Source organism: Sturnira hondurensis, unplaced genomic scaffold, assembly GCF_014824575.4.
Source record: "Sturnira hondurensis isolate 20B ecotype Veracruz unplaced genomic scaffold, ASM1482457v3 Scaffold0018097, whole genome shotgun sequence".
Classification (NCBI taxonomy): Eukaryota; Metazoa; Chordata; class Mammalia; order Chiroptera; family Phyllostomidae; genus Sturnira; species Sturnira hondurensis.
This window is the reverse complement of record NW_028090728.1, coordinates 4,272,343-4,343,204: the sequence shown is the minus strand read 5'-3', so window position 1 is coordinate 4,343,204 and position 70,862 is coordinate 4,272,343. Positions and strand designations below refer to the sequence as shown.

Sequence of the window (70,862 nt, the reverse complement as noted above, 5' to 3'; positions counted from 1 at the left end):
CATTTCATATAATAAGGGCTTGGTGATGATGAACTCCTTGAACTTGACCTTATCTGAGAAGCACTTTATCTGTCCTTCCATTCTAAATGAAAGTTTTGCTGGATAAAGCAATCTTGGCTGTAGGTCTTTGGATTTCATGACTTGGAATACTTCTTTCCAGCCCCTTCTTGCCTGTAAAGTCTCTTTTGAGAAATCTGCTGACAGTGTGATGGGAACTCCTTTGTAGGTGACTGTCCCCTTATTTCTTGCTGCTTCCAGGATTCTCTCCTTCATTTTAATCGTGGGTAACTTAATTATGATGTGCCTTGGTGTGTTCCTTCTTGGGTCCAACTTCTTTGGGACTCTCTGAGCTTCCTGGATTTCCTGGAAGTCTATTTCCTTTGCCAGACTGGGGAAGTTCTCCTTTATTATTTGTTCAAATAAGTTTTCCACTTGTGGCTGTTTCTTTTCCCCTTCTGGTACCCCTATAATCCAGATGTTGGAATGTTTAAAGATGTCTTGGAGGTTCCTAAGCCTCTCTTGATTTTTTTGAATTCTCATTTCTTCATTCCTTTCGGGTTGGATGTTTCGTTCTTCCTTCTGGTCCATTCCATTGATTTGAGTCACAGTTTCCTTTCCATCGCTATTGGTTTCCTGGACATCTCCCTTCATTTCAATTAGTTTAGCCTTCATATGTTACTCTAATTTGTGACTATAATCAACCAGTTCTGTGAGCATCCTGATAAACAGTGTCTTGAACTGTGCTTCTGAGAGGCTGGCAATTTCTCAGTCGCTGAGAGTTATCGGCTCTGGGACTTTGAGTTCTTCTTGCGCCATCTTTTGGGCTGTTCATGCCTGTTTCATAGCAGGATCGGAGCCCTAGGTGTTCACTGGCACAGGGCAACTAAGTTGCTGGGTTGTGATGCTGTATGTGGGGGTGGGGTCAAAGAGGGAATATGGCGTCCCATCTGCCACCTGCCGCGGTGGCCCTCACTGGTGCCACAGCTGCTGCCGTCACCGGGCCCACGCGTTTCGTCCCACTGCACGCGAGTGTGCCACCGCCGTCAGCCCTCGACCCCTGGGGCCTGCGTGGTCCATCTCACTGTGTGAGAATGTGCGACCTCGGTCAGTCTGCCCCACACCCCAACTGGTTCCAGGCCACTTTCGCGCCTAGGTCGGGGGACCTGTCCTGCCCGACCCTTTTCGCTGCTGGCTCCGCCCCTCTTACCGTCCCTGTTGAATGGTTAGAAGTAGTCAGACTTCCGTATAATTCAATATTCTGTCCTTTGGCTGTGTCTTTGTTTCTCCAAACTTTTGTTGTATTCAAACTTGGTTGTGGGAGAAGGCACAGTGTTTCCACCTATGCCTCCATCTTGGTGGAAGTCCCTCATATACTATTCTTAATCTTCCCCTGTCTATTTTGTACCTACAATTTATGCTTGTTCCCTGTACCTTATTTCCCATTCTCCTCCTCTCCCTTCCCACTGATAACCCTCCATGTGATCCCCATTCCTGTGATTCTGTTCCCGTTCTAGGTGTTTGCTTAGTTGTTTTTCTTTTTAAGGTTCAGTTGACAGTTGTAAGTTTGTTGTCATTTTACTGTTTATAGTTTTGATCTTCTTCTTTTTCTTAGGTAAGTCCTTTAACATTTCATATAATAAGGGCTTAGTGATGATGAACTCCTTGAACTTGACCTTATCTGGGAAGCACTTTATCTGTCCTTCCACTCTAAATAATAGCTTTGCTGTATAGAGTCATCTTAGATGTAGGTCCCTGCCTTTCATGACTTCAAATACTTTTTTCCAGACCCTTCTCGCCTATAAGGTTTCTTTTGAGAAATCAGCTGATACTCTTACAGGAACTCCTTTGTAGGTAACTGTCTTCTTTCCTCTTGCTGCTTGTAGGATGCTCTCCTTCATTTTTATGTTGGGTAATGTAATGATGATGTGCCTTGGTGTGTGCTTCCTTGAGTCCAACTCTTTTGGAACTGTCTAGAATTCCTGAACTTCCTGGAAATCTATTTCCTTTGCAAGATTGGGGAAGTTCTGCTTCATTATATTTTCAAATAAGTTTTCAACTTTTTGCTCTTGTTCTTCTTCTTCTGGTACCCCTATGATTTGGATGTTGGAACACTTAAAGTTGTCCTGGAGGTTCCTAAGCCTCTAGTCATTTTTTTGAATTCTTGTTTCTTCATTCTGTTCTGATTGGATGTTTATTTCTTCCTTTTGTTCCAAATCATTGATTTGAGTCCTGGTTTCCTCCCCTTCACTGTTGGTTCCTTGTATATTTTGCTTTATTTCACTTTGGGTAACCTTCATTTGTTCCTTCATTTTGCAACCAAACTCAATCAGTTCTGTAAGCATCCTGATTACCAATGATTTGAATTATGCATCTGATAGGTTGGCTATCTCCTCCTCACTTAGCTCTTTTTCTGGAGTTTTTACCTGTTCTTTCATTTGGGCCATATTTTCTTGTCACTGCGCACCCGTTATAATGTGGGGGGGGAGGGTGGAGCCTTAGGTATTCACCAGGGTGGGGCAACCCTCTTTGGTGTGTTGTTGTGCTGTATGTGGGGCAGTGTCAGAGAGGGAACAATGTGGCTCGCTCGCTCCGCTCTAGCCCCACTTTCCAACAAACTCAGTTGTATGAGACTGGGAGTTTCTCCTGCCATGGCAACCTTCTTGGTAGTTTACAACTGGCTTGAGTCTTTAGTTTCCTGTTCAGCCAGCCTGGCCTTGCCCTCATGGCCCACCACTTTGCCTCAGATCTTCTCCACACACCTAGGTGTTCATCTCTGTCCTCCTACCCATCTGGGTGAATGTTTCTTAACTCCTTGATTGTCAGAGTTCCATACAGTTTGCTTTTCTAGCACTTCTGGTTGTTTGTTATTTTTAGATTGGTTGTTATCCTTTTGGTTGTGTGAGGAAGGGAAGGGTTTCTACCTATACTTCCATCTTGGCTGAAACGCTAATTCTGGAATTTTCCATGTGACAATAAGTGCTGAGACCAACAACTCAAGGGTCTCATGATTTATAACCCTATCCACCAGAGCAATTCCCTCTTTTCTCCAAATCCAATAATCTACCTTTGAATAGGAGGAAAAAAATAACTGATACTAATGCTAATTTCAATTGTAATGTAATCACTCAGCTTGGGCTGTGTAACAAATGTCACAGCCTGGGCAGCTCAAACAACAAACATTTACTGTTTTACCGTCCTGAAAGCTGGGGGTCTCCAGGGTTAGTTCCTCTTGAGACCTCTCTCCTTGGCTTGCAGATAGTTGTCGCTATATAAAAACACACTTCTGTGTGTTGTCTTTACTCTCAATTCTTTAGTTCACTTCTGAAACTTGTGATCACCAAGTGTGTGTGGTAGTGGGTGTTGGGGGTAGTTTTCACAACAAGCAACCCTCTGACACCAGCTGGGTGACCTACAATTTAACTGTCCTGATATTACCTACCTGGAGATGGTGTCAGACCCCACAGTCCCAAGGCAGTACCCCTTCCTCAGATGATAATGGCAAATCCATGCTTGTCACCTATGCTTCTAACCTACTGGCTATGAATCAGAGGTTCCTACAACCCCTTCCCTGGATCCCATTAATTTGACAAAATGGCTCATAGAACCCAGAGAAGCATTTACTTACTTGATTGCTTGCTTATTTTGAAGATTATAACTCGGGAACAGCCAGATGGAAGAAGGCAAGGTATGTGGGTAGGGCCAAGAGGTTTCTGTGCCCTTTCTGAGCTCACTACTATCCTTGCATCTCCACCCATCCACCAACCTGGAAGCTCTCCAAACCATGGCCTTTGGGGTTGTTAGAAAGTCTTTTCTTTTGCAGGCACAACTGATTAAATCATTGGTCACTGGTGACCGATTTAACCTCCAGACCCTCTAACGTCCCCTGAAGCACTGGAAGTTCCAACCCTCTAATCATATGGTTAATTCCCTTGGTGACCAGCCCTCATCCTTAGAGGCTTTCCAAAATCACCTCATCAACACAATTCTGGTGGGTGACAGGGTTTGTTATAAATATCAAAACACCTTCAAGGTTCTCATCATGGGAAACTCCCAGGTTTTTAGGAGCTCTGTGACAGGAAGGACAAATACCAAATTTTTAATTATAAATCACAACAACACAGCTATCTCCTCCTGTGTACTCACATGGCCATCCCTCTGTGTGTCTGTGTACTAATCCCTTCTAATAAGACTCCAGTCCTTTGATTGGTGTGGCTCAGTGGATTGAGCACCAGCATGTAAACCCAAAAATTGTTGGTTTGATTCCCAGTCAGGGCACATGCCTGGGTTGTGGGCCAGGTCCCCAGTTGGGGGTGTGCAAGAGGCAATCAATAATGTTTCTCTCCCTCTCTTTCTCTCTCCTTTCTCCTCTTTCTGAAAATAAATAAACAAAATCTTAAAAAAAAAAAGACACCAGTCCTATGAGGTCAGGGCCTACCCTAGTGACCTTATTTTATCTTAATCACCTTTTTAAAGGCCCCATCTCCAAATATAGTCACATGAGATCCTGAAGCTAGGACTTCAAAACGTGAATTTGAGGGAGACACAATTTAGCCCATAGCAGATAGTGGACACACTGAGCACTCCATCAGTTGGATTGTCTCATGTAATTTCTGTGACAACCCTGTGAGCTGGGTACAAATGTTTATATGCTCAGGGGTGAGTGGCCCTCTTCACAACAGGTGTGCACCTTGGCCACCAACTCAGGTAAGAGGGGAGCACTTCCTGCCCACATTCAGTGCCAAATGGGTATCTGGGGATCACAGATGATGGCACCTCAGGAGATCGAGAATCATCCCATTAAGAGGATTGAGGGAGTGAGGCCAAGAGAGCTCCCTGACTCCTCCGGCCTCTCCACTGGAATTCTAGAAGTAGAAGCCACACCTGCTCCCTGCTCTACCCTGTCAAAGTGCAACCCCAGCTGCTTAAGTCTCACAATCTCAGTGCCAGCCCACTCTCAGCCCCACAGGGCCTCTACACTCAGAAGCTATTGTAACAAGGTGCAGCCAAGAGCAGGGATACAAAAAGGGATTTGGAATGGGGTCCAGAACTCAAGGTGTACAGAAAATATTAAGATGTCGTCACCCATTACCCCCCTCAACAGGTTGAGGTGGGACGAATGGAGCAGGGCCATTGAAAGCTGTTTTGTACAGCAAAGGCTTTGCAGCAAACCTCTGGCATGGTCAATTAACTGGCTGCATAAATGTTTTTTTCCCGTATTTATTTATTTATTTAAATATATATGTTTTATTGATTATACTATTACAGTTGTTCTATTCCCCCCTTCATTCCCCTCCACCATGCACACCCCCTCCCCCACCATTCTCCCCCCCTTAGTTTATAACCACGTGTCTCAAGTTCTTTAGATTCTATATTTCCCCCACTATTCTTGCCCTCCCCCCTGTCACTTTTCTACCTACCATCTATGCTACTTATTCTCTGTACCTTCTCCCCCCTTCTCCTCCTCCCATTCCCCTGTTGCTAACCCTCCATGTGTTCTTCATTTCTATGGTTCCACTCCTGATCTAGCTGTCCTCCTGGTTTGCTATTGTTTTAGGTATGGTTGTTAATAACTGTGAGTTTGCTGTCTTTTCGCTGTTAATATTTTTCATCTTCTTTTTCTTATATAAGTCCCTTTAGCATTTCACATAATAAGAGCTTGATGATGATGAAAAGCACTGAGAAGTGAAATTTTCATTGAAATTTTCAGTGAAATTTTCATTTCAATACTCAAATGAAAATTTATGAAAAGCACTGAGAAGCACTTTATCTGTCCTTCCATTCTAAATGAAAGCTTTACTGGATAGAGCAATCTTGGCTGTAGGTCTTTGGATTTCATGACTTGGAATACCTCTTTCCAGCCCTTCCTTGCCTGTAAGGTCTCTTTTGAGAAATCAGCTGACAGCCGGATGGGAACTCCTTTGCAGGAGTTCCCATCTCTTATCTCTTATCTCTTATCTCTTATCTCTTATCTCTTGCTGCTTCTAGGATTCTCTCCTTCATTTTAGTCTTGGCTAATGTAATTATGATGTGCCTTGGTGTGTTCCTTCTTGGGTCCAACTTCTTTGGGACTCTCTGAGCTTCCTGGATTTCCTGGAAGTCTATTTCCTTTGCCAGATTGGGGAAGTTCTCCTGTATTATTTGTTCAAATAAGTTTTCCACTTGTGGCTGTTTCTTTCCCCCTTCTGGTACCCCTATAATCCGGATGTTGGAACATTTAAAGATGTCCTGGAGGTTCCTAAGCCTCTCCTCATTTTTGATGTTAAATATCTGTGGCTGTACTCTGAGACAGGGGGATGAAAGTGACTTCTGCCCAGGATGTAACTGGGGTCAGGTCCCCCGAGTTACAGCACCTGAGTGAGAGCTTGGAGTTGATTGGCTCCAGGACATGGGGCCATACCTGCCCAGACTCACAATGGCAGCCCAGTAAACTTGGAATAATACAGGAGTGCTGGCAGGTTTAACTGATTGTAGGAGGAGTCGGAAATGGGGGTACAGAGGAAGATTGGTGCAGGGATTTAAACCCAGGCAGGCACAGCAGGCATTGAGAGAGAGAGCCACTCGGTTTTGGCAGAGTGAGGACCTTCTCTTGGCCAGGTGGAGGAGAGAACCACACGGCTTTGCCAGAGTGGGGACCCCCACAGCCATGTAAAAAGAAGAGGAATACCATGCAGCTTTGGACAGAGTAGGGACCCCTGCAGCTTTGGTAGAAGAGGACCACGTGGCTTTGGGGTGTTCCCTTTGGCCACGTGGCCTTAGAAGCAGGAGAGACTCTGCCTGAAAAAAGGGTAAAAGAACTCTTTGCCAGTAGGCCATGAGAAGGTGCCACATGGCTTTGGAGTAATTAGAGATCCTGCCTGGATGGCAACACAGCTCATAGTGCTGGGGGCCTGAAACACGGATGTGTGCTTCTTTTCCAGAGTTACAGTACCCCGAATTAGGGCAAGGGGAGAAGGATGTGCTCTGGGTGTCTGTGGTTATCCTAAAAGACTTTAATATTTTAATGGGGATATTGGGTCACTACTTTAAGTCTGTATAGCTTTAAATAAACTTTTCTTTTCTTTTCACAAGTCTCAGGCATTGAGATATCTTTCCTCTGGTGGCGGACAGATGAGCCCAGTAGGTGGTTCAGATGGTATTAGTATACTGTCCTTGTGTGTGGGGGGGTGCCCTGTTGTTCTGTAACAGTTGTTGGCATCCCTTAGTGGATCAAATATTGCCCCCCTTTGGACTTCTCTACGGGCCCTGGTGCCTCTGTTTGGTAACACTACCGCCTTCCCCTAAGGACAGCTTGTCAAGAGGCCTCCCCAAACAGGAAGCTTGTCATTCCCTCCACAGATCACCTGGCTCTCCATATCCCATTCTTTCTTTCTGCAAAGTACATTTTTTGAGAGGACATGTATATTGATAATGTTTTAGACACTGGAGATCCATCCTATCCCCCACCCCACCAATAAATTAGGGTATGTATTCAGAGCCTCATCCGCTTTCCCACCACTAACCACTACCTTGACTTTTTTCTCCTCTGGCTGTGATTTTCAGTTCTACCACATATGTGTGTTTTCCCAACAAGTATATTGTCTGGTCTGTTTGAGCAGTTACAGTGATCAGGCTTCTGTTATTTATTTTGATAATTTCAGCTCTTGATTTGCTAATGGGCTGCTTTATTACCCTTATGAACACTCTCTGTGGTGGACACGTGGCTCACAAATGTGGGTAGAAGGCCAACAAATGTAGGCATTTCCGTTTCATTTTTCCATGTGATTAGGCAGAGACAGAGGCTCAGGCCTTAATTGTAATGATTTTGTAAAGACATTCAAGCCTTTCAGGAAATGTGAAATTTATTCTTGGTATAGAGACTGGGAAGCTCTTACTTTAATAAACATCTGTGCACTGTTCTGTGTTCAGATGTTCACTGAGCCACCCCAGTCACACCACATGTGACAGAACTCTTGGTTTTCCCAGTCACAGTGCTCTCAGTTTTTTCTTCATTTTCCCCGAGTTACCTCTCCTCTGCTGCCATCTTGGGCAGGTGTTGGAACATTCTCTGGAGAGCGAGACCATGCCCTGCTGCAAGGATGCTGACTGATGCTCCCCTCAGTAGGCTCTTGTCCTACCCAGGTCTCCTGCTCCAGCTTTGGGGCCAAGTGACCTTGCACAGAGGATTCATGTGAGGACCAGCACAACCACAACCATGTGTGTTTAAACGCATGTTAAAGAGGCTTCCTGAACTATCCATTTATGTGAATCTGAGGTGTTACAGAATGGACCTGAAGAGGGCAAAACTCTATTACCGAATGGACTCCCTGTCTTCTCCTGGGGTCCCCCTGTACTAGGTTCACATTGACTACCACGAGGGAATGACATCTCTCCATGCCAGAGATTGGTGAAAAGGAAAGGAACTATTTATTCAAAGGTTATACAGACTTAAAATAATGACTTAATGCCTTTTAATACTGTTTTCTTTAGCTGTACAGAAGCTTTTATTTTGATGAGATCCCATTTGTTTATTCTTTCCTTTATGTCCCTTGCTCCAGGGGACATATCAGTAAAAATGTTGCTGCATGAAATATCTGAGATTTTCCTGCCAATGTTCTCCACTAAGGTTTTAATGGTGTCGCGGTTTATATTTAAGTCTTTTATCCACCTTGAATTTATTTTGGTGTATGGTGTAAGTTGGTGCTCAAGTTTCATTTTTTTGCACGTAGCTGTCCAGTTCTCCCAATGCCATTTGTTGAAGAGGCTATTTTTACTTCATTTTATGTTACTGCCCACTTTGTTGAATATTAGTTGCCCATGGAGACTTGGTTTTATTTCTGGGCTCTCTGTTCTGTTCCATTGGTCTATGTGCCTGTTTTTATGCCAGTACTAGGCTGTTTTGATTACAGTGGCCTTGTAATATAGTTTGGTATTGAGTATTGTGATCCCTCCTACCTTGTTCTTTTTTCTCAAAATTGCAGCTGCTATTCCAAGTCATTTATGGTTCCATATAAACTTTTGAAGTGTTTGTTCTATGTCTGTGAAATATGCCATTGGTACTTTAATAGGTATTGCATTGAATCTGTGAATTGCTTTGGGTAGTATGGACATTTTGATGATGTCAATTCTTCCAATCCATGAACATGGTATATGTTTCCATTTGATTATGTCTTCCTTGATTTCTTTCTTCAGTGTTGTGTAGTTTTCTGCATACAAGTCTTTTACCTACCTGGTTAGGTTTATTCCTAGTTATTTTATTTCATTTTATTTTTTGCTATATCAAATGGGTTTTTTTTTCTTGATTTCTGCTTCTGCTGTTTCATTATTGGTATACAAAAAATGCCCTTGATTTCTGGATATTGACTTTGTATCCTGATGTTTTGCCAAATTCATTTATTAGGTTGAGCAGTTTTGGGGTAGAGTCTATAGGATTTTCCATGTACTATCATATCATTGCAAACAGTGACAGTTCTGTTTCCTCCTTTCTGATTTAGATGTCTTTTATTTTATTTTCTTGTCCTATCACTGTGACTAGGACTTCCAATAATATATGGTAAAAGTGGACAACCTTGTCTTGTTCCACATCTTAGTGGAAAGGATTTTAGTTCTTGCCCATTAAGTATGATGTTGGCTGTAGGTCTCTCATATATGGCCATTATTATATTGAGGAATGCTCCCTCTATTCCCACTTTGATGAGTGTTTTTTGTCATGAATGGGTGTTGTAACTTATCAAAAGCTATTTCCACATCTATTGATATGATCATGTGATTTTTGTCTTTGCTTTTGTTTATGTGATGTATTACATTTACTGATTCACGAATATTGAACCATCCTTGCATCCCTGGGATGAATCCTGCTTGGTCGTGGTGTATGATATTTTTAATGTATTGTTGGGTGTGGTTTGTCAATATTTTATTGAGGATTTTAGCGTCTATGTTCATCAGCAATATTGGCCTGAAGTTTTCTTTCTTTGTTGTGTCTCTATCTGGTTTTGGAATTAGGATGATGCTGGCTTCATAAAAAGCTTTGGAGTTTCCCATCATTTTGGATTTTTTGGAATAGTCTGTGAAGGATAGGGGTTAGGTCTTCCTTAAAAGCTTTGTAGAATTCTCCTGTGAAACCATCTGGTCCAGGGCTTTTGTGTGATGGGAGTTGTTTGATTACTCTTTCAATTTCATGTGCTGTTATTGGTCTGTTCATGCTTTCTGCTTCTTCTTCATTGAGTTTTGGAAGATTATATTTTTCTAGAAATTTGTCCATTTCACCTAGGTTTTCAAATTTCTTTGTATATAGTTCTTCATAGTAATTTCTTACAGTCCTTTGTATTTCTGTGGTATCAGTTGTAATCTCTCCTCTTTCATTTCTGATTGTGTTTATTTGGGTCTTCTCACTTTTTTTCTTGATGAGTCAGCTGCAAGGCTTGTTAATTTTGTTTATCTTTTCAAGAAACCAGCTCCTGGATCCATTGATCCTTAGAATTGTGCTTTTAGTCTCTATGTCATTTAATTCTGCTCTGATCTTGATTATTTTCTTCCTTCTACTTGCTCTGGGCTGTCTTTGTTGTTGTTCCTCGAGTTCTTGTAGATGTAGGGTTAGGTTGTTTGTTGAAATGTTTCTATCTTTTAAAGATAGGCCTGTATTGCTATGAACTTCCCTCTCAGGAGTGCCTTTGCTGTGTTCCATAAGTTTTGGGTTGTGGTGAGTTCATTTCCATTTGTTTCCATAAACTTTTTGCTTTCTTCCCTCATTTCATTCTTGACCCATTTGTTGTTTAATAGCATGCCATTCAGTCTCCATGATTTTGGGTGTTTTGGGTTTTTTTCCTTTGGGGTTGGCTTCCAATTTCATTCCCTTGTGGTCGAAGAAAATGCTTGGTACGATTTCAATTTTCTTGAATTTGTTGAGGCTCATTTTGTGTCCTATCATATGGTCTATCTCTGAAAATGTTCCATGTGCATTTGAAAAAAATGTGTATTTTTCAGTGCTTGGTGATGGTGATAAAGCAGTCCTTTTAGTATTTTTTGTAGAGCATTTGGTGGAGGCATATTCTTTTAGACTTCTTTTGTCCTGGAAGCTCTTTATTTGGCCTTCTATCTTGATTGAGAGCCTTGCTGGGTAAAGTAGCCTTGGTGGTAGGCCTTTGGTTTTCATTAATTGGAATATTTCTTGCCATTCTCTTCTTGCTTGGAATGTTTCCATTGAGAAGTCAGTAGCTAACCTTATTGGAGCTCTATTGTATGTTACTTCCTTTTTCTCCCTTGGTGCCTTTAAGATTCTCTCTTTGTCTGGGAATTTTTCCATTTTAATGATGATGTGTCATGAAGTGGGTCTCTTTGGGTTCTTCTTGATTGGGACTCTCTGTGATTCCTGGACTTGTGTGATTTTTTTCTCTCATCAAATTAGGGAACTGTTCCATCATTACTTTTTCAAGTAGATTTTCTATCCCTTGTTCTTCTACTCCTTCTGGTATCCCTATTATTTGGATATTATTATGTTTTTTAAAAAATATATTTTATTGATTATGCCATTGCAGCTGTCCCATTCCCCCCTTCACTCCCCTCCACCCTGCACACCCCTCCCCCACCATTCCCCCCCCATTTCCTTCATGTCCATGTGTCACAAGATCTTTAGATTCTGTATTTCCCATAGTATTCCTGCCCTTCCCCTGTCTATTTTCTACCTACCATCTATGCTACTTATTCTCTGTACCTTCTCCCCCCTTCTCCTCCTTCCACTCCCCTGTTGCTAATCTGCCATGTGATCTCCATCTCTGTGGTTCCGCTCCTGATCTAGCTGTCCTCTTAGTTTGTTTTTGTTTTAGGTGTGGCTGTTAATAACTGTGAGTTTGCTGTCCTTTCGCTGTTAATATTTTTCATCTTCTTTTTCTTATATAAGTCCCTTTAACATTCCATACATAATAAGGGCTTGGTGATGATGAATTCCTTCAACTTGACCTTATCTGAGAAGCACTTTATCTGTCCTTCCATTCTAAATGAAAGCTTTGCTGGATAGAGCAGTCTTGGCTGTAGGTCTTTGGATTTCATGACTTGGAATACTTCTTTCCAGCCCCTTCTTGCCTGGAAGGTCTCTTTTGAGAAATCTGCTGACAGTCTGATGGGTACGCCTTTGTAGGTGACTGTCCACTAATCTCTTGCTGCTTCTAGGATTCTCCCCTTCATTTTAATCTTGTGTAATATAATTATGATATGCCATGGTGTGTTCCTTCTTGGGTCCAACTTCTTTGGGACTCTCTGAGCTTCCTGGATTTCCTGGAAGTCTATTTCCTTTGCCAGGCTGGGGAAGTTCTCCTTTATTATTTGTTCAAATAAGTTTTCCACTTGTGGCTGTTCCTCTTCCCCTTCTGGTACCCATATATTTTGGATGTCAGAACATTTAAAGATGTCCTGGAGGTTTCTAAGCCTCTCATCATTTTTCTGAATTCTTGTTTTTTACTTCTTTTATGTTTGGTTGTTTCTTTCTTCCTTCTGGTCCACTCCCTTGATTTGAGTCCCAGTTTCCTTTCCATCACTATTGGTTTCCTGTGCATTTCCCTTCATTTCAATTAGTTTATCCTTCATATGTTCCTCTAATTTGTGGCTAAAATCAGCCAATTCTGTGAGCATCCTGATCACCAGTATTTTGAACTGCATCAGAAAGGCTGGCTATTTCTTGGTCACTTAAAATTATAGGCTTGGGGCTCTGAGGTGTTCTTGAATTGTAATGTTTGGTCTGTTCACACCTGTTATGTTTGAGTGGCAGAGCCTTAGGTGTTCACCAAGGACAGGCGACTCGGTCACGGGGTGTGACACTGTAAGTGGGGGCAGGGTCAGAGAGGGAAAAAAAATGGTGCTTTGCTCCACTCCACTCTCTCTCAGATTTCTGTCCCCTCTGCATCTTCCCACACGTAAATTGGGCCCCTCAGTTGCTGGTTCCTGGGTGTGTGGGCCCCTCTATTCTCCAGGACCCCGTGGGTCTCTCCAACGAACTCTCTGTGGGCCTGGGAGCCTCTCCCGGCCTCTCGACCCCAAGAAAGTCTTTTCAGTTGGTGCTTTCAGGCTCTAATTCCCATTGCTGGGGCCCTAGCCTGAGTCTGTCTCACTGTTCGCTCCTTCGGTTGGTTTATCTGCACGCGAATGTGTGACCGCAGTGAGCCAGCCGTCCTGCACCCTCGCTGGGTCTGCCCGTTGCCACCCCAAGCCTGGGATCCACCAATCGCCTCTGCCTCCGCTCCTGGGTCGCTTGGACCGAACGGTCTTTCCAGCCCGACCCCACTCTGCTGCTGACTCCGCCCCTCTTACCGGTGTGGCTGAGTGGTTTGTTGTTGTCAGACTTCCGTACAATACATTTTTCACTGTTTGGGCTGTGTTTTTGTTTCTAAAACTGAGCTGTCTTTAAATTTAGTTGTGGGAGGGGGCACAGTGTTTCCACCTACACCTCCATCTTGGCTGGAAGTCCTATTATTACATTTTATATTGTCTTTCATTTGTCTTAATCCGTCTTCATTCTTTTTGAGCCCTTTTTTTTCTAGCTCTTTCTGGGAGTTTTTTCCTACTTTATCCTCCAACTCACTGATCCGATCTTCTCCTTTATCATTTCTACTTTTGATTCCTTCTACTGTGTTCTTCAGTTCAAAAATTGTATTCTTCATTTCCTCTTGGCCTTTGCTGATAGTTTCTATTTCCTTTTTCATGTTGATATAGTTTGCGGTGAGTTTGTTGTAGTTCCCCTGTAGTTTCTGGTAGCTCATTGTGAGCTCTTTAAATTTCCTGATAACCAGTTTTTTTAATTCAATATCTGATAGCTGACTTGCCTCTATTTCATCTAACATTCTTTCTGAGGCTTCCTCCTTTTCTTTCATTTGGGGATTGTTTCTTTGTCTTCCCATTGTTTGTGAGACTCTTCTTGTTTGCCTCAGCTTCTTAAATTGGTTTGTTCTAACCACCTGGGTTTGTGGTGTGAACTTCTGTGGTAGAATACCTGTGAAATTCAGTGGTGCAGTCTCCTTCACGTATCTTGATGTTCTCTGCTTCCACCTACTCCTTTTGTGTGTGTGTGTGTGTGATCAGCTGCAGCTGTCTGGTCCTTCAGCATTTGTCACAATCTCTGGTCTCCTATTTTCATAAATGCTGGGGAACTGTTGATTGATTGCACTGTTCCTCAGTAGATCTGCCAGGATTTTCTCCCATGTGTATGGGAACTGGAATCCACTCCGTCCTACTCTGTTGCCATCCCCACTTCTTTGTTTCTTTTTCCTCTGCTCCTCAGTTCAGGTCTGCAATCAGGACAGTTCTCAGACACCAATTGCCCCCAGTGGCCCAATTCCCCATCTTTATCTCTCTTTCATCTTTTCATGCATGGTCCACCTGTTGGCAAGCCAGCCAGGATAAGATGCCAGAGTGGTAAGCCCCCTTTGCTGCTCTGACACCTGTGATGCCCCTTTCCGTTGCCATCTATTATGTTTTGGTGAGTCTGATGTTCCCTGATGGAAGGTCAGCTGCTAGGCATAGTTGGACCTTCTATACCGGATATCAGTCAACACCTCTCCTGCACTATGACTTCCTTTTGCAGTCCCTCATTAGGCTCACAGATAGTCTTTTGTGCTTGTCTTCCCCAACTGACTTTTGGCCTCTATACAAGCTTTACACCTATGTCAAGGGACATAAAGGAAAGAATAAACAAATGGGATCTCATCAGAATAAAAAGCTTCTGCACAGCTAAAGAAAACAGTATTAAGAGTCTCACAAACAATGGGAAGACAAAGAAACAATTCCCAAATGAAAGAAAAGGAGGAAGCCTCAGAAAGAATGTTAGATGAAATAGAGGCAAGTCAACTATCAGATATTGAATTCAAATATAAAATATTTAGATTTTTTATCTAAGAAAAAGAAGATAAAAAATATGAACAGTGAAAGGACAGCAAACTCACAGTTATTAACAACCACACCTAAAACAAAAGCAAACTAAGAGGACAGCTAGATCAGGAGTGGAGCCATAGAAATGGAGATCACCTGGAGGGTTAGCAACAGGGCAGTGGGAGGAGGAGAAGGGGGGAGAAGGTACAGAGAATAAGTAGCATAGATGGCAGGTAGAAAATAGACAGGGGAAGGGCAGGAATACTATGGGAAATACAGAATCTAAAGATCTTGTGACACATGGACATGAAGGAAATGGGGGGGGATGGTGGGGGAGGGGTGTGCAGGGTGGAGGGGAGTGAAGGGGGGAGTGGGACAGCTGCAATGGCATAATCAATAAAATACATTTTTACAAAAACATAATAATATCCAAATAATAGGGATAATAATATCAAGGGATAATATCCCTTTTGTGTACGAAGGGGGCCTGCTGTCTTTTTATGAAGAATATCTATCTCGGGTCACTAATGGTCCCATGGCTAAGTACAGTTGTAGGAATGAGCCACTCGCATCCTCAGGATGTATGTACTGTCATTGTAAGCAGCAACATCGCCCAGAACCACTTAACAGGCACCTGCTGGTCACTTGTTACTAGAATGGCCACGTGGAGCCACTCTTACCTAATTAATTGAATTTGAAATTCTAAGGTGTTTTACTTGCCCCTATATGGATATTTTAATTTCCCTTCTTGGTCCATCATTTCTCTATGAGATCTGCCTCCAATATGAAGGGTGGTGCTTTAGATACCTTGTGAGGTCTTTTCTGATCTCAAGAGGAAAATTTCAGAGTCAGGTACAATTTCTTAAAGCTCTGGAAAATTAGATAGAATACTTGAGGGTCTTCTTTGTGATTTGGAAAAGAGTCATTTTATAATAAGATCATTTTAGTGCCCCTCTTGATGGTTCACAGGGCCAGAAACTATTTTTCTAGTAAGACACTTCCTTTGCCCCAGACCTGAAAGCTTACAGGAAAATGAGGGTCTCCATAGATGGAGAATACAGAAATGGAAATGTAATCAGGCCACAAGGGTAGAGCAGTGAGTTTGGGATTGTTAGGATTATAGGCAATTGCTCAAGAATGCTGACTGGTTCCTTCCCAACAGTTCTTTGCAGCCTGGACACTCAGTATAGGACCATGATTCCTGAAAATGGTGTCCAGGGAACTCAAAACCTCTGAATTAAACAGAGAAAGAAACAGACTTAGACTGTGGTGATCCTCTCAAGTCTTTTAGATTTCTGTCAGCTGATACTCACCAGGATTTCTTTCACCAGAGATGTCTGGTAGATCGGTGGAATCCCAGGGGATGCCCTGTGGCCCACTAGGAAACCTCCTGAGGCAAGCAAAGTGGGATGCCTCTAGATTGCAAAGAAGTATCTGTGGGTTGTTTTTTTTTCTTCTCTTTAAGATCACCGCAGTCGAGATGGGAGCCACACCTTCATCCCTTCCAAATCACCATTGGGGTTGCATTCTTAGCAATTGGGATAAATTTGACCCAAAAAATTTAAAAAGGAAGAGATTAGTTTTGTTTTGTAACACTGTTTGGTCCCAATATAAATTAGGGGACAGAGAGATATGGCCTGAAAATGGGAGCAGGAATTATAATACTGTCCTACAGTTAGATCTGTTCTGCTGGAGAGGAGGCAAATGGTCTGAAATTCCTTCTGTGTAGGCATTTATGGCTCTGTACTGAGATCCCTTGTTTTGCTGCAGCCCCACCCTGACAAAACCTACAGGCTCAGGTCTTGATCAATTAAAAGATATCCTCCTTAGTTCCCCACATGTCTCTTAAGGGAGATTAAGGGAACCCCAGAGTTTTGGAGTCTCTGCCTCTACCTTAGAGTGAGCGACCTCTCCACCACCCTATGCTATGGACAACCTAAAGCTACAAGCTGAGGAAAAGCTCAGCCCTGCAGGACATACTCAGAGTGGCACTTCTTATCTCCCTACCACTCCTACACTCCTACCTGTGAGGGAGGTAGCAGGCCCCGAAGGTGCTATAAGGGTACATGTGCCCTTCTCTGTAACTGATTTACAACAATGTAAAGACAAGCTAGGGAGTTTTTCAGAGGACCCTTCACATTTCACTAGTAATTTTCAGACTCTTACTTTAGTCTTTAGTATGTCATGGAGGGATTTTTACATAATTTTGACCACCTGCTGTTCCCCAGATGAGAAACAGCAGGTCTGGGAAGAGGCCATAAACATGTAGATCAGCTGCATACCTAGAAGCCCTAGTCTCTATAAGCCAAGCCTGCATGTATTTTGGGGATTGGACACCAAGCCATGTGGGTGCACCGCCATGGAAGACAGGTCATGCATGGGCGTCGCCATCTTGTTTGATGTTCCACCTGAGTTCCACCATCTTGGAACTGGGCAAGGTCGTGGGCTGTTTACTTCAAATTATGGACTGTGTGTTACTGCTGTGTGGGCGCTGCACCAGTCAGGTTCTCCGTGAAACTGGTTCTGATAGGATGGCTCTGGTTCTGAAGGTCATGAACTGGGGTCCAAGGGCGACCATCTAATTTATAACGTGTTTGCAAGGTCTAAGCCTCAGAAAGCTGCAGGATGTCCCTGCAAACCCAGGGACTTTTAGTGGAAGATGCCTATAGTGGTAGGGACTTTTAGCTGCCAGATACTCAGTTTAAGTAGAAGGAAAAGGATTTTCCTTCAAGCTTTGTGTTTTTCTCCCTACCTGATCCCTCCAGAATTTGGCATTCTGAAGGAATGAGTGATGACATAAGGTTTCTTTGCATAAATCCAATAAGACTAGTCATTAATCATGGTTTTGTTAACCAAGACTTTGACTGGAATGTCACACCTGAAGGAGGCATGTCTGGGTTCTGGTCATTACCAGAAAGCCCTGAGGAACTGGGATTGACTTGCGAAGCTAGCGAAAGCCCACAAGAAAAACCTGGTACTTTGGTTGGTTGTGGGGTTTGTGGCCATCTTTCCAGGGAAGGAACGAAGGTTGCTTTCTCGAAAGATGGCTAAAAGGAACCTGTAGGCACAATGGAAGCCTCAAAGATTTGGGTGAAATAACTGATACAGGCGAAGCCAGATGGCAGATGTGTGGCTCTGTTTCTGTGCCCCGAGGGGCGGACTGAAAAGTCAATCTAAAGCTTCCCTGCGTGAGTTCCAGCAAAGCGGACTTAAAGATCATAGATGATCCAGGCTGTTCTTGGTGTGTTTATGCAAACGAACAGGCAAAATGAAAAGCTGGACTCCCTTCAATGACAATGAGGGTGATCTCAGGGAGAAAAACTGTGGTTCAAGGAAAATCACAGTGCTCACTATTGGATGTCAGAATGGTGTGGCTAACTGACTTGAAAGTTTGTTTTCATTTAGAAGTTGAAACTGGGTTTGTAATATCACCAAAGATGATCGATTCACTGGCAGGAAGGACCTATGTAATTGCCATTATTAGATATCATTGCAGCAAAGGCCTTGCAACTGAATGTCTTCCAAAAAGACAGTTTCACAGACACAGAGACTGGCTTGGGGATTGTTGTGTGGATTGACATGTGTGTTCTTCCTTCTGTTTTCATAGGGCCTATGCCTGTGACTTCATTACCTGAGTGATTGCTTGTAATATAGACCTCATTTAAGGAGCCCATCTTCATTATTGCCCCTTGAGACTTAACGGTTTGGCTGAACTAAGTGGTTGGTTTGGTGAAAGGTTGGGACAGTCTGTGGGCTTCAACTTGAACTGATTTTCCCTTTTCTGTCCTAATGGCTTAGACAGAAAGGGACCAGAAATTTGAGAGGGGAGAAATCCTAAAATATTTCCCTCAGTCTGAGCTAACTATAGTGGGCCACAGGGGCTTTGGATAGGTGTACACCTTGTACACCTTGTACACCTTCCTCCAGATAAGACATTCTTTACCTAAGCCTTCATATAGCCTTGTACACCTTCCTCCAGATAAGACATTCTTTACCTAAGCCTTCGTCATTTAGTGGTCATGATTTAATTGTGCCTTCCAACTGTCTTGTCATATCTGTCACCTCCAGAATAGGATGAGGATGCCAACTGTCCAGTTAATGCCAGCCTTTGGACATCAAGCCTGCAAGTTCCTGGTGACAGCTGAGGTCCTTCCCCTCACAGGAAGGAAGCCCTCTATGCTTCCCCTCCCACACACACACTCTTTCAGGGGACCCCTGACCCAAGGGTAGGTAGGACTACACCCATGTCCAGCCAGAAGGAGCTACAAGAAGATGAGACCTTCACCCATTGTCCCTTTATATGATTATAAAGGGGTTGTATATTTGACAGTGGGGATTTGTAGGAGGGTGCAGTCAGGGGGCCCCAAAAGAAGAATTTGCAATGGGGTCCAGAACTCAGGGTGTCCAGAAAATATTAAAAAATATGGGATGTCCTCACCCGCACAAGTCTTAGCTGGGGGCATGGGATACATGGAACAGGGCCATTGAGTTGTTTTGCATAGCAACAGTTTTGCAGATAACCCCTAGAATGGTCATTTAACATATCTATAACCTTTAACTGGATTCATACATATGTTAAATAGCTGTGGCCATACTTTGAGCCAGGGAGAAGGGAGTGATTTCCACCTAAGATGTAACTGGGAGGCAACTCCCAGCCCCCATTACAGCACCTGTGTGAGAGCTTGGAGATGATTGGCTCCACGCCACTGGGCCATGCCTGCTCAGACTCACTATGGCAGCCCAGTAAAGCTGGGAGGATATGTGAATCCTAGCAGGTGTAGCCAATTGTGGGAGGAGTCAGAAATGGGACTGCAGAGGAAGATTGGCATGGGGATTTAAACACAGATGCACAGGCATTGGAGAGAGGATCAAGCATTTTGAGCCAGAATGGAGACTCCTGCAGCCATGTGACGGAGAATCACCATGTAGCTTTAGCAAACAGAACCACGTGGCTTTGGCCAGAGTAGGGGGACCACCCCCCTTTCCCGCAGCCATGAGAAGAATCATCATGCAGCTTTAGCAAAGAACCTTCACTCGGCTTTAGCAGAGAACCACCACGTGGCTTTGGCAGAGAATCATCACACAGCTTTCTATTTCTTTTCCTGGGATTGTTGCATTCGAAACCGCGAGAACAAATGTCGGAGACTTTCAGGGTTTCAAAGGTGTTACTTTATTGGCCAAATTTAACCTGTGCAGGGGCGAACTCTCAAAGTGTCCAAGGACACGGTGCCCGCGAGGGCTGCAAACGGGAGTCGCGCCAAACGCTTACAGGTTTAGGGTTTTATGGAGGTGCGCAATCAAGCTGGATACAGAAGCAGATGTGGCGGTTAGCGGTTGGCTCAGGGGCATGGTAGGGTTACTTATTATTGGTGAGTTAACTCGTGCACTGGCTCGTGCTCCTTTACTTGATTGGTCAGTTGAGCTCATGCACAGGGGTAAAATTTTTCCCCCTAGTGACTCTCTATCTGCCTGACTGACCATTGCTCTGGAACCCCCTGTTCTTCGGGTGTGTCCCGGAGCCTCTTTGCATTAGTTAGCAAAACAACTTTTACTTCCTTATAGCTACGCTCTGGCTAGTTCCCCCTTGCCCTCAACATTCCCCCATTTTCTTGAGAGTAGGTCAAACCCTTGACTCTATTTCATCTGTGGATAGGATAGTGTAGGGCTGGGAAAGTACCATTAGTTTAACTACTTCTACTCTTTCTTTGATGAAGGCTAATATCTTATTCAATACGATAGGTCCTATAGTTAGCACTAATATGAGAATCAAGAGAGGGCCAGCAACCACAGATATTAGTGTGGTTAACCATGGAGAGGTTTTGAAAAGTGATGCATACCAGTTGGAGTTCTCTTCACTCTGCTCTCTGTCTTTTAATCTTTTGGTCAGAGTTTTGATATTTTCTCGAATTACCCCAGAGTGGTTTGCATAGAAGCAACATTCTTCTCCTAAGGCAGCACAAAGTCCCCCTTGTTGTAGGAAGAGGAGATCTAAACTCCTCCTGTTCTGTAGGGCAACCTCAGCTAGAGAGTCTACCTGGTGTTCTAGGTAGATTACCTGATCTTGCAGCAGGGAGATATCCTTTGAGAAGGTTTGTGACAGTTGCTTTAAACTGTGTTCTCCATAAACGAACGCCCCAGTCCCCATGGCTGCAGAACCTAGTATGCCAACAGTGGCTAATATGGGGATCAATAGGGGGGCCCTTTTGGTCAGTCTAGGGGATGCTACTAGAAAGTCTGGATTTCCTCCATACAGATATACTTGAGGAATGACATATACACTCACACAAAGTTCTGGGTGCACTGGAACAATACACTTGAATATTCCTTGTGTACATATAAACCATAGTCCCTCAGCAGCCTTTGTAGCCTGTGATGTGGACCAGTTGTCAGGTAAAGGCAATGTCTCTTGGTTCAGGCAATAATCACTATAGTTAGAGGTGGCTAAACTAAAACTAGCGAGGAGGTAACAGGTCCCTTTCCCATGGAATTCAGCAAGAGTTAATGTACCCAAGTCCATGGGTGGGGGCCCAACATAGGAGCCAAATTCCTAGGTACTGGAGAAGGTGAGTTTTAAGGGCTTGTCTGGGTCTCGCTGGACTTGTCATTCCGGGGCTCCTCACTTGGCTCCTGTGCTGGCTTGGCATGGGAGAGGTGAATCCAATATGGTTTCTCAGCTACCCGGACAGCGGACGGGGTGCTCAACAGTACCTGGTAGGGGCCAGTCCACCTGGGCTCCAAGTTTCCTCTGCGATGGTTGAGTATCCACACCCACTGCCCAGGTTCTGGTTGACCAGGCACCTTGTCTGCCTCCGGCGGGGCGACCTGTCGGAGAGCTCACACCTCACTTCAGATCTTCTGCAGAGCCTGTAGTGGCTTAGGAAAGTTGTGGTTAGAGGCTTCTATTTCCTCTCTGGTCAGTCGGGGAACCAGAGGTATATGTTGCCCAAATAGGAGTTCATAAGGGGCCCAAGTCTTAATATAGGGAGTACATCTTACACGGAAAAGGGCGAAAGGGAGTAGCTGGACCCAATTCTCGCCGGTCTCCTCCTTTAATTTTATTATGGTTTCTTTCAAAGTCCTGTTCATCCTTTCTACTTGACCTGAACTTTGGGGTCTATATATACAATGTAGTTTCCAGGTAATCCCTAATCTTGTGGCTAATTCTTGAGATATCCTGGAAATGAAGGCCGGTCCGTTATCTGAGCCAATGGCTAAAGGGAGGCCATACCTTGGTATAATTTCTCTTAATAATAACTTACAAACTGTAGAGGCTGTTTCCCCTCGTGTGGGGAATGCCTCAACCCACCCTGAGTAGGTATCTACTAAAACTAGTAGATATTTATATCCTGTCTTTCCTGTGGGCATCTCAGTGAAATCTATCTCCCATAACTCCCCTGGGGCTTTTCCTCGATACCTTACTAGGGGAGGTAACTTCTTATTTTGGGCATTTACCTTTGCACATATATTGCATCTGAACGTAACAGAATGGATAATCTCCTTGATATTGGGTCCTGTATAATATTTCTTGACTAACTGTTCTAACTTATTCTGCCCTAGGTGGGTGTTGGCATGGATGTCCCTTACTATTTCTCTAACTACTCCTTGAGGTAGATAGAGTCTATAGTCTGGGAGCTCTATCCAGCCTCGTTGATTCTTTTCCCCTCCTAGCTTAATTCCTGCCTGTTCTTCTTTAGGGGTGTATTTAGGATCCAGAGGCAGTGTTGGTTGAGGTATTAGCAAGAGGAGGTTCTCTGGTGGGCCAGTGGCCGCTTCTTTGGCAGCACTGTCTGCAAAATGGTTGCCTCATATAATAGGAGAGTTCCTCTTCTGATGTCCTTTGCAATGTATGATTGCAGCTTTCACGGGCAGCCAAGTGGCATCGAGCAGGGCAAGTATTTCATTGCGGTTTTTAATGTCCTTCCCGCCTGCTGTTAGTAGGCCTCTCTCCTTGTATATTGCTCCATGAACATGGGCGGTGGCAAATGCATAACGGCTGTCTGTATAGATATTGGCAGTCTTCCCCTCTGCCATCTGTAAAGCTCTAGTTAGTCCAATCAACTCCGCCCTCTGTGCAGAAGTCCCTGTGGGTAGCGCCTGCTGCCACAAAACCTTATCCTCTGTGGTCACTGCTGCCCCTGCATACCTCTGCCCATCTTTGATAAAACTGCTCTCATTGGTGAAGAGGGTCAAATCTACCTTTTCATATGCCTGGTCTCTTAAATCTGGGCGGGTGCCCGTGACTGTATCGAGCACCAGTCTGCAGTCATGGATGATAGTGGTGTCCGGCACTGAGAGCAGGGTAGCAGGGTTCAGAGCTGTAGTCTTAAGGAACTGGACTGCTGGTGGGTTTAACAGCTGGGCTTGGTATTGTGTCAGCTGCGCGTTTGATAACCACCTGTCTGGGGGTGCCCGCAGGACTTGTTCTACATAATGTTCTCCAATTACTTGTATATCTTGCCCTAATGTTAACTTGCTGGCCTCCTTGACTAATATTGAGGTGGCAGCCAGTGCCCCAGGCAAGTCGGCCATCCCGAGGCTACAGGGTCAAGTTTCTTGGAGAGGTAGGCGACAGGCCTCTTCCATGGCCCTAGCTCCTGGCTTAGTACTCCTAGAGCTACCCCTCCCTTCTTTGCCACGAACAGTTGGAAGGGTTTAGTCAAATCCGGCAGCGCCAGAGCTGGGGCAGCTACGAGGGCCTTTTTCAGTGCCTGAAAGGCCTGCCTCTCCTTATCTGTCCATGTAAACTGCTCTTCCTTGCCTTGGGTTAGCTCATGTAGCGGTTTGCTAGTTCTGCAAACCCTAATATCCACAATCGGCAGTAGCCAACTGCCCCCAGGAACTCCCGTACTTGCCTCTTGGTGGTGGGCTCAGGAATCTGCAAGACTGTCTGGATCCACTGACCTGACAGAGTCCTCTGTCCCCCCTGTAAGTTATATCCCAAATAACTTACAGTTTGAGTCACGATCTGGGCTTTCTTGGCGGAGACTCGGTATTCCTTCCTCTCGAGGTCCCGCAGCAAATCTATGGTGGCTTCTTCGCACTCCCCTCTGGTCCTGGCAGCTATGAGGATATCATCCACATACTGGAGCAGCACAATCGATGGGTGGGAGGAACGGAAAACCTGCAAGTCTTTACTGAGGGCCTCGTTGAAAATAGTGGGGGAGTTCTTAAACCCTTGTGGGAGCCTGGTCCACGTGAACTGCCCCACTAGTCCGTTCTCTGGGTCATTCCACTCGAAGGCAAATATTTCCTGGCTCTGGGGGGCCAGGGGGATACAGAAGAAGGCGTCCTTCAGGTTTAGGACGGAGTAATAAGTGTGCATGGGAGGCAAAGAGCTTAGCAGGGTATATGGATTTGGCACCGTGGGGTGTATAGTCTCTACCCTGGCATTTACTTCACGCAAGTCCTGTACCGGGCGGTAGTCTTGGGTCCCTGGCTTCTGGACAGGGAGTAATGGGGTATTCCAGGCGGACTGGCATTCCCGGAGGATCCCAGCCTCTAATAGCCGCTGCAGGTGCCGGGCAATCCCTTGTTTGGCTCTTGCAGGAACAGGGTATTGCCTGATTCTGATGGGGCTGGCGGTACTAGCCAGCTGAACTAGCACTGGCGGTTGGTGGGCTGCTAGTCCCGGAGGATTCGTCTTCGCCCATACCCTGGGTACTTCTGCACGTAGCGCCTCTGGATCCAGTAGTGTGTTACCCCGACTCCCTCCTCCTTACCTTCTCACAGGGCTGCAAGTAGGTATTCTTCAGATAAAGGCACCATTACCTCTAGATGGACCTCCAATCCCTGGTCCTTCTCCTCTGAGGGGCTCCCCACTTGTCTGAAGGTGATGGTGGCTTGGAGCTTCTGCAACAAATCTCTTCCGAGTAGCGAATAAGGGCAGTCTGGAATGACTAGGAAGGAGTGGGTGATGGTGCCTTGGCCTAAGTCAGTAATCCTGGCCGTTGTCCAGGGATAGGCCTCCGCTTTACCCGTTGCCCCCACTATTTTGGTGGTGGCCTTTTGGATCTGCCCTTGTGGTTTCTTTAAAACTGAAAATGTGGCTCCTGTGCTGACCAGGAAGTCTATTGGCTTGCCTTCGACTGTCAAGGTGACCATGGGCTCCTGGGAGCCTACAGGGATGGAGCCCTGGCCCCGTCAGTCTAGGGTTTGGAGCAGGACTTCTGGGCCCTGTTTCTGGCTGAGGGCTTCTGCTTTTAACTTTGGGCAGTCTCGCTTCCAGTGTCCTTTCTCTTTGCAATAGGCACATTGGTTTGTATCCAGCCGCTGCCTCTGGCCCTTTTGTTGTCCCCCTTTTCCTTTTGGGGAAGGCCTCTGCGTGGCAATTAAAATCTTGGCAACCTCCTTCGCCCTGCCAACCTTCAGATCATCCCTATTGATATATACCTTTTGGGCTATCTCTAAGAGTTTACTTATATTCTCTCCCTCAAAGCCTTCTAGTTTCTGCAATTTCTTTCTAATGTCTGACGCTGCCTGAGTTACAAATGCTATATTGACAAGTCTTCTATTTTCTTGAGCTTCTGGATCTAGGGGGTGTATACCCTATGAGCCTCCATAAGTCTTTCTAGGAAGGCAGCAGGGTACTCCTCTCGTCCTTGTATGACCTCACTGACTTTGCTGAAGTTGGTGGGCTTCCTAGCTGCCTCTTTTAATCCCCTGAGTAGAGCCCAGCGATATTGGAGGAGCGCATCCCTTCCTCCACTGAAATTGGAAGTCCCAATCGGATGGCTGAGAGGGGAGGATATCTTCTAGCTCCCTCCTCCCTGCTGCTGTGCTGCCCTCCTCTCCCATGACAGCTTTTGCAGCCTCTCTAATAATCCTGTCCCTTTCTTCTGATGTGAAGAGGGTCTGCAGGATTTGCTGACAGTCATCCCATGTGGGCTGGTGGGTTCTAAAAATGGTCTCAAGGAGGGAGATTAACCCTTGAGGCTTTTCCAAAAATGGGGGGTTTTGATGCTTCCAATTATATAAATCACTAGTGGAAAAGGGTACATATATTAGCCAGGGAGGAGCGCGCGGTGGCGCATCTGGGGCTGGGGGCGCCTCTCACAGTGGCAAAATGGCCGGCGCTTCCCGGGGAAACAAAATGGTGGAGGCAGCGTTATCTCCCACCGGAGGGCCGTGCACCCCGCCCAAGGTTATGGCGCCTTCCCCATAATGTGTGCCTCCGCGGGTATGTGGTGGACTTAATACTCTATCCCCTCCCGGGTGGGTGGAATCTGGTTTTTCTGGGAGAGGGTAGGGAGGTGGAGCATTCACAGGATCAAGTGGGTCTTCTGGCTGCCCTGGGAGTACCGGGTAAAGCCTGGGCTTACCCAGTGGTTTCCTTGGGGCATGACCATTGCCAGATTCCTCCCCCCTTCCTGTTCTGGGCTTTGAAGTAACACATATTGCTCTCCTACCCCTCCTGTTTGTCTGCATACATCTTCTAATATAACCTGGGCACTCAGTGGCAATGTCCACCCAGACATCTATGTACAAATATTGGTCTGGGTGGGGTACCCTATAAACCGTTGCCCGGATGGCAAACAGGGTGGGCAGATCAAAGGTGCCCTCCGTGGGCCAGCCAACATTAAAGGTGGGCCACTCGAGCTGGCAAAGGGTTCGGAGGAACTCTGGGTCCAGCGGAGGTCCCCTGTAGCCGCTCGTACGTCTCTGGAAATTCTTTAGCAAGCAGTCAAGGGGGGTCCCAGGCACGGACTCTCTCTGGCCCATTTTTATATATTGGACAACCTTTGGGATCTCGAAAATGAGAGCTGAAATTAAAAGAATTAGGAACCCAGTCACTAAAACACAACACCCGTCTCTCACACCCACACAAAAGCAAACCGCGGTTCTCAGGCATATGGTCACTCTCAGACTGTTGCGGCGCGGCGTAGCGCAAAATGAAAGCAAGCGCGAAACGAAAATAATACCAAATGTGACCTAGTCACAACTCCCGAGGGCATCCCCTCCTGTGAGAATCCCTGGGTGGACTGCCGGCAGCGTCCTACCTACCACCTCAGGGTCAAGCGGTCTAGACCTTCCAAAACCAAAAGAGGATCCTCGCGAATACTTACTCAGCCCGGACTGCCCGTCCGGTCTCCGAACCGAAACTCCGCAAAGGGACATCTTGCTGGGGCCTCCAAATGTTGCATTCGAAACCGCAAGAACAAATGTCAGAGACTTTCAGGGTTTCAAAGGTGTTACTTTATTGGCCAAATTTAACCTGTGCAGGGGCGAACTCTCAAAGTGTCCAAGGACACGGTGCCCGCGAGGGCTGCAAACGGGAGTCGCGCCAAACGCTTACAGGCTTAGGGTTTTATGGAGACGCGCAAGCAAGCTGGATACAGAAGCAGATGTGGCGGTTAGTGGTTGGCTCAGGGGCACAATAGGGTTACTTATTATTGGTAAGTTAACTCATGCACTGGCTCGTGCTCCTTTACTTGATTGGTCAGTTGAGCTTGTGCGCAGGGGTAAAATTTTTTCCCCCTAGTGACTGTCCAGATGGCTATCTGCCTGACTGACCATTGCTCTGGAACCCCCTGTTCTTCGGGTGTGTCCCGGAGCCCCTTTTGCATTAGTTAGCAAAACAACTTTTACTTCCTTATAGCTACGCTCTGGTTAGTTCTCCCTTGCCCTCAACACTTTACAACTACTTGTCACAGTAAAATCCTGCCAAAACTAGCCAGAATGGATCTGCCCTGTAAGTATAGAGTCCCTCCAGCCGATGAGGTCAATCTCTGCTTGGAGTTGGCCTGCTCCCATGTTCTCGCCTATAAACTCTGGGTGTTTGGTTCAAATCTTTGTTCCAATCACCAAGAATCTGGTTACCTGTGCCCACCTGTGACACACCCACTGAAGAGAAAAACTTAGCAAAATTGGGTGGAACATGCAATGCTAGCCCTTGCTCTAGATACAAAGAATAGGATGTGGCTCTGCCAATGGCTTGTTCACCTACAAAAAGGTAAAGTTTTATCATGATTGTCCACCCTACCCAGCCAAAAACTACCAATCTGCATCCAGTTACCCCAAATGTGGCTGGTTGCCTGAATTCCTTCCTCCCAAGGCCACACAGCAAGATACACAGAAGGACAGGTATGTTTAGCTCTCCAATGTTGAGCGAAACTTTGGTGTGAAACAGAAACACAACACAGGCACGATGTCCATGCTTAAATGCATTAAAGAGAAGTCTAGTATTAACTTTCAAACCAGAATGTGGCTGTCCCTGAATACTAGACTTTGTTGGGTGGGCCTTCAAGGATTTGTCACCCATTAACTTATATATACCCTAAAATGTAAAGCTTTTATTTATTTATTTTTAGATAGAGGGGAAGGGAGGGAGAAAGAGGTAGAGGAACATCAATGTGTGGTGGCATATTATGCAGCCTCTACTGGGGACCTGGCCCGCAACCCAGGCATGTGCCCTGACTGGGAATTGAACCAGTGACCCTTTGGTTTGCAGGTGGGCACTCAATCTGAAACCAGAAAAGACAACGAAGTTCGGGCTGCCTGTCACTACCAAACCCAATAAGCAATGGCAGAGATTGGATCTCTATGGGCACTTTATTCAGATGGCCAGCAATCTGAGAAGATAGTAGGTTCATACACTAACAGACCATCTTGTCTTTCCTTTCCAGGACAAGGTTTTTATAGCAGGGAATAAACAAGGTGTGGTGAGGGGGGTTGAAATTCAGAGAGGGTTAGGTGAAAGAAGCTGCAAGATTTCTGTCCCGGGCAGTTAGCTGTTCTCAGGGGTGGGTGGTTGTTTGCCCTTCCCTGAATCACAAAGGCCCAGATGCCTCCTCTTGTCTCCAGGCATAATCTTTAGCAGTGGCCCAGAAGTTCGTCTATTTTCCCAGGAGCCAGGGTGGGCTTTATCTGTAGTTTCTGAAACAAAAGCTTTAACATATACATTACTTGCTAGGCTTATAACTATTTACCTTAAACTAAAATCTTCCAACTCTTAACTCCCCTATCAAATTCACTGAGCCATACCAGCCAGGGCTACACCTTAAAATTTAAAAGACACTCTTCTAAACCTTTAGAACACAGTTCTGTGTGTTCTATTTTAATTGAATCTAATGATATCAAATAGGCTCAAGGAAAAATCCAGCCATGCATACTGATAGCACTGGAACCCCAGAGCAGGTTTCACAGCAATTGCTTTTCCATGCAGGCCTTGCCCACACAGCTGTGAGTCAACACTTAGTCTTGCAGGGATGGATTTTATTCCCTATCATCACCACTGGACAGCACTTGCCTTCTATTAACATGACTCCTTAATAAATGTTCTCAGCCAGCACCACGAAAGAAAAAAAATCCTTACCCTTATCCTCTCAGCCAGGCTCAGGTTACCTCGGCTCAGCCCCTCTACTAAGAGGTGAGTTGGCCTGCTGCCTCTCTCCACTGAGCACTGACTGTCTTAACTTTCTGCGTTGGGAAGTCTGTCTGCATGCTGTGAGCCAGCTACTGCTCAGCTAACTTCCCAGGCAAAGCACCCTCTTAGATGTGGTTTCCCAATGGGACTTCACTTCACTAACTAGGAAACCTCAAGAACCTAGTTAACAAACACAACCAGCTGGACTTTTGACTTGAATGGAACTGGAGGAGGGATAACTATCTGAGAGGAAGTCTGAGTTGCCACCGTACCTTTTGTGAGCAGGTGGTGGCTCTGAAAATAACCTTTGGGGTGCTCAGTGTGGCTCAATGGATTGAGTACCAGCCTGCAAACCAAAGGGGTGCCCTGTCTGATTCCCAGTCAAGGTACACGCCTGGGTTGTGGGCCAGGTCCCCAGTAGGGGATGTGCGAGAGGCAACCACACATTGATGTTTCTCTCCCTTGCTTTCTTCCCACTTCTCTCCAAATATAAATACATAAATAAATAAGAAGTATCTTCAGGGTGAGAGTGGCACTCTCTACCTGCACTGAGCCTAGGAGCGTGGGCCATGTATGCCGTGAGCCTGTTGGATGTCCTTGGGCTTGGCAGTGATGTGCTTGGTGTGGACAGAGCACAGGTTGATCTCCTGGAAGAGCCCTACCAGGTATACCTGGCTCGCCTCCTACAACACTATCCTGGCCAAACTCTGGAAGCGCAGGTCAGTCTTGAAGTCCTGTGCCACCTCCTGTCCCAGGCACTAGAACGGCCGTTTGGGGATCAGCAGCTTGGTGGACTTTAGTAGCTATGAATCTCATGCAGGGCTACAGTGATAGGACGGTAGCCGTTCGACTTCTTAACGCCGCCCAACTTCTTAACGCCGCCCATGGTCAGCACGCTCTTGAAGACCACCCTGGTGGCCAGATGCTAGCGCGGGGTCTTGCTGCCCGGGAACTTGCACACCGGTGCTGCGGATCGTAATACTGCTCCCAACTCTGTCACAGCTTGCTCTTGCCACTGGACAGCAGGATGCGCCCTGATTGGCCGGTGGGGCCCAGCTCAGCCAGTTGCCCCTTACCTCCCCCTCGCTGGGGCCTGGCTGTAGGAATCCCAGCCTCCAAGACCGGCTCTGGAACTCCGGCAGCCTGGAGCAGTGTGGAGCTGGAATTCTGTTGCTGTGGGCATCGTCATGGGTGGCACCTCTTTTTGCACAGCTCCCTAGTTTTCTCCCAGCACTTTCTGCCCACTCCCTCATAGCAGGAAGAACCCTTTAGAAGCCAGAACTCTGCATTCGGTTTTTACGTGGTGACCATGTTAAATTTTGCCCCAGCGTTGGATACAGAAATATCCATCCCTTATGTCCCGCACAGAGCCCCTTCCGCTATTGATACAGGGTGCAGCCAAGGGGTGACCCAGAAAAAGGATTTGGAATGGGGTCCAGTGCTCAGGGTATCCAGGAAATATTATTAAGATGTCCTCACCCCTCCCCCCAACCCCCCCCCCAGGTGTCAGTTAGGGGGAAGGGACATATGGAGCAGGGGCATTGAGAGTTGTTTCGCAGCTAACCTCTGGAATGGTCATTTAACATATCTATAACCTTTAACTGGTTTCATAGATATGTTAAATAGCTGTGGCCAGGTTTTGAGCCAGGGAGAAGTGAGTGGCTTCTACCCAGGATGGAACTGGGGGCTGAATCTCTGAGACAATGCCTGCGTTGAGAGCTTGGAGTGGATTGGCTCTAGGACATGGGGCCATACTTGCCCAGGTGAAAGAGGGAGAGCTGTGCTGTTTGGGAAGAGGGCAGACGCAGCAGCCATTGGAGAGAGAGCCATGTGGCTTTAGCAGAGTGAGGGTCGCCTCTTGTCCGGGTGAAAGGGGAGAGCCACGCAGTTTCAGCAGAGTGAGGGTCGCCTCTTGTCCGGGTGAAAGAGAGAGCCAAGCGGTTTTGGCAGAGTGCAGACCCACTCTTTCCCAGGTGAAAAGGGGAAACCACGCAGCTTTGCCAGAATGGAGATCCCTGCGGCCAGGTGAAGAAAACAGACACGCGCTTTTGGTGGAGTGCGGACCCCTGCAGCTTTGTAGAAGAGGCCCATGCGGCTTTGGGGCACTCCCTTTGGCCGAGTGGCCTGGAAAGCGGGAGAGACTTTGACTGGAACTTGGTACAAAGAACTCTTGCCAGTGGAAGGTACAGCGTGACTTTGGATTAATTGGAGATCCTGCCTGGACAGGGCTCACAGTGCCATCAACCTGAAAAACGGACGTGTGCTCTTTTCCTGATTTACGGTACCCGGAGTTGGGACAGTGGGATAAGGGAGTGGGGTGTGTGTGTGTGTGTGTGTGTGTGTACCCTTAAAGACTTTGATATTTCAATGAAGGCATTAGGCCTGAATCGCATTAAATAAACATATCGTTTCCTTTTCACAAATCTCTGCCATTGAGAGATGTCTTTCCAATTGGCAGCAGCGGACAGAAGTGCCCAGTAGGTATTGGTATACTGTCCTTGGGAGGGGCCTCTGTTGTTCTGTAGCAGTTTTTGGCATCCTCAGTGGGCCAAGTATTGCCCCCCCTTGGACCCCCTGTTCGGTAACACTATGACTAAGATGAGACTCAGGATGTTGCTTGGTGACCGATGACCAAGCCAGGCACAGACCTTCCATCATGGATGATTAGCTGAACTCTTGCCCCAACCAACCCACTGGAACAAGATGCATTTTTGCCCAGCTTTGCTCCCGTGTCTCCCTCCACCTTGCACCCTATTGCCAGCCTGACCTTTGGCATCTCCTGAGAACTAGCTGGCTTCAGGGTCAAGACTCCCCTGATCTACTGTCCCCAAAGCTGCACTGTCACCCTACCTCCACACCTGGTTCTTTCTCCCTGTGACAGATCCCTTACTGTCTAGCCCTGGAGGGGCAGACTTAACCCCACAGTAAAGGCTGTCAGAATATGCCATCCCAAAGTATGCCACTTCTGCACAAGGATGATTTTGAGCTGAAGACACTGAAATAGTGGCAGATGCATTAATATCATCCTGATCTCTCCTTTTCTTCCTGAAAACAGGAGGTGAAGCTCCCACCTGAAAGATGCCTACCCTGCATCAGAGAGGAAAAAAAATGTTCTTATCAGGGATGGAAAGTTAAGACAGAACAGGATTTTGTACAAACAGACCTTGGTAACATATTTCTTATCTTTCTTTAGCCTCTCCATATGGTTGAGCTACTTTCTCACAATTGACTTTCTTTGTTCAGCCTACTATAAAAGCATTTTTGTTTAGCCACTCGTGTGGTCTTCATTTCCTTATGAGGATTCTGTGTACATGTAAAAATCTATGTGCTTTCCTCCTGTATATCTGTCTTTTGTTCCAGAGCCCCAGCAGAGAACTAAGATGAGTAGAAGGAAGAATTTTCCTGTCCTATTTGATAGTCCTTTTCTCTGCCTTTCAAGAATACTTTCAGATAAAAGTGTGACCTTACTAAATCTGGCCTTGTTTTTTACTTGACAACGGTTGTTACATGGAATCTCTGCCTACCTCCCTGAGTCAAGTCTGGTTTGGCTAGGTGTCAGGTGGAAGGGCCCGAGGGCTCAGGCCCAGGTCACCCTGGTATATATGATGTTGGTCTGACCCAGTGGGCCTGGCACCGTTGGTTAATCTTCCCAGAGCTGTCACTCATTCAGGAGACTGTCCAGGTACCCCAAGGGTTAAAGGGGATGAGGATGGTAGGGCAATAAATTTTAAGAGCCTTCTATGACCTCTCTAGGAGCATCCAGGGAGGAACTCTTTGGGGTTGCAAAGGGACTTCCTGTGGTATGAGTAGTTGGTCTGCTCTTTGAGATCACTTGGACCCATGTCTGAGGCCTCACTTTTCCCACCATAAGAGCTTTAGTTTTGTTTTCCCATTCCTGGGGAACTTGAGACCCAGCACTATCTGGACAGAGGGGAAGAAATGTCATCAGCTTTTATATATCTGAGCAAACAAAAGAACACAGAAAAACAAAACTAGGGTCTGCCTAAAGCTGCAGCCACTCACCTCCCCAGCCAGATTTGAAACCATAATCTACATTACATGTAAAAACCTCTTTTTATTTGGGTCAGCTGGCAGTTTTCATGATCTCAATAGCTGAGTTCCATGTGGTTCATACCCTCAGAGGGACCAAAGGTACAGAGAAAAATGCCCACCCAAAATGACTCCCCAAGTCTTTGGAGAGATTTCACCTGCAAATTGAAGGTAGCTTCAGATGCAAATATTCCCCTAGGCTTGGCTTGTATGGTGCACACACATTTTATAGACAAGGTTATGTCTGTGCATACACATGGTGCCAATCACTAGGCAGTTTCTGTACTGCATCTGAGGCAAGCCCTCCCTATGCTAGGACAGCCATTGCCTACTGTTGTTGCTCATGGTATTTGCATATATAACTAGGGAAATAAAGGGTGTGTTCTGCGTCTTGTTGTAGGTTCTTGAGATTTGGGGGTAATGCTGGTTGGCCTTGTTTATCGTCTCTGTGGGATCATCCCCATCAGCAAACAAACATGCTGTTATTTTCTCCAATTTAAAAATTCTGTTGTCCTTAGCCTGCATGACAGAGAGACCTGACCCACCTGGACTATGAGCTCGCTATATCAGCAAGAGTGGGGCTCCCACAGGGATGGGTGGTCTTGGGTCAGCAGTGCCCAAAGCCATGGTGAGCTGTGTCCTGCAAAGGCTCTTCTGGAGCTGATGAGTACATGGACATTATGGCTTCAAGCTGTTGTAAGGAACCCTGCTGACACCCCATTTCTCTGGCTCCCTTTACAGGAAACTCCTCCAAAGTCTACTATCTGTCTCCAAGTCCTGCTTTTCCACCCTCTGGGCCAGGAGCACAGCAAGCTGATGATGGCCCATGAGTTGACTTTCAGTAAAGGAGTCATGAGGTCCACTGTTCTCACCTATGTTTGAACCCACATCAAAGCACCTAGAGGGCATATGAAACCCCAGAGTACCTCGGAAGCTGCCAAACTCGACAATTCCAGCCAGGCTTCTTATAACAGGGTCTCTGCCCTATGGATACCCACTTTATAAGAGGTTCAGCTTGGGGTTAATCTGTGAGGTCTGACACTGTCTAGGTGGGTAGTGTCAGAAATGACTAAGTTGCTCAGTGGTAGAGAAAACCCACACCTCAGAATTGAAGTTGGAATTATAGTGTGAGGTCCCCAGTTCCAGGAGATTCTCGCTCTCAGGGTGGTCTACAGATATCAAAAGGATCATCTGCCATCTGTCTTTTCAAGGACCTGCACTGTCTTCAATGAAAGTGTGTTTCTGCCCCCGAGAAGGCTTAGAGTGAAGTGTGGCTGACGTCAGAAGGATGGAGCAGGGCCCAGTGACCTTGTTTCCATAGTGCCTAGATCTCCTCCAAGTTTGCTAGCTTCAAGTAGGTGGCTTATCTATTTTTTCATTCTCTCCTGAGGATATGTGTATTGATTTTAAAGAATGAAGAAGGGAGAGAGAGAGAGAGACAGACCCATCCGTTGCCTCTTGTGTGCATCCCCACTGGCGAGGGAACCACAACATTTTTGATGTGTGGGAAGCTCCAACCAACCCAGGCACCAGGCCAGGGTGGGGCTGCTTATCATTAAAGCAAATTCCCAGAACCTCTCTATTAACTCAAACTATTCCAGCTAACTTTACAACAGACTTCATGTTACTTTTTGTTTGCTGCCATAACATAGTACCTCCAATGTAGTGACTGAACAGTCCTCTATTATCTTGTAGGTCTGAAGGCTGACAGTCCAGGCAGCATGGCTCACATGGGCTCTCTTAGCTTGCAGGCTCAAGTCAAGATGTCTGCCTGGCTGCCTTCCTCTCTAGAGTTAATTGCACCCCCAGACTCCCTCAGGTTTTTGGCACTTCCTCATGATGTAGGATGAGGACCTTTTTCTCAGCTGACTGAGTGGAGCTGTCTCTTCTCCCCAGGCCTGCCCATATTCCTTCTCAAGTTCTCCAGGTGGTCCCCTCCAGCAAGGGCCAGTCAACCATTACCAGGGCCCAAAGGCTCATGCAATTAGCCAGGATAGCCAGGATAATCTCCTTGAAGTCTATCACTAATGACAGTTGCAAAGTCCATTGGTGTGGGACACGTAACACCTGGAAAATCTGAGGGCTAGGGTGTGGAGATCTTAGAGGAATCACTGCACGCCACCATAGTAAGATGTTCCCTCAGGACCTGCTTAGTTGTACATTAATCAAAACACTGAGAATATGTAATAAAATGGAGCTTGTTTCTCCACAAGTGCACTCATAGGTGTCAGTAGAGTTCACATTCCATGGACACTCACAGATATGACAAAGTTAAAAGGGTTTTGTTTCCTTTTTCAAAAAAATAACATGATGAAATGTGTGTTCTGGAGAACCCTAAGGCAGAAGTAGAACACTATTATTTCTCCAGTGATATCGGCCTGCTGGGATGAATGAATATGAACATCAAAGGACAGCTTTGAGAAGATGGAATGAGCAGGTATTACAGTTGTACATGGATACAAAATGCATTCACAGCAGAACATGTCAGCTCTGAGTAAAAAAGGAGGATGATTATAAAATCACACCTTCCCAGGACATATGCTAAACATATGCATGGCCATGACTTTGATTATCACTATATAAGCAGGGTCAAGCCGTGATGAGGTGACCTTAAATTCTTTGTAACTCATACTCAAAAATAAAACTGATGTGTTAAATAATTATTTATTTATTATCCTCAACAGAGGACACTTTCATTGCTTTCATTTTACTTTTAAGTATATTTTATTGAGCTGGTGTGGCTCAGTGGATTGAATGCCAGCCTGTGAACCAAAGGGTCTCTGGGTTTGTTTCCTAAGAAGGGCATGTGCCTGAGTTGCCAGCCAGGAACTCCACAGGGGGTGAGGGAAAGGCAACCACACATCAATGTTTCTCCCCCTCTCTTTCTTCCTCCCACCTGCTCTAAAAATAAATAAATATTTTTTAAAAGTATATTTAATTGATTATGCTATTATAATTATCCTATTTTTTCCTTCCCTTTATTCTCCTCTGCCTGGTACTCCCATTCTCTCCAGCATTTCTCCCCACCTTAGTTCACATCCATGGGTTATACATATAATGTCTTTGGCTTCTCCATTTCCTATACTATTCTTAACCTCCCCCTGTCTATTTTCTACCTACCATTTATGCTACTTATTTCCTGTACCTTTTCCCCTTTTCTCCCCTCTTCCCTTCCCCACTGATAACCCTCCATATGATCTTCATTTCTGTGAATCTGTTCGTATTCTAGTTGTGTACTTAGTTTGTTTTTGTTTTTTTAGGTTTGGTTGTTGATAGTTGTGAATTTGTTGTCACTTTATTGTTCATAGTTTTTATTTTTTTTTAGATAAGTCCCCTTAACATTTTATATAATAAGGGCTTAGTGATGATGAACTCCTTTAACTTGACCTTACTGGGAAGCACTTTATCTGCCCTTCCATTCTAAATGAAAGCTTTGCTGCATAGAGTCATCTTAGATATAGGTCCTTGACTTTCATGACTTGGAATACTTCTTTCTAGCCCCTTCTTCCTTGCAAGGTTTCTTTTGAGAAATCAGCTGATAGTGTTTTCTGTTGTTGTTGTTTTGAATTGTATACGTTATTATTTTTTAAATAAATTTTATTGATTATGCCATTATAGTTGTCCCATTCAGTTGTCCCATTCCCCCCTTCATTCCCCTCCACCCTGCATGCCCCTCCCCCCACATTCCCCCCTTTAGTTCATGTCCATGTGTCATAAGTTCTTTAGCTTCTACATTTCCCATACTATTTTTGCCCTTCCCCTGTCTATTTTCTACCTACCATGTATGCCACTTATTCTCTGTACCTTCTCCCCCACTCTCCTCATTCCACTCCTCTGTTGCTAACCCTCCATGTGTTCTTCATTTCTATGGTTCTGCTCCTGATCTATCTGTCCTCTTGGTTTGCTTTTGTTTTAGGTGTGGTTGTTAATAACTGAGTTTGCTGTCCTTTCACTCTTCATATTTTTATCTTCTTTTTCTTAGATAAGTCCCTTTAACATTTCATATAATAAGGGCTTGGTGATAATGAAGTCTTTGAACTTGACCTTATCTGAGGTCAAGTCTCTTTCCTTTGCCAGATTGGGGAAGTTCTCCTTTATTATTTGTTTAAATAAGTTTTCCACTTGTTGTTCTTCCTCTTCCCTTTCTGGTACCCCCTATAATTTGGATGTTGGAATGTTTAAAGATGTCCTGGAGGTTCCTAAGCCTCTCCTCATTTTTTTGAATTCTTATTTCTTCATTCTTTTCTGGTTGGATGTTTCTTTCTTCCTTCTGGTCCACTCCCTTGATTTGAGTCCCAGTTTTCTTTCCATCACTGTTGGTTTCCTGTGTATTTCCCTTCACTTCAATTAGTTTAGCCTTCATATGCTCCTCTAATTTATGACTAAAATCAACCAGTTCTGTGAGCATCCTGATCACCAGTATTTTGAACTGTGCATCTGATAGGTTGCCTACCTGTTGGTCTCTTAGAAGTATTGACTCTGGGGCTTTGAACTGTTCTGCTTGAGCCATAATGTTTTGGTCTGTTCTCACCTGTTATATATGTGAGGCGGAGCCTTAGGTGTTCACCAGGGTGGGTCTACCCAGTTGCTGGATTGTGACTGGGGCGGGGTCAGAGAGGGAGCAATGGCATTTGTTGGGCGCTCTCTCTCGGATTTTGGTCCCCTCTGCCGCTTCCCACAAGCAAATTGGGCCCTTCTGGTGCTGGTTCCTGGGTGTGTGGGCTTGTATACCATTTAGGACCCAGTGGGTGTACCCAACAAACTTTCCTGTGAGGCTGGGCGCTTCTGGTACCTCAACCCCCCAAAGTTTTTCCAATCAGTGCTTTTAGGCTTTATTTCCTGTTGCTGGGGCCCTGGGTGGTGTGGTCTATCTCACTGACCATTTTTAAACCTGCCTGGTTTATCTGCACATGAATATGTTTCCACAGTCAGCCAGCTGCCTTGAACGTATCACTGGATTTTCTCATTTTCTCCCCATACCCAAGTCATCAACCACTGCCTTTTCCTGCCGGGACTCCTTTCCTGCCCCTCTTACCGGTCTTGATGAATGGTTTGTTGTTGGACTTCGGTCCAGTTCAATTTTCTGTCTGTTCTCGTTGTGTTTTTGTTTCTAAATCTTTGTTGTCCTTAAATTTGGTTGTGCGAGGAGGTACAGTATCTCCACCTACACCTCCATCTTGGCTGGAACTCAGCTAAAAGTCCTATCAGAATTCCTTTGTAGGTAACTCTCTTCTCTTGCCAGTTCTTTTTCATTGCTTTTAGAGAGACAGGAAAGGAGAAAGAAAAACATCCATGGAAGAGAGAAGCACCTATCAGTTGCCTCTTGTATGCTTCCGGACCAAGGATTGGACATGCTTGGACTGACAATTGAACCTGCATCCTAGGTTTGTGCCCTGACCAGGAATCAAACCTGCAACCTTTTGGCTATGGGACAATGCTCCAACCAACTGAGCCACACTGGCCAGGGCTGAGTTCTTTACTTTAAAAAAAATGGGAAAATTCGCCCTGGCTGATGTGGCTCAGTGGATTGAGTGCTAGCCTTTGAACTGAGGGGTCACTTGTTTGATTCCCAGTCAGGGCACATGCCTGGGTTGTGGGCCAGGTCCCTGGTAGGGGGTGTGTGAGAGGCAACCACACATTGATGTTTCTCTCCCTCTCTCCCTCTCTAAAAATAAATAAAAAGATCTTTTTAAAAAATGGGGAATTTCAGCACTGAATGGGTAGCTCAGATGGTTAGAGTGTTATCCTCATATGCCGAGGCCCCAGCAACAGGAAATAAAGCCTAAAAGCACTGATTGGAAAAACTTTGGGGGGTTGAGGTACAAGAAGAAGCGCCCAGCCTCACAGGAAAGTTTGTTGGGGACACCCACAGGGTCCTAAATGGTACACAAGCCCACACACCCGGGAACCAGCACAAGAAGGGCCCAATTTGCTTGTGAGAAGCGGCAGAGGGGACCAAAATCTGAGAGAGCCCAACAAATGCCATTGCTCCCTCTCTGACCCCACCCCAGTCACAATAGTGACTAATAGTGGCTAATGCTGCATAAAGACAGCCCCACCCCTGAGTGACCTCCAAGAGCAGCCCCCAGGCTTCTGATTGCTGCCTCCAGGTGGCACTGACATGTCCTCTCTCTGGTTTCAGGGAGCAGCTTCTCCCTGGGGTGTGCAGGTCTTGGGGTCCAGAAGTGGCGCACAAGGTTGGCAGTAACTCACAGTGTTTCCTGAAGCCCTTCCTCTAGAAATGGGGCACTGTCCCTTCTACCCACCTGCCATAAGCCAAGGGGACGCCTTGGTGTCAGCTTCCTGGGGCAGCTATAGTGAAGTGCCCAAACTAGGGGGTGGTGAGGGCAGACAACAGGAATATACTCTGCCAATTCAGGAAGGAGGTATGGCTGTGACAGTTGGGCCCAGGTAGCCAGGTTTTTAGTGATCTCGAGCAACGAATTGAACAGAACACATTAAGAGTTTATAGCAGAAAGAGAGAGGGCAGATTTATTAAGTGATATTGCATAGTGAAAAACATGGGAGCAGGTCAACTCCAAGCAGAGATTGACCCTCAGTGGCTGGAAGGATTGTATTCTTATGGGGCAGATATTTCCTCGCTGTTTTTGGTGGGCTTTTATTGTGCATGTGGAAATAGTTAGTCCCCCATGATTTCCTTGATTGGCGACCAGGGGAGGGGGGTCCCACAATGCTGATTTATTATAATGCTATTACAATGAAGCAGGGGTCATGTAGCATCTTCTGTGCAGGTGCAGTCATGATTCATTGATTCAGTGCTTTTCCAGAAAGTGGGGACAACTGGTCTTAGAACAGGGTCTCTGTCCTGTATCAATGTCCTTTGTCTTAGTCCTGGGGTACCTTCAGTTTCCTCTCTCCTGACTACCTCCTGCCTTGTGGCCAGGCCAAGCTCCTTCTGGAGGTTTAGGGACAGATGCTTCACTGCCTTTTTATAAGGAACTGATCAGCATGGCAATGGCAAATGTAGCCGAGTATCGATCTGGAAAAGCAATCAATGTGAGGCAGCACACAGGAGCCAGATGTGCAGATTCGCTTCCCATAGGGAATCAGGTCTGCATTCTAGCTAGGGTGCTATGAGATTTGCTTTTGCTAAAACTCCCTCACCCTGAGCTAAGACTGCGGATGTTTAATGTATATCTCTGAAGCAACTCACTGAAGTTTGTGCTAAGAGGTCCCAAGGATGAAATGTAACCAAATCAATCATTTTTATCATTCCCTTGCATTTGCAATTTTTTTCTTTTTCTTTTTTTGTTATCCATAAGAAGTAATCACTTAACTAAATCTAGAAAGAGTGAAGACCTTCTTTGATGGAATGCGACTGGAAAGCAATAAAAGCCTGTCCAGGCAAGGGTTGGGGTACTCTCCTCTTGAGAGAGTAGCCGTGCCATCCCTTTTTCTCCACAGAACTCGGTAGTCCATGTGAATTTGTTTACCTCATCCACAACACACAGACTCCAGAGGGCTGGAGTCTGCATCACCTCTCCAGCTCCTGGTGGCTTCAGCTGTCCTTTAGCTGGTGGCCACATCATCCCGTCTCTGCCTCTATTTTCACGTTCTCCTTGTGTATGTCCGCACTCCCTCTGACTGTCTCTTCTAAAGAGACATGTGATTGCCTCTAGGGTGCAGGAGAATTGGGGAAAGCTCCTCTTGTCAAGATTCTTGATGTGCTCACATTTTTTTTTGTCACATAAGCTACTATTTACAGGTTCTGGGTTGAGGAAAAGCATTTGGCCAGGCGGCCATTTTTGGAGCCAGCCACATGTGGCCACACACAAGGCCAGCCAGCAGGGTAGTTTAGCCCTGGGAGTGAGGAGGGGGCCTATGAGATGGGGCAATGTTTGCTCCCAGGTTAAAACAGCACAGGAAGATTTAGTGTGGGGCAAACCTACCTCTTATCATGACTAGAAAGTAAAAGAAGGACACAGCACATGAATGACCTTTCTTAAACTGGTCTTGCTAAATGAGATGATTCATAGGGAACAAAATATGCACTAACCCAGTGGCTCTGCCAAAGAGAAGTACCACATAAGAGTTGTAGGAACATTACATTTTTATCATTAGTGGTGGCTCCAGAGACCACCACACTTTGACTCAGTGTTGCCTTGTGTTGGGTAAAGCCTGTGCATGGCAGGAACACTGCAGTGGTTTCATGAAATAACTCTAATGTATTCACATGGAGAACAGTTGCCAGGATGACTAGGTGGAGTCAAGAATGTGCTTTTAGAAGGAGTTCTTCTGTTCCCACCATGTCCTTGCTGAGATGATCAGAGGCATGGGAACTGTGGAGCACCGCCAGTGATCACAGGGAACACTAAGACCACTCTGTCTCCACAGGACAGACTGTCCACATCCCCATTAGAGGGAGGACAGTAAAGAGGAGAACTGCGGAGTCTCAGCTTTCCACATGGAAATACCATGGACAAAACAAGTGGTATTAACCCCCTCCCGAGGCCGTCATCATGCGTGCATCCAGATCTTCAGTTGTGTCTGTAATGCTAATTTTCACAAACAGCAGAAAAATCTCCTTGGAGTGTAGTTGCACCCATGCCTTGAGTGCAAGAAACAAAACCTGATGGGTGTTTTTCAAAACCACCAAGCAATTCTCCAATTCTTAGTAGACAAGTGCCCCACAAATTTAATGCAATTCTGACCCTACCTACCTGGAGATGACACCAGACCTCACAGGTTAAGGGTTTAGTCCTGCAAGACTCTCCCCACTTCAGATGCCAATCAAAATTCAACTGTGTTTTTGACTACCCACTCCTCTGGTTTGATTAATTTGCAGTTCAGTTCACCAAAGTTAGAGAAATATTTTACGTAGTGGATCACTGCTGTGAACCCTGACAAAGAAGACACCTACTAAGCAGGGCTTCTGGTGGCTATGTGGGCTCAAATTAAAACAAATGAACAACAACAACAACAAAAACAGAGCCTAACAGCCATTTCTGCACAGGGGTCTCTCACACAAACTGCACTTCAAGGAGAAGCCTGCACTAAACTGCCTGCCTGAACTATGTTTTTGCCATGTGAGGCAGCCCTTATAAAGGACTTTCTGGAATCCTATTTCAGCCAATAGGACTGAGGCTTCCCCCACTCAATTACAGCTGGGGAGCTTCAACCAAGCAGAGCAGCTCTGTTCTGACCAATCAGGACAGACAGTGCCCACCCCACTCCCTCTTTAAAAAAGAGATTTTATTTATTTGTTGAGATAGGGGAAGAGAGAGAGAAAGAGAGAGAAACATTGATGTGAGAAACTCTGGTTGCCTCTCCTATGCATGGGAGACCCAGGCATGTGCCCTGACCTGGAATTGGACTGGTGACCTGTTGGGGACCGCTCTGCCTGGTTTCAGGAGTGGTAACCCTAACCCTGCCCTCCCCCCACCCCCGAGGCTAAGGATGAATGAGTGACCTCTGGAATGAGAGCCACAGGAGACAAAGCTTGTCTCTGGTAGCAAAGGCTGCCTCAGTTTCCTCTCTCTGCCCCCAAAGCATGGTTGGAAGTCCATGACGAGTGAGTCTCCTCACAGTGGGGAGCAATCTAAGCCAGACTTGATCACTTGGGAGGCCATAATGGAGGGACTTGGGGGTGGGGCTGCAACAAAGAGTGAGCAATGGACTCTTGCCACCCAGTTATGTGACATAGCCCCAGTCCTCTGGGAGAAGTGCTTCCTGGCCCTAATCCCCTTAAGCCTGAATACCTGATGGGGAGGGGTGCAGCTCCTTGCCTTGCTAGAGCGTGTCCCTGGGAAAAATCTGGCATCACAGAGACTTCCTGAAAAACCCGTGAAATCTGCTCTGCTAAGAGTGCTTTCATTTATACATTAAAGGTTCAAGCAGGAAACCCTAAAACTCTCTTCCTGACAGACTCTGACTCAGACTAAGCCCTCAGATTTCTTTGAAATTGTTATCTACTGTTTGGTCCTTGCTGCCCTGTATTACTATGTATTACCACCCAATAAAAGCCCCTGGAGGAGGGGGCTTGAGGCCTTTCCCCCCCTGAGAAACTGGCCACTGCTCAAAGCCCTTCCCTTCTAAGGGACTGGCCACCTCTCCTTCCCAAGCAGATCATGTCTTGTCATGTTTACTTTCATCTGTGGCAGATGGGGGGACTTACGGGAAAAGTCACCCCCAAAGTGACCTTTCGCTCTGAGGGACTAACCCAACTGACCGAGCCACACCAGTCAGGGCAGGACAGTGCCTTCTGAACCAATCAAGCTTCTGGGTCTTGAAGTCATCATTTGCATAGAAAAAACCCATCAGGGGCCAGAAGTGGGGACCTGTGTTCATATAAGTCACCTCCCTTCTGGCTCTCAGAGTGCACTTTCCAAGAATGACACTGGAGTGTGTCTTTCTTGTTTCAGCTGAAACACCAAAGATGTCTCTCCAGAGCAGCGCAGTGCAAAGCAGAACACCGAGGAGCAGAGTAGAGCTGTCTAGTCAAAGGGACCTAACCCTGTGCTGTTTCACAGCAGAGCTGTATCACAGTTGAACTGTTTTGCGCAGAATAGTTTCCTTTTTCACTGCACCCCAAATCAGGGTATCTGTGGGTTGAATTAGTGCTAACAACCATTGGTTGACACAGTTTATTATAAAAGGGTATGTGATAGGAATTGTCAGAGGGAAATGATGCACAGAATAAGGTATGGTGACAAGGGATGGAGTGCCCTTCCATCTCTTAGAGTGTCTTCTCTTGGAATCTCCACCTGTTTAACTGGAAAGCTTTCCCAGCGCCCCCTCCCTTCAGTTGTTTATGAGGCTTTATTACACAGACATGGTTGGATAAATTGTTGGTCATTGGTGGTGACTGATTCTACCTGCAGCCTCTCAAACCATTCCCAAAAGCCAGGGGGCGGGACTGAAAAAATTCCAACCCTCTAATCAGTGATTGGTTTCCCTGGTGTTCAGCCCCACCTATAGAAGCTTTCAAAATCACTTCATTAAAATAACAAAAGATATTTATTCTCTCAACTCTTAGGAAATCCCCTGGGTTTTAAGAGCTTTGTGCTAAGTATGGAGATAAAGACCAAACTGAACATCTTTTTCTTATTGTAAATCACAATTATCACACAAAACAAAAACAAAAAGCCCAAACCAAAACAATGTGATAGATCTGAAATAACTTTCTGCTCGCAGAAAGCAACGATGCTTTCAACGATTGTGTTGAATTTTTATAGATTATGGCAAAAAGGAAAGTGTTGGCAATGTGGGTGTTTAGCTCTTGAGCACATGTCCGTAAGATTTAGGTGTGGATCTGCGTGTAACATTCCAAGCAGGAAAGTGCGAACAAAAAACGTGAGACAACCAGGCAGGGATATCCCTCACCGCCAGAGGGAGGCGGAGAAAACGCTGGGGAATGGCTAGGGGAGAGCAGACTGTCGCCGAGCGGAGGGTGTATATGGATGTTATAACGCCGGGCGCGTAGAACAGAGGCGTCACGTAATCTATCCCCAGACAAGGGTGAAAAGGCTTCCCTTTCGGGAAGAATGGCATCAGGTGTGCAAAACCCAAACAGCACCTGCGATTCTGAGTCCGGAGGTGGGGGGTGGGGATTGGTGAGGCGAGTCCCTGGGCCACAGGATGGCGGTAAGGGTCTGGAGACGAAGAGGACGCTGGCGGTCAGAGAGACAGCTATTGAATTGACCAAACGGGAAAGGTGCCTGAGTGTAAATATGGCGGCGTTGGGTGTTTTCTGCAGCCAGCCCCGAGCACAGCGTTCAGGAGCCTCCGAGACCATTGTCCGCCTCGCCACACGAGGGTACTTGGTATGCCCTTTTCTACACCTCTGCGTCCTGGTATCCCTGTACCCTCTATTACAGCATCCCTTATCCCTCCACCCCTTTATCCCGACCCCTAAAGCCTGCACCCCTAAAGCCCTAGCCCTTGTATCACCTCATCCCTTATCCCTGCACCCTCTCATCTCCTGACGCCTAGCACCCCGCACCATGGTGTCCCTGAGCCCCGCTGCTACCAGAAGTCCGTTGATCTTCTCGCTTGCGCGTTGCCATTTGGAACCTGGGGTGCCCTATTGAGCAGAACCCCGGGCGAGCCCCACCTCGAAGGTGACACTGGAGGCTCCAGGCTAGCCTGGAGGGACTCTGTGGCCTACCGCCTGTGGGCAACTCGGAGGAGTTCGGATCACGCCCAGAGAACCCCAGCGCACGTGCCACTTTCACAGGAGAGCCGGAATGGCAACCCCAGCTCTAAATGACATCAAGCCCACGTCCCTTTTTTACGTTCCATCAAACACAGCCTTGTGCTCCCTCCTCCGTAGGCCTCTGAAGAGGCCGGGCCTTCAAAGTCAATATACAGCTGCTGTAGCACTCCGGAGCCCAAGGGAGGATCCTGGCCCTCATCCTTGGGTCCATAATTTTTCTTGGTAATGTCCTCACAACCAAAGCTGGAGTCAGCTCGTTGACCATTGTTAAAAAGGATCCAGTAGGGCTTTTACTTAGTGTGGAGGGATGGGAGCGCCCAGTGGTGGGATGGCACACACCCTCCCACTCTTTGGCTGTGTGGTCACTGGGGTAGTTCCATTACTTCTCTGCCTCCGCTGGCTTGAGGAAGAGGAACCCCCAACACGCACGCGTGCACGTTTAAATTTCATTCACCAGTATTCACTTTGCATCCACTGTGTGCCTGAGCATCACCTCTTAATGCTTGAGGGAGGGTATACATCCGAAGACAGCGCCTTCCGGGAGCTTGCATCCTGTGGGGTAGGGTAGAGGTTTACTCGTTGCACAGAAAGAGCACCCAGGCTTGGGGCATTTGGGGCATTCTGCCTGGAACCATGGAGACTGAGATTTGAGCAGAAACTAGGAGGCACTCAGGGTGGGAAGGCCCGGGTGTCTGCTCTGAGGAATGTGGGACGTATGGGTTTGGAGGACAGACCCGTGGAGCTGGCGTGCGGGAGGGAGCTAAGAGAAGGGCATGGGCACCACACCAAAATATTTCTACTTTTTGCTGAGTACCTATTATATAGTGACCTTGAGTGTTGACTAAAGATCAACCTTCAGCCCACTCTAGGTGGAATCCAGGACTAGGATGGTAGCAGTTGACATGGAGAGAAGGGCCTGCATCCCAATGATTCCTCACTTGCTGTTGGTCTCCTTGTGAGCAGGAATGGAGAGCAAGAGATCAAAGGCAGCTTTTGTCTATTTATTTTAGTTAACTGAGTTGCAGGTGGATGGTGGGGCCATTCACCTGACTGAGGAAGATGGTGGTGAGGGGCTATGCCTTTGATATAGCCATTAGGAGGTGCATCCAAGCCAGAGCTGGAGCCTGGCCCGTGTAGATGTGGTAGATGGCAGCATGGCCCTTGCTCTCCTAGAGTGGGGAGGAGGCCACTCCTCTGGATCCAGAGGGTTCTGTGACTTGCCATGACCCCTAGCATAGGGCATGAATGATAGCATGCAGGCTGGGCATCAAGGGCCCTGGGAACTCTTCATCTTCTGGGGATCATGTCAGAAAGCTAGAATTAGCCAAGGAGAGAGACGTAACCAAGACACCCAGAAGAGTGAGGGAGGCTGCTGGACCAGTACTTTTCCAAAGACCCTCACTGACCCGTGAGTGATGCTGAGTCCATCTGAGTCCCAGTTGAGCACTGACACCTCAGCTGACTCCCTACTGACCCCAAATGCCCAGGAACCAGCCTTCAGCATGCTCACTGATCACCAGCTTTCCTGTGAGCCCAGGTTCAACTGCTGACCCTCAACTTTGAGAACAGAACTGCAAGGATGTGATGTAAGGCTGCCATACAGAGTTGGGGGCAAATTGAAGACAGGGGTGCTGACCATGGAGGCAGCTTCTGGGCACAAGGGCAGTGCTGGCAAGAGGAGCTGCCAGTGAGGGGAAAGTGTCAGGACCTGATGTCCCACATAGCTTGGAGTGAGTCAGAGCTGACCAGAGAGGAGGGAAGAGAGGGCCAAAGGGAGGATGCAGTTAGAGCTACTGCTCGGCAGCTGTCAGAGAAAGTAAAGCTTCGGTTAGGCTTGCTTAATAATGAACAAGTAGGTTCTGACCAGGGTTGGGGCCACCATGCAGCAGGGCAAGATTTTAGGACAACAGCTCAGCTCAGCCCAGGCCCAGCAGCATTCAAGCTGGGTGACCCAGTTTTCCCGACATGCACCACTGATGCTTATTGAGCAAAGAAATTGAGTGTGTGTGTGTGTATGTTGGGGGGGGTCCATCTGTTTTTATACTTGAGGGATTTTCAAACATGTTGGTGAGCAGACAGGAACTAACACATCCAGGAGACTAGATGTTGGTTAGGGACCAGGGACAGACCCACGTCCAGGAGGGTTGGATAGGCTGTGGGTTATGGGCCAGGCTGAGCCTAGACTGGGGAAATTTACCTGCAGTGAACGCAATGTTTCTGAGACTGGTTGGGCTGCACTGTCCCTCCAGTATCTCGCCTGTTTTTCTCATCTTTCTCAATGTAATTACCCTATAAGAATATAGAGAAAGTGATTGAGAATCCCAGTGTTATGTGCCGCAGTGGTCCAATAAAAGGCCACCCAGAGGAACTCCATGCCCCTTGTTCCTCCACATGGTCTCCCAGGGGCACTGACAGCCACGCCAGCCTGTCCAGCCCACCCTTCATCTGCTGGATAAAATGATGGAGACACCCAGTCTCATTTTTGGTAACCTACCATTACATTCAGATTTCTTTCAAAATCAAGGAGAAATTTCCATAACATATAACTATCTACAGTGCAATTTGGTGCAGTTCCAGTGCTGTGCAATCCTTCACTTCTCACTCCAAAACATTCTCATCATCCTCGAAGAAAAGTCACTACCCATTCTTCCCATCACCCTCAGTTCCTGGCATCGACTAACCTAGTTTTTGTCTATAGATTTGCTTATTCTGGACAATTCATGGGATCATATACTGTGGCCTTTTGTAACTGACTTCTTTTACTTGGCACAATTTTTAAAAAGATTTTTAAAATTTATTTTATAGGGGAAGGGAAGGAGAAACATCAATGTGTGGTTGCCTCTCATATGCCCCCTACTGGGGACCTGGACTGGTGCACAACCCAGGTAATGTGCCCTGACTGGGAATCGAACCGGCAACTCTTTGGTTTGCAAGTCGACATGCAATCCACTGAGCCACACCAGCCAAGGCTTGGCACAATATTTTTTAAGCTTCGTGTTGTAGCATGAATCAGAACTTCACTCTCCTTTTTATGGTGGAATGGTACTCCACAGTGTGGGCAGACCACATTTTGTTTATCCATCCATCTATTATAGACATTTGGGCTATTTCTACATTTGGGATGTTATGAATAATGCTGTTGTGAATGTAGTTATACCGGTATCTATTAGAAGCCTTGTATACACCTGGAAGTGGACTGAGTCGTGTGATACTCTCACACACAGGCAGGTAGCTCTGTTTACTTCATCAGGTTTTTGAACCTGGTAGCACAGACAGATAACCAGATTTTAGACTGGAACTGTCCAACAAAACTTTCTGTGAAGATGGTGCTGTCCAGTGTTGTAGCCTCTGGCCACATGTAGATAGGGCAACTAAAAAAGTTAAATACCCCCTGTGGATTGTGGCTGGCTGTATGGAAATAGCGTAGCCTTAGAGATGACAAATGAAGTTGCTGCCAGAGAGTACCTCCCACATCACATCTCTATTCTAAGAATGCCTCAGGGAAGTAAAAAACTAAAAACCCGAAGAGCCATGGTGTTAACTTGGAATACTTAAGCTCCTGCCCCTGGAAAATTTATTTTCAATACCACCTAAGGATTTGAACATAACTTTACAGTAGAACTGAATGCCCTCACTGTGTACCAGACTGGCTGCACCTTGAGCAAGCGCTAGTCTGTTGATGCCCCTCACTGTGATGTGGCCTCTCAGCACCAAGGTTCTTTCTGTGCTCCTCCACGGGGGAATCTGGTATGGTTTCCATCCTCCTGAATAGAGCAGTTGCGTACATGCCTTTTTTAGCGCTGGAATATTTTCTAAAGACTAGTAGATGGCTAGTTCCAGATGGTTCTGGAAAGCCCTGGTTTGAGTAAACTTAGTTTTAGTAAGATAAAATATATTTCTGAATTGCTTTACCACTGTACTTATTGTTATAATGAAAAACTTGATAACAGTGAGGATAATGACAGGAATAACTAACACTTACAAAGCCCTTATTTTGCACCAGGAATCAGTTTTGGGGGGAATTACCATGGACTATCTCATTTATTCCCTTATTTCCCATGAGGTAGGTGCCATTAACGTTCCCATTTCTCAGCTGACTTTTCGAATGCTTGTCTCCAACCTTGTTTTGGAACAGAATGTAGAGCTTGTGAACAGCCAACTTATGAAATAGCCATGCAGACATTACACAATCTGATCCTAACAGTATTCTTTAAACTCACAAACCTAGTTTCTTCTTATCAGGCTCAATGTACAAATTATCTTATTATGATGTTAGCTAACAATTCGAGAAGTTTTTTGGTTGTATGACCAACCCAATTTTAACAATTTAATTTCCTTCATTTAGTTACTGTTAAGTTCCCTTGAAGACTTTATACGGCTTTTAAAAATAATTCCTTTTAAGTACTGAAAACACCTGTAGTAAAATAAATCCTTCCCCAGACTTTAGACTTTCCAGCCCAATAAATTCTATCATACTCCCGATGAATCTTAAAAACTGCCATTTCAACTCACTCAAGCACTCATATATTTTAAGTGGGAACGAGTTTACTTATCAGAACCAGAAATGGCAAATTCTGAAGATAACAAACTTTTCATACCAGGCCAATTTACCCGGTTGTCCCTAGGATAAAGACAGTTCGTATTTGGCATCTAAATGTGACCGAGCGAGACTGTGGAGACTAAACACTGGTAATAACACAGGTACCTTCAGGGTGAGAGAGATTTAAATCCCAGGAGGGGTTTGGTGGCAAGATTCGCGAGCATGGCGGTCACACATCAGGTGAGCACCCCCTACAGTAGAGCACGGGGCGCGCCACCCTGAGGCCGGGTGAGGTTCTTTTCAGGAAACTGGGTGGCTCTGAAGAAAGCCTTTGGCGTCAGGGGACCCCATTGGCGCAAGGCAGTTCCTGCCTGCCTCCTTGGCTTCATTTGCTCTTGGCCTTGTGGTGGCTCTCGGTCTTCTTTGGCAGTAGCACGGCCTGGATGTTGGGCAGGACGCCACCCTGAGCGATGGTCACGCGGCCCAGCAGCTTGTTGAGCTCCTCATCGTTGCGGATGGCCAGCTGCAGATGGCGCGGGATAATACGCGTCTTCTTGTTGTCGCGGGCCGCGTTGCCGGCCAGTTCCAGGATTTCGGCAGTCAGGTACTCCAGCACCGCCGCCAGGTACACAGGCGCGCCGGCGCCTACGCGCTCGGAGTAGTTGCCTTTGCGAAGCAGGCGATGCACACGGCCTACGGGAAACTGTAGCCCCGCACGCGAAGAGCGTGACTTGGCCTTGGCTCGCGCCTTGCCCCCCTGCTTGCCGCGACCGGACATATCCGTAAACCAGAGCCAAGACAAAGAAGAATGACGGAGAAACAAAACCCGAAATAAAGGATGCTAGGCCTAGCAAGCCTTTTTGTATGGTCTGGAGGTAGGTGAGATGGCGCCGTCCAATTGGATGGCGTCTACAGCCAATCAGAAAAAGAAGTCACCACCCTTAATTTGCATGTGTCTTTCCCAGTGATGACGTCATAGAGTGTTTGAACCTACCAGAAACTAGGAACTGTGTCCTTGATTTGAATATGCGACATATAAATAGAGTTGCTCCTTTTACAGAAACTATTGTTAGAGACACTTAAGCATTCTTTATCCCTTGAAATCTGCCCCCGAGACCAAGAAAGTAGTCCCTAAATTGCAAAAAAGTGCAAGAAGCGCGCACACACAAGCGTGGCTGTAAGGAGAGCTACTCCGTTTACTGGTAAAGTTTGTTGAAGTAGGTGCATCCGGACACCGGCGTCTTGTCCAAAGCCATGGACATCATGAACTCCTTTCTCAAAGACATCTTGAGAGCGCGCGTCCCTCCTGGCGCTATACAACAAGTGCTCCACCATCACTTCCCGGGGAAGGGCAGACGTCCGGCCTTGCTCCTGCTGCTGCCAGAGCCCCTACCGTTAATAGCAAAAGGGTTTCGAACACGGTGAAGGCATCTTTGCGCCCTAGGTTATTTGGTTCCCTGGTTATTTGCAGGGGCCCTGCTTCAGTCGTGTGCACGCGCGTTTGTGTGTATGCACTTGGGCGAGAATGCGAGAATCCAGAGGTCGGGATGCAAATCATAACGAGGCAATCAAGGACCCCCCAGTCCACCCTTGCCTCCGCTCAGGGCGATTAATGCATGGCCACGCAAAAAAGGAGCATGGAGCTGAAACATTCGTTTAGTGTATCCCTGGTGCTTGCGCCCGGAGACTTGCTCTACAGCTCTGTCTGTTTACCTATCTCTCGCCCCGTGCCTATCTCTCTCACCCCGCCTGGTGGGTGAGTCCGGAGGTGCTTCAGATGATGCGCTCGATGAGGCCCTGGTGAGGTCGAGCAGATCTGGCGGTGGCGCCTTGCACTGCATCCCTGCCTGGACCCAATATCTTTATCCTTGAGCAATGAGCATTTCCCGGAGGACTTTTGCGTGGTTGAATACTGCAATGGCAGGATGCTCGAGACTGAAAAGGAAATGGAAGCTCGGTGAAAACTCAGCGCCCTGTGTTCGGGAGCCGCGCGTAATAAGCCGACCCTGCAGCGGGTAGCTTTCACCCTTAAGGGTGGGAGGTGAGGTGAGAGAACTGGGCAATTTAAAGGGAAAGAGTACCCTTTTTCTGAACAAATTAGTTCCCTCCCCTTCGGCCACATTATTTTCTGTGAAACGTTAGTGACGAAGAATAGAAGTCCCCCTTTGAATTCCCCGCATTTATTTGGAGAATCATCTTCCGGGGAAAGTTCTTTGTCATGAAGAGTCTTCACTGTGGAAGGGACAACGCCTACCTTTTCCTTGGCTTGGCTTTCTTATTTTTTAAAAAGGGGTTCCTAATCATTTCCTTAAAGATTTTGATAATTAATGTATTGAAAGCTTGCATCGGTGGGAGGAGCGTTTAGCAAAGGGGGAGGGGAAAAAAGAAAGGTCGTATCATCTCAGCAAGGAACAGGTGTTCAGTAAAAGACAATCTGTGCGTTTACAAATCTTATTTCCAAAGGAAAGTTGGGGTTGGGGGCGAGGCTGAGGCGCTGGCGGCACCCGGAAAGAAAAGCCACCAATCATCATCGTCTGCCACAGGGGCTGGAACCGCCTCACTCCCGGTCCTGCCAGTTTGTTTTTCTTGTATGGATCCACTCTAAAAGAATTTTTTAAAATCTCCCACATTTCAACGTTGGCATCTAAAATATCTTCATGGTTAGTTGAAATAGTTGCAAGGATGCAAATCCCACCCTTGAGTTTTAAAAAAATGGTCATACACATGTCTTTTAAAGGTATTGTTAGGTCAGAGTCTCTCAAGAAACTGGAGGGACACAGCGAGCTAAGGAGAGCAGGGTTTATTAGTGGGGAATAGAGGGAGAGGGGAGCCAACCAAGGGAGGTTGGGACTCACTCGGTTGTTCTTAGATCAGGGTTTTTAAACGCAAAAACCTGAGGTTGGGGTATTAGAGTCTGATTGGCTAGAACTGGCTACTGGGTGAAAGCTGCATCCTGTTATGCCAGATAAGCAAACCCCAGACCCTAATCTTCCTGGGTAGGGTCTGCAGGCAGATTCCCACGGTACCATTTTCTCGCCCCGTGATTTTCATTCCTCATAGGCCTTCCTAGACAGGTATCTATTGAAATATCAATTTGGTACCATAATTTATAAAATAACACGACCAAATTCCTCATTAATAGATGTTTTAGATGATTCTTTTTTTTCTCCCTGAAGTCATTTGTATTCCATTTCTGTCTCAAAATTTCATCCTAGTGTAAGGTGTATTTTTTGTTTATCTATCACTTTTCCCTACAAAAAGGTATGTAAATTGAAATTTTAAATTTTACTTGTAGGTGATCAAAATCCAGTGTTTGAAACATAAATAAGTTTTGCTCTTGCAGTATGGCTCGGTTGATTGAGCATCTTCCAGCAAACCAAAAGGCTGGGGGTTGAATTTGGGTCAGGGTGTGTAGGGAAGGCAGCCAATCCATGTTTCTCCCATGGGTTTTTCTCTCCTCTTTCTTCCTCCTTCTCTACTCTCTAAAATCAATAAGCGAGTCCTTGGGTGAGAATAATATACATAAAATTTTAAAACACAACTAAGTTTTGATAATTTCAAAACAAAAAACAAAATTTTGGTGAAATCTGCCTCTTAATGAGATGGGTCCCTAGATGGGCCCCTGTCTACATTAGGTAGTTCATGCCCCCTTGCTCTCATAGACTTATGTTTACAATGATAGTAATAGAGCAGCTTTTGCTTTGTCTTATAGACATATGCTCTGAAACACCATTTACAAAAGTATATGCATAGGAGTGAAATTTTTCTATAGATGTTTCACTCAATTCTTTGCCTTCCTAGTTGTAATCCAAAAATCAAATGGTGATTGATTATCAAATGATAATGCCCTTAATTCTCAGATATCGGATTCATATTTAAAATGTCAGCCTTCAGCCCCACTATGAATGGGGCTGTTGACAGGTCCAAGCCCTGGTCAGTATCTTAATGAGCACTGTAGTCACATGGAACTAGTCTCACAGATCCACATGATTCTCTCTACCACAACGAGCCTAAAACCTAGATTTAGTAAAATAAAACTCATCTGCAGCAGAATGTGACAGATTGTGCTCATAGAAGGCAACAATACTGCTTAGTGTCAGAAGTAAGATCAAGAAGCAAAATGAACATGTTATAGAATTCCCAAATATAATTATATAAAAATAAATTTTGTTGTGGATAGTAAAAATCATTGGTGAATTTCTCATGCTCTGGCTGGTGTGGCTCAGTGGATTGAATGCCAGCCTGTGAACTAAAGGGTCACTAGTTTGTTTCCCAGTCAGGGCACATACCTGGGTTGGGGGCCAGGTCCTCAGCAGGGGGCACACAAGAGTCAACCACATATTGATGTAGGCTCTCCCCTGCTTTCTCTAAAAATAAATAAATACAATCTTTAAAAAAGGAATTTTGTTAAATGGCAGAGGCTAGTTCTTTTCTATTGGATAATAGTACAACCAATCTGAAGGTATGTGTGTGGTGTGCACGGAGTCAGATTCATACCTTTTTCTATTCATCCTGTGTGTTTGTAGCAAAAAAATAAAACACAAAATGACCAGTTTTAACCCAAGTCTACATCTTCTCTGGCTAGGAGGCAGATATGGGGTGGGAAGAGGGGAGGGGAGGAAGGATGCATTTCTTCTGAGGAAGGGGATGTTGACACTTATTCAGCACAGGGGATGAGAACGGTACTTCCAACTTCCTAAACCATTTCTTTCCCATTATTTCTCCACCCCAACCCCAGACTCCCCAAAGGCCAAAGAAATAAATTCAGAACTCAAGACTAGATGCAAATGGCGTTTCCGGTATCTGAGGTCATAGTACTGAAAATATGTTGTTGTGCTTACATTGGAAGTGTAGCAAAAAGACTTTTTAACTGCAGAGAGGACTGGAATGAGTTCCAAAGGAAACACTAATTCTTCCTACTGTGGAAGTCCTACTGTGGATGTTCACTGAACAAACCCTTTGATGGGATGGTCATATGCTAAGTGCTTGGTATGTGTGATCTCATCCAGTCTTCTAATATCTCCAAGGGTTAGATATTATTAATGTTCTCTAATTACCCATCAGAATTCAGGCTTTATAGAACTGGTAAAAGATAAACTGAAGCATATTAAAACATTTTAAGAGTTTTTTGGCACTAAAAGTCATTTGAATCAGGCAGCAGGCATCTTTTTCCCCTGTGTTTAAGTTTCTGGGGAAAAAGCAGCCAGAAATCTTAAAATTTCTACCAAAGTAGAAATATAAAAGTACTACAGGTAAAATTGCACTCAATTTCACAATGGCAGATTTAGTTGTTGTTTTTTTAATGATTTTATTCATTTATTTTTAGACACAGGGGAAGGGAAGGAAAAAGAGAGGGAGAGAAATATCCGTGTGTGCTTGCACCTTATGCGCCCCCTATTGGGGACCAGGCCCACAACCCAGGAATGTGCCCTGACTGGGAATTGAACTGGTGACCCTTTGGTTCATAGGCCGGCGCTTAATCCACTGAGCTACACCAGCTAGGGCAGATTTAGTTTTTTGTTTTTTTTTTAAATGTTGGCAAGCACTTTTTTCTCCAGTCTACACTCGTTTTTTTTTTTTTTAAGATTTTATTTATTTATCTTTAGAGAGGAAGGGAAGTTAGAGAAGGAGAGAAATACCAATGTATGGTTGCCTGTCATGAGTCCCCTGATGGGAACTGGCCTGCAACCCAGGTATGTGCCCTAACTGGGAATCGAACCACGGTCATGTGGTTCACAGGCCCATGCTCAAGCCACTGAGCTACACCAGCCAGGACAGATTTAGTTTTTTAAAGGTATCTTAAAGTGGACAAAAGCTTGCTTCTGAAGTGTTTATTCAAACCATTTTTATAACTATTATTTGTTTTTATGCCAAAGACTTAATGACGAATGTATAAAAATAACCATTGCTGCCCCTGCCTTCCAGCACCCTTTGAAGAGCTCTGTAGCTTCATCTTGAACAGGAAGTACAGTCAAAGCAAGAAGCCTTTCCTTTCACCTGTAGATCTCATTGGCAGAGATTCTTCCATCATAAGCTGCCTTCAGTTCTTTTTTTAAAATTATTTTTTAGACAGAGGGGAAGGGAAGGAGAAAGAGAGGGAGAGAAATATCAATGTGTGCTTGCCTCTCACATGGCCCCCCACTGGGGACTGGGCCCTGACTGGGAATCAAACCAAGACCCTTTGGTTCACAGCCCGTGCTCAGTCCACTGGGCTACACCAGCCAGGGCTGCCTTCAGTTCTTAAAACTTACTATTCTGAGTAGGTCTCTCTGTTCAATAGAGGCTAGTTGGTGGTTAGATGTTGAAGTTGTTTACCCTTTGTAATGTCGCAGAGGTAAGACTTCCCCTCTGCCCTCCTGGTTTGATGGCTGTGTTCATGAAATCAACCGACAGCAGGCAGACTAGCAGGACAAAATACATACACATTTATTCAAATTTTTTAAAAGATATTATTTATTTATTTTTTAGACTGAGGGGAAAGGAAGGAAAGAGGGAGAGAAATGTGGTTGCCTCCTGAGGGCCCCCTACTGGGGACCTGGCCTGCAACCCAGGCATATGTCCTAGACTAGGAATCGAACTGCCAACCCTTTGGTTCATGGGCCAGCACTCAATCCACTAAGCCACACCAACCAGGACCATTTATTTAATTTTAATATTATGTGAATGGGGGAATCACAGGGGGGAAAAGGTAAACACCCCTCCCCAACGATAAGATTTTGGAGCTCACATATATCTTTACAGGAAAATGGGAGTAGGTACCTAGACTTCTTAGGGGAGAACAAACGATTTTAGGAAGGATGATTGGGACCTTAGGAGACTAGATGGGAGATATGACATTTTGTGACAAAGTCTGTCTAGGTGGGATGCTAACCTTTCATCTCCTCTGCTGGGATTAATGAAATTCTTGGAATGGTACTGAGGGCAGTTCTGTTAATTTTGCAGGGTCTGTCTTAGGCAGATAAGGGTGGGGTGGGGGTGTTCAGAGACAACCTCTACCAGCATTTGTTGTTTTTCGAGTGCCTTCAGCTCAAAATAATCAACATATCAAACAGGCATATTTTGAAGTGGCTTCACTAGCAAAGGTGTTTTTCCCAGACATCTGAGCTTAGGGTTTGGGGAGGCATGCTTAGCCTATGTCACTTAACAGTGATAGTGAATACTGAATTTTCCAGCAAAATGAGAATGGGGACAATCTGTCAAACGACTATTATGAATTCCAAGACAACCACAACAGAGCATGGGGCAATTCTCAGGATAGCCGTGGTGCAGGCTCTGGATGGCCCTCGAGCTGTACCCAGTGCCTGGCCCTTGTGCGACCATGGTCCCTTCGCCTGCTCTAGTCCTGCCAGCCTCTGGTGACATGGGTACTCCCACCAGGTTCCAGAGATTTCTTGGCTTCCTTGTAGTGTGGGAAGGTTTGGAAGAACAAATAGGATGCAAGTATTTATAGGAAAGCCTTGGGTAAGAAGTTGTCTTTTCATGTAAGTGCTAAGACTTGGGAATTGATCTGCTTCACATGAAGGCCGTTTAGTGCCAGGACTAGAATCTCATGGGCTGAGTGTTTATATAAGTGGTCCCCACAGCTCCAACCAACTCACACGCTGAAACCTTAACTACCAAGCTGATGGTATTGGAGGTGAAGGCTTTGGGAGGTTTTTAGATACTGAAGGTGGAACCTCCATGTTGGCGTTGCTGTCTTTTGAATGAGGTAGGAAAGAGTTAAGATGCCCAGTCTGTGGTGTTTTGTTACAGCAGCCCAAGTGGACTAAGTCATCCTTGGGGTCAAGAGCAATGTGATATTTTGGCAAATGGAACAGTATAGGGCAAGCTTGAGGTTTGAGAGAGAGAGAGAAAGAGTGTTTTAGAGCACAGTGCCTGGTGTGCTAGGCAGCAATTCAACCATTGAGGACAATTGGGAAAAGTACATTCTCTCAGCATGGATTTGTTGGCAGAGCCGGATGCCATGCCTTTCCACTAGGTTAGGGGCATGTGTGGTCAGCTCCCTCCTCACTTGGCCAGGTCCCTATAAATTCTCACAAGCAAACAATTCCTATAAATGAATCCTTGCAATGGCAAAAAAATGGCATGTAGGTTCCCCTCCCCCTCCCCTTCCCCCTCCCTCCCCCCCTAGACTGATGATTCTCACCTCATGAAATAGCTAAAGTAATACTCGCTTTCTGCACACAGAACCTTCTGGGAGGAAAAAAGGGAGAGTCTGCCTGGAGGCCACCCTTCACAGACGCAGATGCAGATGCAGACTGGACACTGTCAGGACTACTGCAGATGCATTTTAATCATTGTGTCTGAGAGCTGTCAGAAGGTGAGAGTGAAGTCACAAGGTATACTGGGCAGCTCTGCGAAGGAGGTGAGAGGGGCAGCCTTTGTCCTCCAGATGGGTTCTGGAGCTCCAAAGGCTGTCTCTGCCACACAGGGAATGCTTGCCTGGCAGGGGCAGGGGATTCTACTCTTCAAGGCCTTGTCCCTTGCTGTGCTGCCCCTCGCCACCCCAGGCCCCTGCCCCAGGTCTCAGGACCTGAGGTGAGGTAGACACTGGTCTGCACCCTACCCCCCACCAGGTGGCCAGGTGGCTTCCCCTCATGGTTCCCCCCAAACACCAGAAGGCCAAAAGCAGCTGCAGTGTCCATTTTCATTTTATATCAGCAAGTAGAAAAGACAAGGTGGTGTGCAATCAAATCCCAGGGGCAAGTGTGAATGAAGGACAGGTGACCACAGCTGCAGAGATGGGATGAGACCCGGAAACCAGGTCTGAGAAGCAGCAGCGCATGGTGAGGGATTCACAGCTTGTGGACCATGTTAACACGTGTTCCAGCCTCAGATGTGCAGATGCATTGAGGAGGACAGCCCGCCCCTCAAAGGCAACACCAGCAAGATTGACTTTCCTTCCCCACATGTGCACCCCATATTTCTTCTATTTCCTATCTGTTAGGTAGTATAGATAGCAAACCAAGGCAGAGAGCGGGAGGGAGACGTGTCACCCATTAGTTCAGCAGTCCCGAGCCCAGTCAGATAAGTTTGCCAAGTGTTCTGAAGATCACAAAGAGACGATGACAATGCAGGAGGAGAGCCCTTGAAATTCTGTGTGTATTGGTTCCACTGTCTGGGAAAAGGAAGCCTCTTAAACTGCATGTTAATCCCAAGGGCCAGAGAAGGGAGGAGGAAGGGGAGCCCAGAGGCTGGCTGCAAGCAGAAAAACCCCAAAGCCCCAATAGGCAGGGCACTCAGACTAGCTGGGTGCCCACTTGCAGCTTCGTGCACTTGTGTGTTTCATAAATAAATTTGCTACCTAATTTCCATTATGTGTTTTTTGTCTCTTAACCATTTATCTCTTGTGATCGAGACAAGAGCCAAGGAAGGGAAGGGGAGTCCCCTGACTCCATGACGACACTGGTAACAACACTAAGCACAGGACTGAAAGTATCTTAAGGGATGTTGAAGATGAATGTAATAGCTTCCAGCAATATTGGAGGAGGTTCAGAAAACACATAGATCTGAAAACATAAGACTAAGGAGATTTTGTTACAATACTTTTTCTACATTTTATTTATATATTTTTATATTTACCTGTGTGAGCATAAAGGAGACACACAGAAGGAAGAGTGAGTTTTTCTAAACATCACCTCAGTCCACCCTCCCTCTGCCATGGGTTGGTCCCTTCTTCGTACACACAGCTTTGCTAGAGTCAGCATTAGTCAGCTTCTGTTTATCTGTTGGTCTAATTAAGGTACAAAATAGTAACACATTGCTGTTTAAATCTGCATTTCTCTGATGACCTGTGACCTTAGGCATGCATAGTCACATAGGTCCATTACATTTTGGATTCCCAAGTCTGTAACTGAAGTCATAGTCTTTGCCTATTTTTCCATTATGGTAACTGTCTTGATTTGCCAAAGTTTCTGGTGTTTTTTGGATGTTAATCTCTTCTCGGTTCTAGACAATTCATGTATTGCCTCCAATCTGTGTTCGGTTTGTCAACTTTATCTTTTAGGGAACGGACATTCTTAATTCTGCTGTAATCTCCATTCAACATTTTACCTTACATTTAGTGCTTTCTAGTTTTGTTTAAGAAGTCATTGTTCATCTCTAGGTAACAAATTCTCTTACTTTTTTGTCTGTTACCTTCATGGTGTTTAATTCCACACTTTTGGATGCAGATGGTCTTTTAAACTTTCACATCAGTTGACTTGATATGTATTCATTGGTTTGACCTCTCCATTTCCTTATGCAAATTTTGGTCTCTTATATGATCTAGAAGTTTACTCACTTCATATTGGTTTTTAAATACCATGTAGTTCATATTTTCTTATTTAGTTTTTGTTATATCTATAGATATTTCTACTTTAGTATGCAATCTTTACAATCTAAGAGTTTCATTCTATAGCTCAGTTGCTGACATTGTCTTGTTAATAATCACAATGAATGCTGCAACTTATAAAAGACTTTTTTCTGCATTGGATGAATATGATCATAGGCTATGAAAGTTTGATCTGTAAAGTATGTCTCTTACTCTCTCTCTCTTTTAAATAGGTTGGTCAGCGGTCTAGGTATCTTACCAATTTTTTCAAAGATCCAGATTTCCATTTTATTCATCTTCTCTTCTTTTTTCTTTATTTAATTGATTCCTGCTCTTATATTTATTTTTCCTCATGTTTACTTAGGTTTACTCTGTTAGTTCACTAATGTATTGAGTTGAATGGTGTGTAACAAATTACAAATTGGGTGCCTTAAAATAGTAGACATTTATTCCCTCTTGGCTCTGCAGATGTGAAGTCTGAAATCAAGGTGTCTGCAGGGCTCTGGTCCCTCTCAAGTCACCAGAGGAGGGTCCTTCTTGCCTTCTTCAGCTGTGGGATTTTGACAGTGGTCCCTGGTGGTCCTCACCTTGTGGACACATGCCTCGCCTCTGCCTCCATCTTCATGTGGCCTCTCCCTGTGTTTGCATCCAAAACTCCCTCTTTTTATAAGGACACCAGTTATTGGATTAGGGTCCACCCTTGTCTTTATTATGTCTTCAAAAACCCCTCTTCCAAATAAGGTCATATCAACATATTCCTGGGGGCAGGACTTCAAAGCTTAAATTTATCTTTGTTCTGGATGCAATTCAACCCATAGGAAATGGTTACTGCCTCCTTTTTTTCTTCCTTTTAATCCCAACATATGAGTTTAAAGAAACAGATTTTCTTTTAAGTATGACTTATTTGGGTTCTGCACATGTTTAACAGGTATTAATTTCAATATAACTCACTTCTAGGTATTTCTTGTATTTTTTAATTTTCTATCACATTTACATCTTAACATCAAACAAAGTTGAAGTTAGGGCAGGAATGGTGATAAGAAAGATGAGGATATTATGGTACAGTGAATGCTAGGTTGAGTCAACATGAACATCTTTGGCATACATGTACTTTATAGCACCTCAAAATAAGCCAGCTGATTGCAGTACATGTGGAAAGAGATAAATCAGCACTGTCACAGATTTCAACACCTGTCACACAAATATTGAGAAATCAAGGACAAATAAGCAGATATTGAAGAACTGAGTAACACAATGAATAATCTCAAGCCCTTGGAACTACAACCAGCAAACAGAGCACACATGGAGAACATTTACAAGAATCCATTCAATCCATGCATTCAGTCCTAGAGCAGGACTTGTTGAATTATTCAATATAACCATTACATTCTGCATAGGTAGTAATAAAGTTACAAATTATTTACTAAATTTAGCTATAGAGTCTATGTATTTAAAAAGAAAATGATATACAAGTGTGGTGGGGGTGCTCCACTCATGGAGTCCCCCCATCAGCCATGGATGAATAAGTCTACCAAGAAATGATCTTGGGAAGGAAAGGTGGCTGATCTTTCAAAGGAGAAGGGCCAAGAGCTTCTTCCTCAATGGGCTTTTATTGCGTTCAATTGCATCAGAATACAGATAAAGCTCCTCAATTATTGTCAGGCAGTAAAGATCAAACAATGGACAACATACAAAAAAGTATGAGGGGCTTATTCTAAGTCAGGGTCAATTAGCTAAAGGGCTATAAAACTTTGGGAAACAAACTCATCTCATGTTTGGACCCTTTCAGAAAACTGAGGACATTCTTAGAAAAGCAGGTTTCACAGGATTTTATGTATTCTTTCTTAGGCCTTGATTGCCATGGGGAACTGCTTGTTCCTGCCCAGGGCTGCACCACCCTCTGGCATTGTTTCCGGCTTAAGCCAGGCAGGGGAAGTAAGGCAGCCAAGAGATTAGGAGACTTTTCACAGACAGAATGAGGACTCAGGCTACGTCAAAGCCAAGGGGTGAGGGTCCATCACTCCCTATTTCTATAGTCCCCCAAGTTCTTCCCTGAGGACCCCTTCATGACCATGCCTGTCTTAGGTCATCCCTCCCTTGAGGAATCTTACCTGTCATTGGCTAACCAGTTATCCGCCTGGGGCCAAGCAGGATAAAGAAAAAGGGGACAGAGGCTGGCGCCCCTACTAGGAAGATAAGCTTTGTCTCCTTAGTGGCTTACTGTCCCAAGGTCTCTTACTCAGCCTTAGCCATGGGGGGTTACAGCTTCTGAAACCAAGCAGGATGGTTCCCTGTTATAGACCACTCTGCCTGGTTTTAGGAATTGTATCTGTACCCCTTGTGGCTAAGGGCAAGGGACAATCTTTGGAATGTGAGCCACAGGAGACAAAGCCTGTCTCTGGTAGCAAATGCTGCCTCAGTTTCCTCTATCTGCCCCCAAAGCTTGGTCAGAAGTCAATGACAGGTAAGACCCCTCACAGCAGTGGGTAACCTAAAGATCACTTGGGAGGCCATCATGGAAGGACTGGGGGTGGGGGCCTGCAACAAAGAGCAATGGACTCTCGCCCCCCCCCCCCCCGATTTGACATAGCCTGAGTCCCCATGTTCTCTGGGAGAAGCACTTCCTGGCTCTAATCCCCTTAAGCCTGAATACCTGTTGGGGAGAGGTGCAGCTCCTTGCCTTGCTAGAGCGTGTCCTGGGGAAAAATCTGGCATCACAAAGACTTGCTGATAAACCTGTGAAATTGCTCTGTTATAAGTGCTTTCATTCATATAAGGGTCCGAGAGGAAATGAGTATGTCTCCCAAAGTTTCTACAGCTGTCTTCCTGACAGACACTGACTCAGACTCTGAAACCCTCAGATTTCTTTGAAATGTTATCTACTGTTTGATCCTTGTCACCCTGTATTCCTGTGTATTACAACCCAATAAAAGGCTATGGAGCAGGGGGCTCAGGGCCTTTTTCTCCTCGGAGAAACTGGCCACTGCTGGCCTTTGTCTCTCCTGAGAAACTAGCCATCCCTCCTCCCCCAAACAGATCATGTCATATCTCTGTCATATTAATTCTCATCTGTGGCACTGAGGGGGGGCGGCTTACGGAAATTGCCCCCACACGGTATCGGGGCAAACAGATGATACAGCTTAAAATACTTTTCATAAGAAAGGCAAGATAACAGCTGTGCTATTGCCTAGGATCAAAAGGTGTATGTGTGACCTTAATGGCATAACTGACTCGCCATGTAGCCAAGGGAGGTGAAAGCCCCTGGATCAGTGAGTCACCTTTGCCCTGACTAAAGGTGGCAGCCAAGGGAAGGTAGAGCAATACAGGGAAGGTGGCGAATGCATCTCATTGTGGGAGAAGTCAGAGATGAGGTCACAGAAATGAGGTCAGGATTTAAACTAAGGGCAGACAACTATGAGAAGAGCTATGATGCCAGTAGTAAGATAGGAGATGGTATGAGATTTGGAAAGGGTGTAGTGAGCAGGGAGCCATGAGGAAGGAGAGCGATGATGTAGTATCCATGTGAAGGGAGTAGTAAGCAAGCAGCTATGTGGTTGTAGTCAGGTTCCCTCCATGCAGCCTGGTGTGATAAGGAAGGAGACATGAGGCTGCTCTGATCATTCCTGCTCTGCCTCCAAAGCCAGCAAGAGTTTTGCCTTGCAATACACTGACTCTGGGGTCTTAGGACATATGGAAAGGCCACTCCCAGGACTTGTGCCTTTCCTGGACTTCACCATGATGCAGTAATGCAGCACATGTATTCTTGAACTAGTACATGGAGGCTGAGGACAACGCATCCTAAAAAAGAGAGCTGCTGTGTGAGGATGGCAACTTTGGTACCTTTCAAAAGGGAATGAGAACTGTTCACACAGCCAGCTTAAATTCAGACAAGGAAATGGGGAACTTCTGGTTTTGGGGCTTTTGGTTTATAGCCTTTTGGGGAGCAAGAGAAGTTCTAGGTCTTAGGGAAGAAGTGGGCTCCAAACATCAGTGCTCTCAGCACCCCCAAGGTTGGAATATTGTAAATAAAAACTTGTTCCTTCCACCATTAATCGTTGGGTCGTTCTCCAGAGTGCCACATGAACGGGCCCCTATTTACTTGGTTACACTATCTCCAGGTAGAAAGGGTCAGAATTGAGTTGATTGCTTGGTGTTGAGGGGAAAAAAACAGACACTTTAGAATTGGTGTCGGAAGCAAATTAGCATTCCTGCAAACTTCCCATGTGCAACAAAGATAAAAATGGAGTCCCAGGGTATTAAAGCTGAGATATGTTTCAGGATGGTTCAGTTCAGCCTGTGTCTTACCCAAGAGAAATCTGAAAGACACACACTCATCATGATACCCTCACAAACTGCAAAGCTGCCTTAAATAAAAGCTCTTTTTTATTTTCATACATATTTTTCTGCTTCATGAAAAACTATTGTCTCACTTTGGGGCTGACAAAGGAAAAAATCAGAATAGAAATATTGGTGATTAAACCAACAAATTGAAAGTATTAAAAAAAAGTCAGGTAGAAAATAAAAATTACAATTACAGTATTATTTATGGAAATACTTTTTCAGAATTTTCTAGGTTTTCAGAATAATACATTTTAAAATTTGTTTTTAAACCTGCATTCATTCCTAATACATGTATTTAAAGCTACATGAACTTTTAAGTACAGATAAGCTCAATCACATATATTTTGTAGGTAGTAAGTATAGTCTTAATAGATTCGCAATATTTTTAATTCTTCATATAATTTATTTTAACCCAAATGTTATACTATTTAGTTGTATGTCGGGAACTGTGGGGACGACTTCTCTCTGGAGTCGCCCCGAGTGCCACGGACAAAAGTGAATAATGGCCGAGTCATGACGTGATCTGCTTAGGGATGAGCAGTGGGCTGGTGGCCAGTTTCTCAGGAGAGACAAAGGCCAGCAGTGGCCAGTTTCTCCGAGGAGAAAAAGGCCCTGAGCCCCCTGCTCCATAGCCTTTTATTGGGTTGTAATACACAGGAATACAGGGTGACAAGGATCAAACAGTAGATAACATTTCAAAGAAATCTGAGGGTTTCAGAGTCTGAGTCAGTGTCTGTCAGGAAGACAGCTGTAGAAACTTTGGGAGACATACTCATTTCCTCTCGGACCCTTATATGAATGAAAGCACTTATAACAGAGCAATTTCACAGGTTTATCAGCAAGTCTTTGTGATGCCAGATTTTTCCCCAGGACACGCTCTAGCAAGGCAAGGAGCTGCACCTCTCCCCAACAGGTATTCAGGCTTAAGGGGATTAGAGCCAGGAAGTGCTTCTCCCAAAGAACATGGGGACTCAGGCTATGTCAAAGCCTGGGGGCGGGGGGCGAGAGTCCATTGCTCTTTGTTGCAGGCCCCCACCCCAAGTCCTTCCATGATGGCCTCCCAAGTGATCTTTAGGTTACCCACTGCTGTGAGGGGTCTTACCTGTCATTGACTTCTGACCAAGCTTTGGGGGCAGAGAGAGGAAACTGAGGCAGCATTTGCTACCAGAGACAGGCTTTGTCTCCTGTGGCTCACATTCCAAAGATTGTCCCTTGCCCTTAGCCACAAGGGGTACAGGTACAATTCCTAAAACCAGGCAGAGCGGTCTACAGCAATACCCCAACCAAGGGCTGTGGGGGTCTTGGGGACCTCTTGCCCTGCACCCCCTTTCAATAGTAAAGGGCTCAGGCACACACGACTGTTCCTACTTCAGACACCAGTGGCAAACTGAGTTTGTCCCCACTGTGTTTCTGTCCAACTAGCTGTAAAGCAGAGGTCTCCATGACCCTCTCTACAGGTTTGACTAATTAACCAGAGTGGCTCACAGAACTCATAAAACATATCACTAGATCACCAATTTATTATAAGAACATAACTCAGGAACAGCCAGATGGAAGAGACGCACAGGGCCAGGCATGGGGAAAGAACAAGGGGCTTCCCTGCTCTCTGAGCCTACTCTTCTGGCACCTCCATGTGTGCACCAACCCAGAAGCTCTCCAAATTGTGGCCTTTCGGTTTTCACAGAGGTTTCATTATACAGGCATGATTGATGAAATCACCAGCCATTGGCGACAGAGTCAACCTCCAGCGCTTCTCTCCTTCTCCTAGTGAAGAGGATGGGATTGAAAGGTCCAACCCTCTAATCACTGGTTGGTTCCCCTGATTACCAGCCCCATCCTTAGGGGCTTTACAGAGTTACCTCATTCACATAACAAAAGATACCTTGATGGCTCTTATTACAGAAAATCCTAAGGGTTTTAAGAGCTATATTTGAGACAAAGACCAAATATATTTTTGTATTATAAATCACAGTATCATCACAATATCACAACCACAATGATTTCAAGTTGACCTCTTAGTAGTGATACCAAACTTCAGTATGAGTCTATCTATCTATCTGTGAACACAGACCAAAAGAAACCTGTGAGCAGGGGTCTGCAGTGTAGAAAAGAAAAAGTCCGATGTGAAATTGGCCAATCCGGAGACAGGGAGCTAGTGCTCTAAAGACCTGACTTCATGATTGTGTGTGGGTTACAGGTTACACAGGGCAAAGTCACAAGACACCACTAGTCTAGGTCATGTTGAGAGCTGATTGGTTGGATAAAGGAAGGTAAAGGAAGGATAATCAATCATTTCTTCAAGTCTTAAGGACAGCTCTAAAGTCAGCTCTGACATTCCTTTACAGGATTTCAAAGAAAGCTAGCATTACCAGACCAAAGGGGTCCATTTTCCTGCATGCATCAAAGGCCAGTAAGATGTGAACAAGAGTTTGGAGCCAAGAAAGGAAGGATTTATTATAAGGAGATGGTGTCATGCTCAGAGTCATAGGTGAGCTAATGCTCAGAGGCCTGGCTCTTGATGGTTTCCAGGGGATGGATTATATAGGGAAAAAGGCATTGATCATGATGACTAAAGGAGTCAGGGTTATGAGCTCCACTAACTGGTTGGTGCCAGGGTAATTAGTTTGTAGTTGATCATTGCATCTGGTCCTGATGTCAGCCATGGAGTTGTCCTGAGTTTGCAAGGATTTGTTTAGTGGGATCATTCTGCTTTTTTGGGTCTGTAGCAAAAACACAACTGAGGCCAAAACATTATCTTTAGTTTGATTGAAAACTCTCTGTAATCAATGGACCCAGGACCTTGTTCATAAGAATACTGGATGCTGACCAGAACCTCAGTGTACTGAGGACAAGGGAGAGGGAGGTTGGTGATTCAGGGTGCTTGGTGAGGCCAGTTTGAGTCAAGGAAAAAATCAAAATAAAAGTACAGATGAAAGAAAATAAGGTTTCTTCATGGTTATAGTAGCTTGGGGTTTATTCTACCTCAGGGTTCATGATCTGAAACATAACTTAGGTCAGGCTGTGATCTTCAGCCTGCCACATATCTGGACCATACAATCATTAGTCAGGTGAAGGTTATTGTCTTCTGCTGCCTCAGAGGTTCATGAAGGAAGAGGCTAGGTCTATGAGGGGTGTAGAGAGAGAGGAGAAAAACAGATTTTTAAGCTGTAATCACAAATCAAATCAAAATTATGCAGACCCTTTGTTTCAGTAAGTTGTATGTTTTAGTAGCATTGTAACAAAGGGAATCTGGTCAGATAACTGCGCAAAGGGGAGGGATCCCTGAGGCAGCACGAGAGGCTGAGCTTCCTGAAGTAAGGGTGGGGTTGCAGGAAACTCCAAGGCAACAGACTGAAGCCACAGTACCTGTGACTCCATATCCCCAGTAGAGGGTAAACAAGCAGACACGTGGCATGCTCCATGCTCCAGGCAGAGACGCTGTGTACAGCTAGAAACCCTCCTTCCCACTTACCATGTTGGCAAGAGAAGAGACAGAGATGTTCTGCAGACTGACACGTGTGATAGATGTTAGCCTAGAATGGCTGGCAAGTTGGAAGCTCCCACAGCATGCAGGATTTTGGGGCAAAAGATGGAAGGAGCAGAGTCTTGGCCCATTTTGGCATTCCCCTTTCTCACCCAGTCAGAACCCAGCTTGCGGAGGCCAAGTCCTGCATGTGGGACATGAGTGTTGCCAGCAGCAGACCTGTGGGATGCTGTGGTTCCTCACTACGTGGCACAGGTCCTGCTCCCATCCTCTTGATCTGAGGGCAGTACACAGACACGAAAGCCTGGAACGTTTGCTGGTCCCAGGGGCGTGAGCAGCCTTGGATCCTGGGACTGCTAGGACAGAGCCCCTTGTACAACTGGCTGCAGTGATCTGGAGGCATGCTCTGGCACCGGAGAGGAAAGAAGCTTTGAGGAGACAATGGAAAGTCTGCCCCACTGATGTGCACTGCAGAGATAGAGATAGAGATAGAGATAGAGATAGAGAGAGAGATAGAGAGAGAGAGAGAGAGATAGAGAGAGAGAGAGAGAGAGAGAGAGAGAGAGAGAAATATCCTGAAGCTAGAGAGCCAGATAGACCTGTTCACATAACAGTCTTGTGCTCCAGGAGGACAGGTAAGAATGGAATGGTGTTTCTGGACACTGACTCTGGTTCTGGGGGTGGCTGGCATCTTTCTGTGTTTTGTGGAAGAGATTTCCCTGGAGCTGGAGAGTCTCCACATCCCCCAAGTTGAGCAACTTGTTAATGAAGACTTTTTCCTTTCCCACCAGTTTTGTGTTATGCTGTGTTTGGCAACAAGCAGCCAAATCCCACTTTGTTCAGTAACACTGTTTCTAACAACAATAAAAATTACTTTCAATTCCATTTTCATGTGCCAGATATAAAATTTCCACAGTCAGAACTTCTTTATCTAAATACTTCTAAATGTTTCTTCAAGCATGTCCCTATACACACAACTGACTGTCTCATTTCTTTTTGTACGTCCTACTTTGTTAGAACAGAACTTAAAATAGGGTGACCCAAAATTCAACAAAACACTGATGAAATATACATATTCTGGATTGCAATTTCCTATAATAAAGATTGTAGGAGAGAAAACACATTTTCCTCCATCAGTCTCAGGTTCAATGGCCAGGGCCTCATGAGACTGACACACAAATTAACAGAAAAAAAGTAGTTTATTAATATGTGTAGCACACATTACCTGGGAGAAACCTTAGTGGTGAGTTACTCGAGGGGATGCTTAAAACTTGGGCTTTGAAGTATCTTAACAAAGAATACATTTATAGAGAAGTGACAAGAAAGTGTTTTAGGCTTTTAAGGGTGACGAGCTATGGGGATGTAAATTTTTGGTGGAAGATAATGGAAGATAAGGACTATCAGTGCAGGTCCATACTAGCACCAAATTCTCCTCTTCTTTATGGCCATAAAAATTCTCCTGGAGAGGGGCGTCATAGCAGTTGTCATTTCTCAGAAGCTTCTGCTTTTAGTCAGATGGGAGAAGCTCTGGGAGGGTGTCTTTCTACATCGTTGATTGTCATTTGCTTCCAGCTAAAAATAATCTTCTTGCCAAAGTGGCACATTTTGGAATGGTGTGTCTTCTTTGGAATCCTTTACATCTATTCCAGTTGTATATATTTTTGTTGGCCTAAACAAAAAATGACCTTGTCATGCTCTTATAGAAAATATTTGGAAGATGGCGACAGAGTAGCACCGAGGGAACCCAGCTCTCGTGCATCTGGTGGAAAATCCGGGCAGATCTACTGAAGAATAGCATAATCAACCAACAGTTCCCCAACATTTATGAAAATAGTAGACTAGAGAGGGTAACGGAGGAACCAAACAGCGGCAGTTCGGCAAGGAATCCAGAAGGCCAGTGAAGACAAAAGCGGCTGCGCGCCCGCGGGAGGCCGCGGGCTGCGCCCGGGCCTGGGTGCGCCCAGGGCGGGCGAACTCTGGTGGAACAAAGGAGTTGGTGGAAGCGGAGAACAACAAGATACCTGCAGAAGACTGCACCGGTGACTTTCACAGGTATCCTACCACAGAAGTTCACACCATAAACCTAGCGAACCAGAACAGATCAATTTAGCAAGAGGAGTATCACAAACAATGGGAAGACAAAGAAACAATCCCCAAATGAAAGAAAAGGAGGAAGCCTCAGAAAGAATATTAGATGAAATAGAGGCAAGTCAACTATCAGATGTGGAATTCAAAGCACTGGTTATCAGGAAATTCAAAGAGCTTACAACGAGCTACCAGAAACTACAGGGGAGCTACAATGAACTCTCTGCAAACTATACCAACATGAAAAAGGAAATAGAAACCATCAGTAAAGGCCAAGAGGAAATGAAGAATACAATTTCTGAACTGAAGAACACAGTAGAAGGTATGAAGAATAGAATCGATATGGCGGAAGATCGCATAAGTGAGATTGAAGACAGGTTAGAAAAAATCTCCCAGACGGAACAAGTAAGGGAAAAGAGAATCAGAAAAAATGAAGAGAATTTAAGAGAAATGCAAGACAACATGAAACGTAATAATATCCGAATAATAGGAATTCCAGAAGGAGAGGAAGAGGAACAAGGGATAGAAAACCTACTTGAAAGAGTAATAACGGAAAATTTTCCTAAGTTGAGGAGAGATAAAGTCGCACGGATCCAGGAATCACAGAGAGTCCCCAGCAGGTGGAACCCAAAGAGGCCTACTGCAAGACACATCATCATTAAAATGGCAAACCTCCAAGACAAA

At 45.6% G+C, this 70,862-nt stretch overlaps 1 protein-coding gene and 1 long non-coding RNA gene across 2 annotated transcripts; both read right to left on the bottom strand.

The window, feature by feature from the left end:
- Nucleotides 1-25,452: 25,452 nt before the first annotated feature.
- Nucleotides 25,453-41,993, bottom strand: LOC119002735 (uncharacterized). The gene is made up of 3 exons (XR_005069797.1): nucleotides 41,981-41,993; nucleotides 40,367-40,372; nucleotides 25,453-25,533 (listed from the first exon to the last, which is right to left on the bottom strand). It is a non-coding gene; the product is annotated as an uncharacterized LOC119002735 (long non-coding RNA).
- Nucleotides 41,994-49,433: 7,440 nt separating this feature from the next.
- On the bottom strand, nucleotides 49,434-50,863 carry H2AC25 (H2A clustered histone 25). The gene has a single exon (XM_037068832.1). The coding sequence runs from the start codon at nucleotides 50,732-50,734 to the stop codon at nucleotides 50,342-50,344; it is 393 nt and encodes a 130-aa protein (XP_036924727.1). The 5' UTR covers nucleotides 50,735-50,863; the 3' UTR covers nucleotides 49,434-50,341.
- Nucleotides 50,864-70,862: the final 19,999 nt, after the last annotated feature.

Coding starts and splice junctions, on each gene's coding strand:
- H2AC25 (XM_037068832.1), bottom strand. CDS start 50,734: ATGTCCGGTCGCGGCAAGCAGGGGGGCAAGGCGCGAGCCAAGGCCAAG.